This window comes from Mauremys reevesii, linkage group 2, assembly GCF_016161935.1.
Source record: "Mauremys reevesii isolate NIE-2019 linkage group 2, ASM1616193v1, whole genome shotgun sequence".
In the NCBI taxonomy this organism is placed as follows: Eukaryota; Metazoa; Chordata; order Testudines; family Geoemydidae; genus Mauremys; species Mauremys reevesii.
The window spans coordinates 59,187,448-59,259,536 of record NC_052624.1 but is presented as its reverse complement, the minus strand read 5'-3'; the positions used below and the strand labels follow the sequence as shown (position 1 = coordinate 59,259,536).

The window sequence follows — 72,089 nt, the reverse complement described above, 5'->3', positions numbered from 1 at the left end:
CAAGAATACTGTGGGAGACCATATCAAAAGCTTTGCTAAAGTTAAGGAATAAACACATCCACTGCTTTCCCCTCATCCACAGACCCAGTTATCTCCTCATAGAAGGCAATTAGGTTAGTCAGGCATGACTTGCCCTTGGTGAATCCATGCTGACTGTTCCTGATCACTTTCCTCTCCTCCAAGTGCTTCAGAATTGATTCCTTGAGGACCTGCTCCATGATTTTTCCAGGGATTGAAGTGAGGCTGACTGGACTGTAGTTTTCCGGATCCTCCTTCTTCCCTTTTTTAAAGATGGGCACTACATTAGCTTTTTTCCAGTCATCTGGGACCTCCCCCGATCATCATGAGTTTTCAAAGATAATGGCCAATGGCTCTACAATCACATCCGCCAACTCCTTTAGCACCCTCGGATGCAGTGCATCTGGCCCTATGGACTTTTGCTGGTCCAGTCTTTCTAAATAGTCACAAACCACTTCTTTCTCCACAGAGGGCTGGTCACCTCCTCCCCATACTGTGCTGCCCAGTGTAGCAGTTTGGGAACTGACCTTGTTTGTGAAGACAGAGGCAAAAAAAGCATTGAGTGCATTAGCTTTTTCCACATCCTCTGTCACTAGGTTGCCTCCCTCATTCAATAAGGGGCCCACACTTTCCTTGACTTTCTTTTTGTTGCTAACGTACCTGAAGAAACCCTTCTTGTTACTCTTAACATCTCTTGCTAGCTGCAACTCCAAGTGTGATTTGGCCTTCCTGATTTCACTCCTGCATGCCTGAACAATGTTTTTATACTCCTCCTTGGTCATTTGTCCAATCTTCCACTTCTTGTAAGCAGGGGCGGCTCCAGGCCCCAGCACGCCAAGCACATGCTTGGGGTGTCATGCTGCGGTGGGCGCTGTGCTGGCGCTGTAGGAGGGTGCAGGCGGCTCCGGTGGACCTCCCACAGGTGTCCCTGCGGAGGGCCCGCTGGTCCTGCGGCTTCGGTGGAGCATCTGCAGGCACGTCTGTGGGAGGTCCACCGGAGCCGCGGGACTGGCGACTGGCAGAGCGCCCCCCGCAGCGTGCCGCCGTGCTTGGAGCGGCAAAATGGCTAGAGCCGCCCCTGCTTGTAAGTTTCTTTTTTGCATTTAAGTTCAGCAAGGATTTCACTGTGTAACGATGTGGTTCTGGCGGGACCCGACTGAGAGTGCCAATTCAGGACAAATTGCTTAAAACAGGGCACTTACGGCCCAAGGCTGGGGTTTTTCCACGTCTAAGGCAAACCAAACCAGCCAGACAAAGAGGACTTTGGTCTCATCCCACTGGCTAACCACAAGTCACACAAGCAATTCCCTTAGACACTCCAGTTTCCCAGTATCACTACCAGTGCCACTCGTCCTGGGGATGAATGGTTATGAAAACCAACACCCCAAAAAGAAAAAGGTTCTCTTGATCCCAAAGAATCAAGTCCCAGACCCAGGTCAATATACAAATCAGATCTTACCCACAAATCACGCTTTTGCCAATCCTTTAGAATCTAAAATCTAAAGTTTTATTCATAAAAGAAAAAGATAGAGATGAGAGCTAGAATTGGTTAAATGGAATCAATTACATACAGTAATGGCAAAGCTCTTGGTTCAGGCTTGTAGCAGTGATGGAGTAAACTGCAGATTCAAATCAAGTCTCTGGAGTACATCCCCCGCTGGGATGGGTCATTCAGTCCTTTGTTCAGAGCTTCAGTTTGTAGCAAAGTCCATCCAGAGGTAAGAAGCAGGATTGAAGACAAGATGGAGATGAGGCATCAGCCTTTTATAGTCTATTCCAAGTGTAAGAACATCTCTTTGTTCTTACTGTGGAAAATTACAGCAAAATGGAGTTTGGAGTCACATGGGCAAGTTCCTGCATACTTTGCTGAGTTACAAGGCGTATCTGCCTTCTCTTAATAGGTCAACTGTATAGCTGATGGTCCTTAATGGGCCATCAAGCAGGCTAGGCAGGGCTAACACCAACTTGTCTGGGATGTCACCCAGAAGCATAGAATAAGTTTGAAGTACAGACAGTATAGAGCCAATATTCATAACTTCAACTAAAAATGACACATGCATACAGACAGCATAATCATAACCAGCAACCCATAAGCTGGTCTTAGACACCTTATATGACCCCCTTTACATAAAATTTGGTGCCACTACAGGACCTTGGTTGCAACTATGTTCTATATGGTCCCAGATTATATCAATAACGTAACACACTGTTAAGCCAAGCTGGTCACTTGCCATATTTACATTCTTTCTACACATCAGGATGTTTTTTTCCTGCAACCTCAATAAGGCTTCTTTAAAATACAGCCAGCTCTCCTGGACTCCTTTCCCCCTCATGTTATTCTCCCAGCGGATCCTGCCCATCAGTTCCCTGAGGGAGTCAAAGTCTGCTTTTCTGAAGTCCAGGGTCCATATTCTGCTGCTCTCCTTTCTTACTTGTGTCAGGATCCTGAACTATACCATCTCATGGTCACTGCCTCCCAGGTTCCCATCCACTTTTGCTTCCCCTACTAATTCTTCCCTGTTTGTGAGCAGCAGGTCAAGAAGAGCTCTGCCCCTAGTTGGTTCCTCCAGCACTTGGACCAGGAAATTGTCCCCTACACATTCCAAAAACTTCCCAGATTGTCTGTCACCACTGTATTGCTCTCCCAGCAGATATCAGGGTAATTGAAGTCTCCCATGAGAACCAGGGCCTGAGATCTAGTAACTTCTGATAGTTGCTGGAAGAAAGCCTCGTCCACCTCATCCCCCTGGTCTGGTGGTCTATAACAGATTCCCACCATGACATCACCCTTGTTGCTCACACTTCTAAACTTAATCCAGAGAGTCAGGTTTTTCTGCAGTTTCATACTGGAGCTCTGAGCAGCCATACTCCTCTCTTACATTCAATGCAACTCCCCCACCTTTTCTGCCCTGCCTGTCCTTCCTGAACAGTTTATATCCATCCATGACAGTACTCCAGTCATGTGAGTTATCCCACCAAGTCTCTGTTATTCCAATCACATCATAGTTCCTTGACTGTGCCAGGACTTCCTGTTCTCCCAGTTTGTTTCCCAGGCTTCTTGCATTTGTGTATAGGCACTTAAGATAACTCACTGATTGTCCTGCTTTCTCAGTATGAGGCAGGAGTACTCCCCTCTTGTGCTCTCCTGCTCTTGCTTCCTCCCGGTATCCCATTTCCCCACTTACCTCAGGGATTTGGACTCCTTCCCCCAGTGAACTTAGTTTAAAACCCTCCTCAGTAGGTTAGCCAGCCTGCTTGCGAAGATGCTCTTCCCTCTCTTCGTTAGGTGGAGCCTGTCTCTGCCTAGCACTCCTCCTTCTTAGAACACCATCCCATGGTCAAAGAATCCAAAGCCTTCTCTCCAGCACCACCTGTGTAGCCATTTGTTGACTTCCACAATTCAACAGTCTCTACCCAGGCCTTTTCCCTGCACAGGGAGGCTGGACGAGAACACCACTTTTACCTCAAACTCCTTTATCCTTCTTCCCAGAGCCACATAGTCTGCAGTGATCCACTCAAGGTCATTCTTGGCAGTATCATTGATGCCCACGTGGAGAAGCAGGAAGGGGTAGTGATCCGAGGGCTTGATGAGTCTCAGCAGTCTCTTCGTCACATCGTGAATCCTAGCTCCTGGGTTCAACTATACACTGTAATGAAAAACATTAGTGTCTTCCGGTGTGCCCAGTTTCTCATAAATTAAAAGAATTTATATGAACTGAATTTTTCTGTTTTTTTATACTTGCGTAGTCTGTTAATAATTCAGTGAAATCTAAATTTTTTGCAGTGGTACTTTCAATTGAAATTAATGTGAATCCTGACAAACGATTTTGAGACATAGTGGACCTCAAATAATTTTTTAGTAATTTCAGTTTTGAGAAACTGCGTTCACCAGAAGCCACTGATACTGGTAATGTTAAAAGAATGTGTAATGTTATAGCAGTGTTTGGAGTGAAAAAAATCATTTCTTGCTATAAATTGTAATACTTTTAGAGGAGAAGTTTTAGGACTTATTAGCTCAGATAAAGTTATTAATTCATCATACAATTCTACTTCATCAATGTCAGCAGCGTTATCAGTACCGAGCACTAAATGTAGCTCTTGGCAGTGCTTCACGAGGCCTTCTTTGGAAAACTGATTTTTAATATTTCCAATATGGTAAAAAAATTCATAAGTTTCAAAATGACCATGCAACTGATAAAATCTTTCTTCAAGGGAAGTTTATAGCTACATCTAAAATACAAGAGATTATTCATCAACTGATGAAGACCAATCACTTTCAATGCATTGCTTAGAGCTTTCTCCCTGATTGTTGACTTTTTAAAAATACTTATTTGAAGTACGAGATAGTTTTTCTAATTCTTTTTGCTGTTTCTCTCTTTGTTGCTGGTAGGCAACATTTTTGTCCTGGCATTTTAGCCCTATAATCACTGGCACCAACACAACATGGAAATTGGCATGAATGGTGCTGATAGGGCAGCACAGTACATACAAATAATCGTGATTCCTGATTTAATTAATCAATAGCCGTTACACATTTATGCACATTCACCTTATGAGTGACTGTGTCAAGACGTGACATGATATTTTTCATGTTACGCTCCTATCGCACTGCTGGAGATTTTTTTGATCTTCATGTGTTATTTTTTTTTGTACATTGGTGGATTTTTCTGAAAAAAAGGATGGCTGGAATGCTGCCCCTGGAAATACGCCGCCCCAAGCACGTGCTTGCTTTGCTGGTGCCTAGAGCTGGTCCTGGTCACATTTCCATGTCATGAAATTGAATGCATGAATGAAAAACAATTGCAAAAGTTATTTAAAAGGAGCAGGGGGCAGGAATGAAAAACATAACAATGGCAGCCTCCCAAAAGGATTGGCACAAAGGCATGGAAAAAATTGCTTCAAGTCTCAATGTATGTGTGAAATAAGAAAGTGGGGAAAAAAATAGGAATGCGAGTCTTAATAGGGAACCCTGTTTATTTCAACTAAAACTACTTTACCAAGTATTAAAAGTAAATCACTCTTTACCAAGTATTAAAAGTCTCTTCACTCTTGCGTCATAAAAGTGACCCATTACATTTTTGTTTTCATGCTCACTGTTGCCAATGTGATATGCACTTCATTTATAGTAAATAAAACACTAAGCCCATTAATGCTGCATAAAGTGATAGTGGTTTGATCCAGTTTCCTCTGAAGCAACAAAAAAACTAAATTGCCAGGTGTGTTCATATGAATAGCAGATATGAAAATGAGAATTCTACTTATCACCTGAGGGGAAGGTTCATAATAACAGGCAAGGTGTGGGTAAGAACTGTCACAGAAGCTGTTTCTTTTAAACAAAAGTTTTACTTAAAATTGTTCAGAAATCAAAATAACGTCCCACCACCCCATCCCAGAAAAAAAAAACAGGCTCTCTGGTTATTCACTCAGTCATTCTTGTAAAATGTTCTGGGTGCTACTGCTGTTGTAATCTACAAATAACTTTCCCATTTTATATACTCAACAACAATAACCCTGCTTTTCAGAGCTTTACTCCTGCATCTACCCCTCCAAAAACCAGGAAATGGATTTCTCCTCATCCTAGAAATATTCACCAACAACATGTCTGTAAAATGTGTGAAACCATTTATTCCCTATTGCACTTGGGGTCTGTGCCCCATTTTTTTTTGCCAAGGTGGACCCCAAAGACTATTTCTAGGGGCTGGTACTCTGACCCAGCAATCCCTTCCTGGCATACCAGACATTCAACACCTGCTCCCCTTTTAATGTACTGCTTCCTCTCATAATTACAGACAGGTACAAAACTTTGTCACCTGACTATCTACCCTCTTTTCCAGATCATTTATGAATATGTTGAACTGCACTGGTACCAGTATAGATCTTTGAGGAACTCTGCTATTTACCTCTCCATTGTGAAAACTGACCATTTTCCCAAACCTTTTAACTGATCCCTGAGAAGACCTTCTTTCTTATCCCATGACTGCCTATTTTGCTTAAAACCCTTTGCTAAGGGACATCGTCAAAGGCTTTCTGAAAGTCCAGGTACACTATATCCACAGGATCAACCTTATCCCTCAAAGAATTCTAATAGATCGGTGAGACATGATTTCCTTTAAAAATGCTGTTTTGTCTCTTCCCCAACAAATCATGTTCATCTAGGTGTCTGATACTTCTGTTCTTTACTATAATTTCAACTAATTTGCATGGAACTGAAATTAAGCTTACTGGCCTGTAATTGCCAGGATCACCTCTGGAGCCTATTTTAAAAAAAAATCAGCGCTACAGTAGCTGTCTGCCAGTCACCTAGGACAGAGACTGATTTAAATGATAGGTTACATACCACAGTTAGTAGGTCTGCAATATCATATTTGAGTTCCTTCAGGACTTTTAGGTGAATACCATCTGGCCCTGGTGACTTATTAATTTATCAATTTCTTCCAAAACCTCCTCTACTGATACCTCAATGTGGGACAGTTCCTCAGATCTGTCACCTAAAAAGAACGGCTCAAGTGTGGGAATCTCCCGCACAGCTTCTGCACAGAAGATCAATGCAAAGAATTCATTTAGTTTCTTTGCAATGACTTGGTCTTCCATGAGTGCTCCTTTAGCACCTCAATCATCAGTGGCCCCACTGATTGTCTGGCAGGCTTCCTCCTAAAATTGCTGTTAGTTTTTAGGTCTTTTGCTAATTGTGCTTGAAAATCTTTTTTGGAGCAGACTCACCCCTGCAGCACCTCCTGCTGGTTGTCCTCGGGAATTAGCTCTTTGACCCAGGAGCACCATCTGCAGGCTGGTGATCCACTTGCCGTTGGCCCCTGTGTCCTTCCCAGGACCCCGGTGCCCTTATCTCAGGGTTCTGCCTCCCGCAGTACCTCACAGTCTTACTGGGTTTCCCCACCCCCGGGGAACCCCCACCCCCTATCCCCACGTCGCCTCAGTCGTGGCTACTGCCAGTCTCTGTTTAGCCCCCGCGCCCTGGGGCGGACTGCAGTCTATCAGCCGATCATCACAGGCAACAAGGTGTTTGGACTGGCTGCCTTTACCCGCCCTCCGGCTGCCCCTCTGCAAGCCCAATATCTAGGAGGCCTAGAACTAGGCCCTGCAGGCTGCAGAGTTGCTGGCCAGGCTTCCCAGCTTCTAAGGCCTTCCCCAGCCCTGCCTCCTTCTAGGTCCCCTGGGTGAGTTCCACAGCAGCCAGGCCTGTCTCCCTCTCAAGTCAGAGTGAGACTCCTCCCTCTGGCTTCTCTGGCCTTCTTATAAGGCCCAGTTGCTTAGTTTGGGGCATGGCCCAAGCTGCAGCCACTTCCCCCAGTCAGCTGGGGTTTTACTCCCTTGCCCAGCCCCATCCCTCTGCAGGGCTTTTCCAACCCCTTCCGGGTTGGAGCGGGTGTTCACCCCGCTACAGGCCTCCTAGTTACACTTTTATACTTGACTTGCCAGATTTTATGCTCTGTTCTATTTTCCTCAGTAGGAGTTGACTTCCATTTTTTAAAAGATGTCTTTTTTGTCTCAGGTAGCTGCCAGGGACACTCAGAGGGTGGCCTCCATCTTTCTATCCTTGGGATCCTTAGGGTAGAACTCCCTTCTGAGGGAATAACCATATCTCTGGCGAGGGATGCTACAGTGGCACCAACCTTTGGTGTCTCAGCAATAGATGCCCTTTGGTTTCTGAATGTTTAGAGAACCTGAAGTCACTCTTGTTAATGTGTGTGCCCTGATCCAGCTTGTTCCATTCATCCCTAATCACTCTTAAAGGAGGAGTGAAGGGGTCTCGCAGCCTCAGGTTAGGAATTTGAGGGGATGAATTTACTTTGAGGCTTACTCTCAGGAGCCTGGTCAAGCTGGATGTGAATCGTGGCAACAACATTGTTGCACAAAGCTTGAAATTTCAAAGGTGGGGAAAAAATTGCTGCATTCCCACACTTTCTGTTTGGATTCAGAACCAGACAGCTCACCTTCTTCAGTGGAGGAGGAGAGTCAGAGGACTCTGTCTCCTGGATTTTTTGTGTGCTTTTTCTTTCCTTCTTTGGAACCTTTTTAGCGTGCTTTGGGAACATAGATGCTCTGCTGAAGCTTTGGTGAGGCCTTTTGCTGCTTTCCTTTCATAGATTCTTCAGCAGTTTTGAGAGGTCTGTCTCAGAATCCTCTCCCGCTGGGACCCATTCCTACTGGGAGTTGTCCGAGTCCTCCTGGTCAGCTTGGGAGGGAGTGGGAGCTGATTAGAAGCCCTGGTTCTTTCCCCAGGACTCTGAGGACCCATTTTAGACTTGGGGAGGGATTTGTGGCCCTCCATGTTTCCCGTCTTCGTTCTCGTCTTCGTTCTGTTGGGGCCTCTGAGACTTACCCCCTGACAGTCTGTGATCCAACCTGGTTCCCAGGCACCCCTTTCCTATCCTTCCTTCTCTTAAGGGGGCAATGCCTTTTTATTTATATGGCCCCGCTCATGGCACCAAAAGCAAGCTCCTTGTCTCTTTTTGGCCACAGGCATCCCATAGTCATTCCCTTGTTCAGCCCCTTCCCCTGGGCTATCCATGACCCTGCAACTTATGAAAGGGCACTCCCTCTGTAGGTGCCACTGTTGCCCACAGGCCCAACATGCCCATCTCCTCCTTTTTCTCCTTATGGGGGGGGATTCTCTTGGGCTCTTGCTCCTTCCCACTCTCTGGTTGAGGCTTCAGTCCCCCATCCTATTAGGGGCAATCGCTTTTCCAGTGTCCTTGCCACCCACAGGCATATCAATCAGTCAGCCCAGCCACCGGTCTCCTGGTCCTGGTACCTGGCTTCTCCTTAAGGTCTTTGTGGCTTCTATTCAACTCTCTCCACAGGAGATTTACCAGGGCCTGCTGTTGCTTAACCAGCTTTCCCAAATAAGTCTGGAGGTACCACTGTGTCTCCCATTCCTTCTGTTCGTTCTCCAGGATTTCATGCAGCAGAGTCTCGAACCTTCTGTGCTGTCTGTCAGTTCCTTTCTGCCGGAGTACTGACCTCAGAGTCCAGCCTGAGATGGCACAACAACCATCTGCAAAGAAGACCTCTGCATACTCTGGATTCATTGTCCCCACCTTCAATATCTCTCCTTTACTCTCTCAAACACCTGTGTACCTGGGCTATCATCCCCACAGTCCTCTCTCCTCCCCTTATCTCAGGTGTGACCATGTGCCCACATTCTCCACCACATGTAATGGGGTTCACTCACCACTCTGGCACATCCTGCTGGAGGTCTTTTGAATTAGCTCTGCATGGTAGTGTGCCCTCTTTGGGTGGTGCCTCGCTGATGTCACTCCTGCTCTAGGACCCACATCGCTCCAAGGACCGCGGCTTCCTCTTCAGTGGCACAGTCCTCCGGCCTTGCCACACACGGGGTTTCCCCCTTCTGGGGGACCTGCAGTCCTCTGTTCAGTCACTTCCCTTAGTGGCAACTGCAAACTGTCTGGCCACTTACTTGTGGGCCCAGCATCCTCTTTGCCCTTGCCTCAGGACCTCAGCCTGTAAGCCCCAGTAGCCAGCCAGGAGCTGTCTCTTGCTCCCCAGTCCCTGCTTGCAGCACTTCTCTGTCCAGGGTGCTGGCAGTTCTCTCAGCTCTCCAGAGACACAGTCTTCCCCACCTGGGCTCCCAGCAGAGAACTGCCCTCCTCTGCCCTGCAGCTCCCTTTTTATATGGGCCTGCTTGGCCCTGCTTGGCTGCTCCCTTCAGCCCTTCTCTGATTGGTTGCCTTCTGCACAGCCTCTCTTTGGCTCTATTAACCCCTTATAGCCCAGTATGGGGCAGGCACCCCACCACAGTGGGTAAAGGAATGCACCTGCCTGTCTGACTCCTAGCCTCAGGACCTAATAGAGTCAGGGAGGGAAGGAAAGGCTGGAAGCAGGCAGCCTCACCCATAGAGCACTTCTTGGATTAAACCCTGTGCTTTCTTGGCTACTCTGGCATGCCTGCAAAGGGCAGAGGAGCCGGCAGGGAAATAGTGCAGCAGAGCTCAGGGATGGTTAATCCCCCAAGCAGTTAACTGACCCAGGAAGGAGAGGAATCTTGGAGAGGGAGAAGGCTGCTCCCCACTGCCCAAAAGCTGGGCAGAAACAGCTGAAATTGCAAAGTACAGGTAGGAGCAACAGCAACTGCCCCAGTCTGGTGCAGTTGAGGCAGAGAATCTGGCAGCAAGCAGGAGCAGAGGAGGTATGGCCAGAGCATGTGGAGCTGATCTGCCTCCACAAAGCTGCAGAGAGAGGAGAGCAGCCTGGATGCCCAGAATTGTGGGAGACACTGGGCTGCAGAAAGTACTCCATCCAAGCCCCTTAACCACTGACTTGTACAGTGTGTGTGTTAGTAGTGAAAAGACTATTTCTACCATTAGGGTTACTATGGCAATGAGTTCCAAATACGCTGGCATTTAAGTGGCAGGTGCTGGAACAGTGGCAATCATGCAACAGTTAACTCTGCTTGAAATAAGTCTAACTGAAATGGTAGCTGTAGAACCTGTGCCTGGTGGGAGTACTTATATGGGTGGACATGAAGTATGTTACAGTTGTGCGAGGCTACAGGGAGAGCAGCCTAATAAATTTCTCCAGTGTAAGCAAAACCTTTTGAAAAATTTCTGCTCTGTCATTGTGTCCCTTTTTTCTCCAGGTGTAGGAGAATGAAGCAAGACATTGCCAGATCTCTGTATGTGTCATTTGATCCCTTTTCTCTTTTAGGACCAGAAAAATTAGTATCTGTATGATAGCACCTGGCACTAACAATGCAGCGGCATTAGTGGTTGTAACAATGTTGTAAGCGCTAGTGTAGATGAGTTTGGGCATTTTTATCACAATGCCATGAAAACCTTCTCTGAACAGGTGGTAAAAAAGTTCCCAATCCCAGTCTACAGTAGTGGCTTAGCACTGGTGCAGCAGCACTGTTATTGTAACACGTTTACTAAAGTATTGAGTGTAGATGCACTAGGGTATTTTGTAGCTGTTTTTCAGCACCATTGCATCTATTATCAATGGCATAAATTCTAATGTAGATCAAGAACAGATATTTTTGTGTCACAAGGATAGCTATTGTGACAGATTTTCATTACCAATCTGCCTGGGCCACAGTTGATCAGGCTGGGCCACAGGATCTTTTCAGGGAGGAGATGATGAAGCACACCAACGATCTAAGTTTTAAAGTTTTATTAATAAAATAATGAAATACAGCAGAGAGTGCTGGGAACGCTCCCACGTCACTCAGGGGAAGAAAGAAAGCATTAGAGCCCCAAGCCCTAACCCACTTTCATTCTCACACACACACAACCCAAAACTGGCCAGGACTGGGTATAAAGTAAGAAGAAGAGGGGGAAGGGTGGATGGGAGTTCTTGCCCTGGGCCCAGGTCGTCTGGGGAATCCACTGTAATCTCCAAATTGCTCCAGCTCTTGGGAGGGTTTTTAAGTCTTGGGTTCCTTTGGGGGTGTCGTCGTCCAGGGCCCTCTGTGCCTGGTGCTCTTTGTACCAGTCCCAATTGGCTTGCTGTGGCCTTCTCGCCTGCCCAAAACACACGGGCTCTGGAGAATTTGTTTTCCCTTCTGTTGACCTTCACCATCGCTGCCTTATTCGCTCTGATTTTGCTGCTATCTTTGAAGCTTTGCTCCACTTAGTTCTCCTCTTCTCATGACTGGGCAGCTGTAGATTTCTCGTCGAGCCCATGACCTTGGGCTGGGGCCAGCATCTTATCTTCACACGGAGCTAGCTAAAGTGCTGAGTTAACCTGTTCTCTGCTTTTTTCTTTCTCCCCCACCCTCGTCTCTTGGCCTCTCATACTCCTGCAAAGGAATCTTCCATTCCCTACTCACACAAATTTGACCCTCCCCAAAATGCTTTGTGATGCTTGCAACAGCGTTAGCCAAATACAATGATCATCTGCCTTCCCCGGGGACTCCCTGAGGGAGGGGGCTATTGGGGTGTGATACTATTTTCTGAGTGTAGATAAGGTCTTTGAGAGAGACAAGATGAGTGAGACAATCGCTCTTATTGGACCATTTTCTGGTGGTGAAAGGGACAAGCTTTCGAGGTTACACAGTCCTTACACAGAGATCTTCCTCCTCCTGAAGAAGAGCTCTGTCAAAGCTTGAAAGCTTGTCTCTCTCACCAAGAGAAACTGGTCCAATAAGAGAGATTTTTCTCATCCCCCTTGTGTCTCTAATGCTATGTCTACACAGCAACTAGACACCCTTGGCTGGCCCGTGCCAGCCAACTCAGGCTTGCAGGACATGGGCTTCGGGGCTGTTTCATTGCTGTGTGGACTGTGCTGAAGCCTGAGCTCTTGGACCTTCCCATCTCACAGGGTCGTAGAGCCCGAGATCCAGCCCAAGCCCAGAAGCCTACACAGCAATGAAACATCTCCACAGCCTGAGCCCTGCAATCCTGAGTCGACTTACATGGGCCAACTGAGGGTGTGCTGTGTAGACATATCCTAATATCCTGGGACCAACTCGGCTACAACAACATGGCATACAAGGTCTTTGAGAGCACTTTCACTTCAAACCCTCCAGCAACGTCAGGTGAATAGACCTTAACAATTCTGCAGAATATTCTCATGGTTCCCCCTAAGTGGTAAAGTCATATCCCATTAACATTTAAACAGGCCAGCTCTTGAGTGATAGGAATTTTCCTAACTACTGGTATGACATAAGACCGAAAAGCTCTCCATTAGCCAGACAGATTCACAATTATAAACACATAAGCAAAAAAGTCATTGGTACAATATATGTCAATTACAACCAAGACTAGACAGATTATTTATTGCCTGTCATGGATTGTGTCACAGAATTTCATAAACTTGCTCAAAATTTAAATTAGACTCATAAAGCTAATCCCTGGAAAACAAAGACACACTGATTTAGCATTTCAGCTGAATTGATTAAACTCATTATCTTTTCATTTCTCTAAATAATAGCAAATCTGTTTTTAACAGGGAGAAAGTTTCTAAGGATCTGAAGGTTGCAAATAAGGATAAATTCTTCCTTATCCCCGTAAGGCCGTCACAAAGTAGCTTCTTTATGGAGTTATACAATCCTCTGCAGTTTTGAGATTGGTATGAATAGGAGTTTTATAGACTGTAGAGGAGATGAAACATTTGGGAAGGAAACGATGCTAAATGTTAAACTCAGCTACCGCTCTGGAAATTGGTTGGCTGACAACCTGGTGACAGGTAATCCAAAAGTGTGGATATCAGGGGAATGGGGAACTTCAGCACCCATTGGGATTGTCCTACACTCATGCAAATAAGAATACAAGGACATTTAACTCCTTAACACCAGTGGAATTGGCATCTCCTACTGTCAGTTTGTCTAAGTATTTATTCTATGCTCCTCACCATGGCTGCAGTTTGAATTCACATGTATTAGTGTAAATTTGATTCCTGACCCCAAACAGTTAATCAAATTTGACAGCAATTTATGCTGAATTTACAGGTGAGTTGAATGGTTAATTATGTGGTGGCTGCTCTCCAAAATCTTGGCACACGTTTGCTCTCTCAGGACTTCATACATTAGCAATAACCTAGCATGCTTAGATAAGCACTAACTAGGGTGACCAGTTGTCCTGATTTTATAGGGACAGTCCCGATTTTTGGGTCTTTTTCTTATATAGGCTCCTATTACCCCCACCCCATCCCGATTTTTCACATTTGCTGTCTGGTCATCCTAGTACTAACATAACATACGTTGTGACATACATGTTTTATGCCCCCTCCCCTCTCTTCAATGGGTTTGAGACGCCATTAGAGTCAGTGAGTAGATGTGGGCTGGTGTTTTTTTCCAGAATGCTGATGACACCCAGCATTGTGGGCCAGGCTCTTGGCCACATTGGTGCAGGGAAGGAATCTTCTTAAGTAGGGGAACCCTCTGGCTGTGCAGCCCAGACAGCCTGCAAACTGGCCAAGATACTATCTAGTGCTGCAGAGTGGCAAAGATGCTGCCCAGTGTAGCAGCTGTGGCCAGACAGAAGTGAGTGGGGCTAAAATGCCATTTTAGCCTACAGGTCCTCCGGCGTGGCTCCTCTGTCTTGTACCAGTTGTTGCATGTTGGGTCCAGAATTTGGCAGCTGCAAAGGTGGCTTAATACCACATTTGCCTCTTCACTGCTGGCCAGTATCTCAGCTGTCTCTCCAGCTGATCTGGACTGAAAAATGCAGGTGGGTATTTTCAGTGGTGGGGTAAGACTGGGGTAAAAATGAGAGCAGGCTGCTGGGGGGTGATCATGGTGGATTGGGAGAAGCTACCAGAGAATATGGCTGATTATGGGACCCCCAACATGAGTGAGAGTGTTTGGCCATCATTTGTTACCAAAGCTTGCAACACAGAGATCTGGTTAGATTTATGCAGCACAGCCCACATACCTGAAGAGGCATTTGATTGTGTTGGGTTTCTGTTGGAAATCTGAAGAAGTGAAGAGTTTGTTCTGTTTTCTTGGTAACTGGCTGTTTTAGGTTGTCTGGGATTCGCTTTTGTTGTGCTGTGTTTTATTGCTCTGGATTGTAATTATAATGGGAGACTGATATTGGTGTGTTTTATTATGTTTACATTGAAAATAAATAAATATTGCTTCTTTTAAGTAGTGGGGCTGTAGAAGTGTGGAAGATGAAGTGAACCAACCCATGTTACCTTCATCGTATTTGCCATTTTCCTGTTAAATTTCCTCCTTCGAAATACAAGTGAAGAGGCCAGATGTATACAGTGGGAGGTTTTCCAGATTCATTTTTTAGGATGTGAGGTGCAGCCACAGAGCCATGTCCTTTCTCCACACAGAAGATCAGCATCATCATTGAACGCACACTCCCAGCATAGACTAAAATACACTAAATAGCAAGAGCTGGTTGTTTTGGCCCCAGCAACTTCTAATCCCACAATATTTTAAAGAATGATCTGATACTTGACACCTCCAGGCCTTTTATTTCAAAATCATTTTTCCAGCAATACAGACTTGATTGAATTTGGCTGGCTGTTGCCACAGAAGAATGCACTGATGAACAACGTTAAGCAACATGCCAAGAATGACGTACATACAATCATCTTCCTGTATGTTATATGTAATGCTGATACCTTTCTCTAAGATGGGACCACATGTCTAATGGATGTGGCAGCTCATATGTACTGTCGGTGACCGAAGCAAAGCCCTTTTCTAAATCTTTAATGTCCAATTGTGCATGTCTCCTCAAATGTTTTGCCCAGCTCTATTAAAACAAGTTCAAAGTTATCAGACTGGAAGCAGATTGAGCAGTGAAGCATTTTGGCCTCTACTCTACATTATCTGTGTTGATGTGATTATGAGATCCCATTAACTAGCTACAGATGTTCTATACTTCATACATTACGTGGCTTTAAAATAAAGTAAGTTTGGCAATCCTCTCTGTGTCATATTTGAATGATTTTCCACATTCTTTACTATAGGCTTCACCTTTACAGTAAACAGACTTAACAATTGGTTCCAGTGTAAAAACAAAACCCAGCAAAGGGAGACATTTGATTCCAGTTTGGATAATGGGGAAATACTGTGAGAACAGCCATTGATTTCTCTATAACTAGAAGTGAAAAGTCACTTTCCTGCACACGTCATGGTGGTGCCAGCAGAAACTGACCAGCCCTTCCCAATGTGTCTACAGAGGCTCAATGGCCCATAGTGGGAGTAGCCCTTCCTGGTAGCTGCTGAGAAAAGCTGACTGGGGATGAGGATGAATGGGGAAGAGTGACCACATGTATTTTGGCGAGGTTGAGAGCAAAGTTTATATATTTTTTATATTTTGTTTCCCTCATAGACCTAGAAGCTGGGAAACAAAGGGGCAAAAGACATTACAGTTATTTTTAATTTCTGTCTGTTACAAGTAAGCAGAGGCATCTGAAAGTGTGAAATATTCCAAGCTCCTGTAGGGTGTAAATACTAAACAAAAACCAAAAGTGGTTTTGATTTTGTCCTTGGCAAACCAAAAGGTGAGTTTGCCAAAAGCAAACCCAAAACAGGGCTGCCCGAGTCTGTCTCTCTCTCTCTTACTAAGTAGATGAGATATGTTCCTCAACTGTTGTTTAAGGTTGACTATATTAAGGGACAACACTCTAATAATAAAATATTATAACAGAGCTGTGTAAACCGTTATGACTATAGATAGATCGATCGTTTCTAAAACTCCATTAAAAAGGTGAAAAAATGTTTAAATCTAACTTCATATGGTCAAACCCCCACACACAGTTTTTTGTTAAATAGCTATTTACATGGTTGACATTAATCAGCTCCAAAAGGAGCCATCATGGTCATTGGGCCAATGATAATTATTTTTAAGTCTTTTTGAAATAGCCTTAATGGTTTCAAAAGAACCAGAAAGTTCTCTTAGGTCAATAATACAGGTTTTAACAATAATTTATAAACAAACAGTTTGTGATCTATTTTGTCAATATATATTTCCATGAAAGGCTTGTAATCACTAATATAAAAGCAGTTTAAAATTAACCAACACGCCCCAAAGGATTTTACCAATAGGATTAATTAACACTAAAGCTGTGAGACAAGGAAAAAATAAATGTCTCTTCTCTGTTTTTTACTACGTGCCTGTGTTTTGAACCTGGAGACATCTCAGTAATGAGCTGCATCCTTAGTATGATTTAGCTGTGTGTTGTGTGTGTATTTATATAAATATATTAGTTTGTAACATTAATGTTAATGAGAAACTTGTGCATTTACAAGTGCATAGTAATGTCCTTCCTTTGCCAGCAGCTGGCTGTGCGTCCCTTGTTCCACTACTTTTCCATTATGAATCACTGCTATGACATCAGCGTTCTGGACGGTCGTCAAGCGGTGAGCAATAATAATGCAGGTTCGACCCTTCCTGGCATCGTCCAAGGCTTTCTGGACAATCTGTAGACAGATGCAGTGAAAAACTTGTTATTACTTGGAGAATCTTCCCTTTCATAGGTAACACCTTTGCCTTTGGGTGTTCCTCACTGGGGTTTAGGAGTCAGGACTTCCCATGCATGAAGGAGGCCTCAAACAGAGGGGCCTGATATTACAACCTTTATTTGTGTGAGTAATTCCACTGAAGTCATTGAGACTACTCTCATGAACAAAGGCTAACAGAATGAGGTCCATAAGAATCTAGTGTGGACCAACATAAAACTTAGATCAGTTATCTGTGATATTGGCATGACTAATACATAGACATGACTAAAACTTGCATGTTCATTGATAGTACCAGCAATGCCAGACACTTCTTGTTAGCCATAAAAATCCAAAATTCAGGATCCTGACATCTGGCTCACAACTGGATGGTGGTTTCCATGGTGGCATTTTTCACTTCTGCTGCATCCCCATCCAAATGAACAGTTTATTCGTCCCTAATGAGTCTCCCCCCTCTCCTGGAGATGGTGGATGCAGTGAGGAAGCTCAGCCAGCTGAGCAGCAGGGGATAGCTTAATTACTCTCTCTTCACTGCACAACATCTCCTGAGAGGTAGGAGGTGTTGCTGAAGCCTTTTTTCCAAGGCAGCTGCTCCTGTGTGTCACCTCTTACCCTCTGAATGCAGATGGATCAAAGGGCTGGGAAGTGGACAGAGGCTTCTTCATTGTTCCATTCTGTCCTGACAGCCAGCAGTTCTACTGGCAGAGCGGATCCCTCTTGCTCTCTGTAGCAACACCTGTTCACCCAGACAGAGCAGGAAATAGTGCAGAAAGAGACCACTTTGCTGCTAGTGCTGCTGGCAGAAGGGAAGAGGAAGGAGCCTCCTCTAGTAGATCACAGTCAACTGTTTGAAGACACCTGTCTCAAACGCAAAGTTGCTAATTGTGAATGGGATTTTCCAAAGTGCTCAGCATTGGCCTAACTGTGAACCCATTCAAAAAGTGCCATTGACTTCATAACTGACTTTGAAGGAACTGAGGCAGGCCAGAACTGAGGAGTTCTGAAAATCCCATTTCGTCTCAAGCCCCAAGTGTTGCTGGCTACGAACAGCTCCCAATTTAAACAGCAGGAGCTGAAGGCACTCTACACCTTGCAAAAGCAGGCCGTAGACAAAGAGCGAGCTAAGGATTGTTCTGTGGAACTTTCAAAATTGTATTGTAGATGGAGCGCCTGTGTTCTTGCAGTGAAGCGTTCGAACCCTGTAATTTTGTGTGTATTGCAAATGGTAGAATTCATATTACTAACCTTTTCACTTTCTGTGTCAAGAGCAGATGTGGCTTCATCCAGAAGTAGAACTGCTGGCTTACGAACTAGAGCACGAGCAATTGCTATTCTTTGTTTCTGACCTCCAGAAAGTTGTGCTCCTTTGTCACCTACTCGGGTATTATACTTCTGTATAAGTAAATATTCATTGTGAAGGAAAGTTAGTAACAGAAAGTTATATTTTTAATAGTAGATAATGTACTATATTAAGCATTTCCACCGTGAAAGAAAAAAGAATAATGTAATTGTTTTTAATAAAAAATAAAATTTAATAAGATTTTATTAAGTGTTTGAATCAAAATGCATTTCCATAGCTACATGTATTGATAACTGTTCTGTAAAGAAAATTCATTTCAGCATCAGAAAAAGATTAACTCCCAAGTGATGCAACCGCTGATGTGTCTAGTCAAAGACACCTGTACTTAAACATATAGAGACTTTTATAATTTCAAGGCCCTAGAGACGCACACTCAGGAGGTGACCCTTTATTTCTTACACATCCAAAACTTTCTTCTAAGTATATTTTCAAAAACTAGGTGGTAATGAATAAGGAATATTGTTTTTTTTCAATTTTCAATTTCATTTTCAATTCCATGCAACTTTACAGGAAGCCCGATTTCTTTGGGCTTTTCCAAGGTCTTTCTTCACTTTGAGAACTAAGTCCATGGCAAACATGAAGGTTAAAATGTACTTGAAACATTTTACCTTTCAGATAAGACTAAAACTAGAGAAAGTTTCAGCCAAAAAAGGAAAAAGAATTGACAAAGTTTATGAGGAAATGAAAATAAAGGTTTAGAATCAAATGTCTCTTTTATAGTTGTTATATAACATCACTGTGGTAGAGGAAAACAAGAAAACTGGAGCTCAGATTTTGCATTTGAATTAGCTAATTATGAATGCGTCTGTGTTAATACACATTGCAAGTTACATTTTTAAACATCAGCTTCCTATTTTCCTCTTTGAGAACTGTATCCAGAAGAAAATAAGCTTTTCTGAAAAAACCAAAAAGCATATTGTTTTGCATTAATGGGAGTTGCTTAGATAGGTCACAGTCAATATTTACCCCACACTGAGAATGGAAAGACATTTTCATTTACCTCTGGGAGATTTTCTATGAAGGTGTGAATATTTGCTGCTTTAGCTGCCTCTTCAACTTCCTCCTGACTGACAACCCTACTGTTGTCTCCGTACTGGATATTTTCAGCAATGCTGCAGTCAAACAAAATAGGCTCCTGGGACACAATACCCAATTTGGACCTTAACCATTGCAAATGCAAAGTCTTGGTATCGAATCTATCTGCAAACTAGAAACAGAAAAAGGGAAAAATCATTCCCTGCAGAATGCAATACTCCTCCTCAGGCGTACAATGTAAATGTGAAACACGAATCTGTAAAAATTCTCTGACCTGTGTTAGAGTTACAGTAAAAGTAAAGTGAACCACTTCTGATCAAATAATAGTTGACCAGATCTTTCATCCAAAATTGAACTGAACCAAAACTCTTTGAAAATTCAAAAGAAGCTCAGATAACCTTTTCCTCCCAGAAGTATTTTTTTGTGGACATCTGCTCTGCTAGCTTCCGTAATAGATGTGGAATTGCCAATCTATAATGAGATGTGCCCACAGAATTTCCATCTTTACTGATGATGACAGGGACCAGAGATCTCATGAGAAAGTCTGTTCATGAGCTTCTTAGACCGAGACAGTTGAAGAGCTCCAATAAGAATCCACATCTTTGGGCATTTATTCAAACATCCTTTGACTCACCATCTCTAGGCTATTCTTCTTGGAGCTCCCATCATCATTAATAGGACTTGCATCAAAAGTCTCATCAAGTGATGAATTAGACCTTAAGTTGTGTCATGTTAACATGACTACAGGACTAGTGACAAGGGTTACATTATGGGAAGTATATTCTAATGGCCCCTCCAATATATCAAGTCTATCAACAAAGAGATGCAATCTAGTGATCTAAAGCCTGGACGGGGAGTCAGAAGATCCAAAGTTCTACTCCCAGCTCTACCTTAAGCAAGTCCCAAGTCTTCTCTGCAGTTCCCGGACCTGTAACAACACTCATCCACCTCAAAGGAGTGTTGTATGGATGATTAAATGTTTGTAAAATACTTTGAAGAACAGTTCTATAAGCTCTAAGCGTTAACAGCTTCACAAATCTCTTCTTACCACTTGTCCTGCCATAGGGTCATAAAATCTCTCCAGCAGCTGAATGGATGTGCTTTTGCCACAACCACTGCTCCCCACCAAGGCTAGCGTCTGTCCTTTATTAACCTTCACGCTGAGTCCTTGCAAAACATGAGCTTCCGGTCTTGTAGGGTATACAAAATGGATGTCCCTGAATTCAATGTTGCCATCAAACTGACTCTGGAAATGGTAGAAAATACAAATGTATGACAGAAGACCTGTCTATCTTGTACAGAAGCATCAAACACAACTCAGTATGGTCATTTAAACAAAGGTGTTGACAAGTCAGTTGGAAATGGTATAGTATTATCAAACCCAGAGCATTTTTGTCAGTTTATTATTGCTTAAATATGCAGTGACATGGATTGGTATCTTCTGTGTACAGGACCTCTTTGTTGAGTAGTTCTTTTCTGCATCTCTCTCTCATTTATATCATCCCTTTTCAGCCTGGTTCACAAGGACTAGCATTACTTTAGGTAAGTAAACAACCCTAATACCTCTCTTTTATGTCATCCTTGCATATAATCCAGACACTATCACTGTGTGTGGAAAACATAGTTCCTGTCCCTGGGAGTTCACTCTCTAAATAGTGTAATTTCAACACACAGTACACAGGATGAACATAGTACAAGGTGAACATCAGATCTCAGATTGGGTTAAACATTTTTACTTTGGTGGATTATTCATAGTTTTCAAGGACAACCATGTTTTCAGTGTAGGTTTGAATAGGGAAAGGGTAGCTGATTGGCTCTTTTATGTAGGAAGGGAGCTCTGAGTATGAGGTAGCAAGGAGTAAGACTTGAAGACACGAGTGACTGAAGGAGATGTTAAGAGAGACTATGGGAACCTTCTCTGATGGCTGGGGGATCAGACAGCTCCAGGACCACAATACCAGCACTGTCAGTACAATGGGCTCTTACAGCACCTAGAGAACTGGACTTCCAAGGTTTAAACTCTTTGGGCCAAATCTTAGCTTAATTGCAGTCAAAGGCAGCTGCTTCACTGGCATCAGGATTTTGCCCAGAGTGGTTTCACTTTCAATTAACGTCTTTATCCGCAAGAAGATATTTCCCCTGAAGCATTAGCAGTCTGGGCATGTGGAGCTGATTCAGGAAAGTAGTCAAGCACATGTGTGACTTAAAGTTGTGCACATGAGTTACTGGCATACTTACAGTATGTGCATGAGTCCTTTTCTGAACCGAGGACACTATCCAAAAGCTAGAATTCTAAAGCAATTTCAAGTTTCTGAAAGGCTGGTTCTGCTTGTAAAAGCCTTTACTGAAAGCACTGAGAGACAATATGAAATGTGTTCAGTTTACAAATACAAAGATGAGTTTCTAACTGTCAACACTGGACTTTGAGAGACAAGCTGGGTTCTTTCCATCTCACATATAATCACCAGGAACAAAAGGTTCTGCAGGCCAAGTTACGTCCTCATTAATACTTGTGCAACCTCTTTGACTTGAATGAGGTTACACAAATGTTGTATGCAGTGTGGTTGTAGCCGTGTCGGTCTCAGGATATTAGAGAGTCAAGGTGGGTGAAGTAATATCTTTTATTAGACCAACTTCTGTTGGTGAGAGAGACAAGCTTTTGAACTTATACAGAACTGAAGAAGAGCGCTGTGTAAGCTCAACAGCTTGTCTCTCTCACCAACAGAAGTTGGTCCAAAGAAAGATATTAACTCATCCACCTTGACTCTCTGTTACACAGATGTAACTGACTGGAACTTAGCAAACACATCTGCTGATGATGCACAAGAAGGGACAGAATCTAACTCACACTCCCCCAGATGTATAGTTTACAGGACCAAAAAGCAGTGAAAACACACTTGTATTGCTAAAGAAAGCAGTTATAACTCTGGGCTTGTCTTCACTACCAGGGAGATCGACACTGTTGCAATTGGTTCAACGGGTGTCGATAGCAGAGTGCTCTCTGATCGACTCTGGTACTCCACCGGAACGAGAAGAGTAAGGTAAGTCGATGGGAGAGCATCTCCCATCAACGCAGCACAATGAAGACACTGCGGTAAGTTGACCTAAGCTACATCGAACCCAGTAACATTATTCACATAGCTGGAGTAGCATAACTTAGGTCGACTTACCCCAGTAGTGTAGACAAGGCCTCAGAATACACCCAACGGATAGAACCAGTGAATGAAATGTCATTCTTCCACTCATTTTTTCAGAACAGAACTGTACTTAAAAGTATTCTGTTAATTTCTCAAGCAAAAAGAGAATATAAAATATTAAGTTATTGCTGTTAAATTTTACCCTACCTGTCTGGTCCTGTCTTCTGTGACATTGCAAAAGGCAATTTAACAAGATTAATACAATTAAGGACAATACAGTACCACCAGGTTTGTTCGTTTTAAGGACTTTCTGAATTGCCTTACCAGTTTTGTACCCTCTTCACTATAGCTGTCAATTAAGGGTTTCCGATCCAAAAGCTGAAAGATTCGTTGGGCAGAAACTTTAGCTTTGCCAAAATCTGGTGCCAAAGAAGTGGACTGCCCAACATTCATAGCACTAAATAGAATTGAAAGAAAGGCTCTGAAAACCAAACACAAAATATCTTTCAGTTCATTTAAAGAGAGACTTTATTATTGTTCATAAATTATAAATATTATTTTCCTTATTTAAAACAAACAGACTTAACACTATCTATAAATCTGAGAATTGTGACTTTTTAGAACTTTATGGCTTAGAAAAATTACACACAAAGGATTAGAAATGGAGGTTTACAGCTACAAATATTTTTATGGGTGACTAATGGTATGTAATTTCTCCACGCAGAAGCATTTCACAAAGACCATTTGAAGTGTCAGCAGCAAAAGTTTCTCCATAGTAAATAAACTGAGCCAGGCTCTGTACATGCCAACACACCTCTTGCGCTATTGCCTCAGTAACTAGACTATACAAAATAACCATGTGTTGAAATCACTGCCTTTGGACCGATGTGTACTCACATAAATACATTTTCAAAGTTTGTATAACAATTAGCAATGAGCCATGCCCCGAATCTGAAGATTGCTGCATCAAGATAGTAGTTTGCACATTGGGCTATTCCATAGGTAAGTCCATATAGGGGGGCTTTTGTTAGAGAGTCCCTGATAAAAGAAAAGATTTATGTTAAAGGAAAAAATAATCATGAAATGCCAAGAGCAGAGACTGGCTGGGAGAAGGTCAGACCTTTGGATTGGGGGTGGCAAACCCTATACCTCACTCACTCAAATAATAAATAATAATAATTAATAAAGCTGCATGCTCGGGAGTCCATAAAGGTGCCTCTGGAGAGAACTTATGGCAAATGAGATCCCTTCATCCCAACTAGCTGTTTGTTGGATAGGATCTTATGATAAAATTATCTTTAATACTCAAAACATTTTAACACTTGAATGCTGGTTTCCAGAATAAATATTTATGGATGGCCAAAGCAATCTGACACAAAGCAAACTGATAATTTCGATAAGTCTCTTAAGATCTTTGAATGCTTGAATTTTTGGACACTTTGGATAAATATAGTGGTCACGATGGAAAAGTCAATGTCTACAACACAGCATAACTGAAGCATTGCAGATATTGCAAGCTCTGAGTACAGGAGGGGAAAAAGTAGCAACTCAGACCCCACTGTACAGTGGTGACTTTTAAATGCTGACTAATGTTATTGTGTGGGATGGTAAAATTGGATCACCTAAATTATGTGCAGACCTTGCTGTGACAAAGAATCTGGTCCTATTTCTGATAAAATGATTTTTCAACAGAAAATGCAATGTCTGCACATTTGAAATTTTCCATTGGGAAAAAAGTAACAAAATATTTTATTCTGGGTTGGTTTGACCTGAATTGAAATATTTCTGCTTTGCACCCACAGCCATGTGACTCCGATAATGCATTATGCCACTCAGTCAGAGGGGAGATCACACTGCATCATGGGAGATGTAGTCCAACCAGGGAGCCTGGCCCATAAGAGAGGCAATGTTCCAAAACAGGGAAATGCAGCTTAATGTTGAACTAGATAGAAACAAAATGTTTCAGATCAGTTAAACAAAAGAAAAATTAAATATTTCAATTATTTGGGAATATAAAAATATTTTGTTTGGAGAAAAAATGCAAAAATTGAATGATTTGCCATTTCTAAATTGAATTTTTTCTAAAAAAACTTTTCTTTCTGTGAAAAAATTTGATATATTTTCACATTTTATCCCACTTCAGAGCAAACAAAGGTTGAAATATTAGAATTTCCCACAGGATAGAAATTCAGATTTTCACTCATCTCTAGTGCTCATATATTTTTAAAATGTTTTCCAAAATAGTTTCTCTATAAATCATACTATTGTGATACAATGACCTGCCAGGACTACAGACAAGTGCTAAAGCTGAAAACCCCATTTCTCCAATGAAATATAGATGATGGTTTATAGGATATTGAATCATAAAACTGTCATTGGCAGAGGACAATCATTTTCAATCCCTGCTTTTACTTAAAACTTACTTAAGGGGAAAGAAACAAAATAGATGGTAGATCATTTCATTTAAATAAAATGGAGACTAGGAAACTGTCGGACATATTTGGATATTAGAAATTAGCCCCTGCAGTTGTTAGCTTGCAGAGTGTGACTGAAAAGGCCAAAGGGGGAAAAGAAATGCACCTTATTTCAAGACCGGCAAGTTCTTACTTGTAGTACAAATCATAATACACGGTGACGTTATGTAGTATAAAGTCTTTGCCACTTGACTTATGAAGCTCATTTTGCTGCAGTACTTGTGAAGAAGTAAACATCCCATATTCATGTTAATAAAAACTTTATACCAGGTCATTAAATTCTCTCTCACTCACAAATATTACATCACACACAATAGCATCTAAGAATGTATTTTAAAGAAACTGAGTAAATACTTTTTACCCTGCCAAAATCTTTTCAAATCATTCATGTGTTTAATATTTTCATTCTGCAAATGAATGTAATATGAATAAATCTTGAGTTGCTTTAAATTAAGAAAATATGTATTCATTGCTTTTAAAAAACAGAATTGTTTGAGAGCAAATCCTACCTGTATGGACCATTCAAATTAGCATTATATCTCTCATAGAATGCATCTTCACTAGTTAATGAAGCCACAGTTCTTATATTTTCAACCACTTCCGTTGAAATCTAAATCGGGAGACAAGACAGATATGAAGTATTCTCTTCCGTTTGAGTCTACTCCCACCACTACGTATTTAGCACATCTGTAGCACTTTTCATCTTTTGCTCTCCAAGTGTTTTTCTTTTAATAAAAGGAGATTAAGTATCATTCTCAGGGAAACTGAGGCACAACCATTAAATTATTTGCCTATGGTCACACAGTGATCTTTCTACTAAGCCAGCATGGCTGCTATATGATTCCTAAGTACTCCTTCCTCACTTGTACATTTTGTTGTACAGCAGCATTAGCTGGCACTATAGAAGCCATTAAAAGGTAAGAAGTTGCTCCTTGCTCTGAGTACCCATATCCCAGGCAGCAGCTCACTGGAGGGCTGCATGCTACCTTGGTTATGTAGCCTGAGCAGCACATTGAGCTGGGTGAGCCTCACACTCCTACTACCCACCCCCAGTGGGGACTCCTGCTCCTGCTTCTGCCAGGCTTCCCCAGCCATGTGCCAGGCCCACCCAGTCCACCCTCCTCCAAACCAGGCCCTTCCCCCACACGCTTTGACCAGCACTGCCACAGGGGTGACGTGTATCTTAACTTCTCATTTTCTGGATTTCAGATGTTTAAATGTGCATGATCTTTAGCCTCCCACCCCCACCTCCCCGATCCTGGCTTCACTGGGGGGCAAGGTGAGAGGCTCAGACACTCCAAGAAGAGCAGGGTCCCTATATCCCAGCTCACATGGAGGAGCAGGGCTCCCCCAGATCTAAGCACACACAGAAGGGGAGAATTCAGGGCTGACAGCCCACCCCCAAATCCTCAGCTTCCTCTGTCACCCCTCACATTCCCCATCCTCTCCCCTCACACTCCCCCAATCCCCACCATCCCCCTTATTTGAGCCCCCAACCCTTCTTCCCACCCTACCACTCATCCTCATTTATCCCCCTCCTCATGTACCAGCTTCCTCTTTTCCCCAGCTCCAGGCCCCACCCCCACTCCACCCCTTCCCCCAAAGCCCCACCCCCAACCCCAGTCTTCCCACCCTGCTTTTTCACACCCAGTTCCTCCCCCTCCCGTGAGTGCACCTCATCCCCCTGCTTCCCCTTTCCCCCCAGCACCTCCTGCACACCGCGGAACAGCAGATTGTGGTGGGCAGGAAGCACTGGGAGGGAGGGGGAAGGAGTTGATCTGTGGGGCCACCAGTGGGTGGGAGGCGCTGTGGGGGAAGGGAGGGAGCTGGCTGCCAGTGGGTGCTAAGCATCCATCAATTTTTTTCTACTCGCAGAGTCAGCACCTATGCCCCCATCCCTTGCTCTAGACCCAAAACAGCCCCTTCTTCCCATTTACTCTTACACTGCAATCACCCCTTGTAATTAATTTTCTTTTCAAACACAGTTTGAGAGCCTGTGCTCAGAGTCCATTTCTCCAAATTAAAACAAAACAAAAGTTTACATTTCATTTTCAGATTTCTGCTCAGGGTGGGCGTAGAACTTCAAAGCTGCTAGAATCTGCGAACTTAATTTTTTTCCCCTGGAGGCTCTGGGGAACCCCATACTCAAATGACCCCATCTTTGGATCACTCACCCTACCCTACCCTTTCATGACACATAGCAAATTTCAAGACAATCTGTGTAAACACACAGATTTTAGCATGCTTAGTAGTCATCCTTTAAACAGGAAGGGCTTCCCCACCTTAGCCAGAGCAGAGCTGGTGCTCAGTTATAATGCTGTATACAATTAGAAGGCCAATGGAGCAGAGGAGCTCCACACATCCATCAGCATCATAATAGTCTCAGAGAGCTGTGAAGTGGCCCATTCATCTCAATGGGATGTTCTCAGCTGAAAGTGAACACCCAGCCTGAATTCAGACAGAATCTAGCTCTGAGGAGGGTGACCAGACAGTGTGAAAAATCAGGACGGGGGGGGGGGGGAAGTAATAGGCACCTATATAAGACAAAGCCCGGAATATCGGGACAGTCCCTATAAAATTGAGACACCTGGTCACCTAGCTCTGAGACATATGAACTGCTCCATTCATGCCAGTGGGTTTTCCCATTCCCCCTCCCCAGGACTGTAGAGTTTCTGACATGCCCATTCTCAGCTCCTCACCCCTCTCTCAGCAGTGTGTTCTTGGGCCATGCTCTGAGCATGCCTGTTCTAAGCTTCCCACTCAGAGGACCCGCACTTCCCTGATCCAAGCTCACATGGGGAGATGCGGAGAGAGGGGGCCAGACTCCCTTAGAGGGACAAAGCATCCCAGATTCCAGTTCATGTGAGGAGGTAGGGAGAGGGGCTTAGATGTCCCCAGAAAGCAATGCCTACTGCAGACCCTGGCTCACAGGAGAGGGGACATGGAAGGCAGATAGATCCCCACGGCTGGGGAAGGCAGCTTCAGAGCCTGGCAAACAGAGGGGGGTCAGGTGCAGGGCTCAGACACCCCCAGAGAGGCAAGCGCCCCCCCCAAAATTCCACCTCACATACAGGGGGTGGGGAGAGGGGCTAAGACTCCCCTAGAGAGCTAGGGGGTCCCCCAGATTCAAGCACACACACAAGAGGAACAGAAGGGGAGAATGTGGAGCTGCCCCTATTCCCCCAGACCCCATGCAACAAACCCCCATGTCTGCTTCCCAGAATCCATTCCCCAAACCCAACCTCCTCTACCACCCGTCCCCATTTATCTCCCTCCCCATAATCCCCCCTCTTCTCCGTGCAGCCCCCAAACCCCTCTCACCCTATTCCCCTAACTCCTCCATCCCATAAAATGCTCCTCTCTTGCCAGCAAGCATTTGCACGCCTATTTATTTTAAACAAAAATACTTTGATGACATTACACCCCCCTCCAAAATAGAAGCCTGATAGTAACAGATTTTAGCAACATGCCAGCCAAGCTTTCCCAGGTTTTCAGCAAAGGGGACCGTGAACTGCCACTAGCTGGGGGAGTTCAGAAACAAACACTGTGCATCTCTTCAGTCTATCTAGCCGCTTTGACCATATTCTATCTGCAAATCCTTTGGGGTTCGCTTTACATACATGCTCAATGTAACTTGTGGAGTGTTTGACCTTTACTCAAGAGCCTAAGTGGATGGCCAAACTCTCTTGATAATAATGCTCTGAATCTTGCTTCCCCCAAGTGGCTAGTGGATGCCATGTATTCTCTGGGGATAACCCTCAAGTGAGTGAGACCCTTGTGCCAGGATCAGACCCATGGTCTGATCTCTAGATGTGGGCAAAAAAACATTACTAGAACGAACCTTTAGAAAAGCTGATTATTGGGTAGGAAATGGCATCTCGTGAACCTCTTGGTCAAATGACCCCAAATTTGGATCACTACACGTATCTTGCACCCACATAAGCTTCACCAATTTATAGTGGTGCACCTCAGGAGATGGCAGGGCAGGGTTAGTGACCCAAACTTGTCATCTGTTGCACCAGACGTTCTGGAGATATAAGACCTAAAACCAGCCATTTTAAAAAAAGGTTTCTAGGTGGTGGGTGCATGCTCCAATATGTCGGTTGGTTTATAAGGTGCCACAGGACTCTTTGCTGCTTTAACAGATCCAGACTAACACGGCGACCCCTCTGATACTAAAGATAAGTTAATTACACCCCCCCACACACACACACCTAAGATGAAAGGAATTTTGAACTGAATGGCTGGAGATTGCTACAATGTGAGAGTCATAGGAGGTAATTTCATTTTGGGAGAAATGCAATCAAAGCGTTTGGGTGGAAAACTGGATGCGTAAACTTTCTTGGAATGAAGGTTGCCAAACCTCCAGGATTGTCCTGGAGTTTCCGGGAAGTAAAGTGTGTTGGTGATGTGAGGACATGTGGATCACTCTGAGTCATGGGAGAGAGCAGAGCTTAGGATAGGAGGAACTCTGTGTCTGCCACCCTCCGATGTCTGAACAAAGGGAGGAGCTAGGTATGTACCTTCAGGATCCTGTGTTCATCAGTACAGTGCAGAATTGTGTCCCTTCTATCATTAGCAGGGCATGGGGGCTGCATTAGAAAGGGAATTTTCAGTAGCGAGCTGCCATATGAGCAATCTAAGCATTTATTATCTATGCACACTCCAGGCAAAGTGAGTGTGCTCAGTGGCAGATGGAGTTGTACTGAAGAGTGGAGGAAGTAGTTAGCTCTGCTTGGTAGGTGTGTTAGGGAGATCTGTGGATGACTTGGAGATGTGTGACAGAGCTGTGGCTGGGATATGAAGAGATCTATGTGTGTGTGTGTGTGGAAAGGCAGGAGGTGCATGTGTACCTTCAGGATGAAGCATGTCTCAGTTCTATGTGGAATTGTGTAGGTTATGTCAGTAACAGGGCACGGGGCTTTAATTACAAAGGATATTGCCAGCTGTGAGGTGCGAGCCCTATACTTAAACTGGGAGGTGCGAGTCCCAGCTCGCATAGATGTACCCACTGTGCATAGCTAGGGTGGCATGAGCAGTGGCTTGAGCTAGCTGCATGAGTACAAACCCACCCAGACCCCCTGGGCACATACCTTGTGTTAACAGGGAGCATTGCGGAATTACTGAAAGAGGGCAGAGTTAAGGTTGCATGGGCAACCTTAACTCTGCAATTCCTGATGTTCAGAAGTTTGAGTTTTGCTCAAATCAAGGTTCTCCAAGGGGACCACATGCCACCAAACAACCTTAACTTTGTGTTAACATAATTTTTTTGCCATTGAATTTCAAGGCAATATGAGTAACTATGTGGATTTTAAAGCAATAAGAAAAGTCATCCTCAACCTTAACTAGAGTGGAGCTAGCATCCCACTATAATAGAATGTCTCTCTTTATCACTGTTTTATTTAATATATTTTCAGAGTAATTTCTGTAGAAAATAATCACTGACAACGTTGTCCTTAAAACGATATAACATTATACCCATTTAGTTTATATTGGAGATCTTACTCGTCCAGCCTCTTCCAAAGCTTTTTGATCTTTTGACGCATGACCAGCCACAGAGCTCAATCTAATAGCATTTGCAGCAATAATGAAAGGAATGCAGGCCAGGATAAGCAAAGTTAATCGCCAGTCATATACAAAGGCAATAATGATGGCAGTCAGAAGGGTACAGGCAGTCTTAGTCAACAAGCCAAGTCGGCTTCCAGTAGCCTATTAAAAGCAAAAGAGTCCAAAGTTAGAGTTAATTCCTGACACACTAAATAGAGATCAAATGTATGAAATCATTGTTCATTTAGGATTAAATATTCAGAGGGAGAACAATCATAAATGTTGTGCATTTAAAATGGACAATTATATATGCAAAAACCCATATGGACAATTAAATATGCAAATACCTCTAGCTGTGGGTGAGGTTCAGGAAGCCTGATGAAAATGTGGCCACATGGGCTCAATTCAACAAAAAATATCAGGGTCCTCCTGTGCCACAACAAGGCACAGAAATCATGAAGAGCCAACAGCCTCTAATTTGGGGCATTTCAGTTATTGGGTGCCCAGCTTAAGGCACCTAGGGCCTGATTTTCATAGGTGCTGTACATCAGCTGAAGATAATGGAAGCTGCAGGTTCCTTTAATTAGGCACTTTGTTTTCAGCAGTATTAGCAGTAGGAAATGAGCGTTCACACCAAAGAGCTCTTCTCTCCCTAAGGATCTGCACATCCATGTCATCAAGAAATTAAAAGTGATGATTGGCACAGCCATCTATGTAAACTGTGACAATACTCATGGCTCAGCTGAGCAAATAGTGGATTTTCCAGCTGGGGGCCAAACTGGAAAACCAGGGGGATGGGGGCAATTGATTCGATTAGATCTGAAACAATTAATTTTTTTTTTTGTCGAATAAAAAATAATAATTTCAAACTGACTAAAACATTTTGGTTGACTAAACACCCCCCCCCCCCACACACAGACAATTTTTTGTATTGATTTGGCCATTTTGCAGTATTTTTCTCCTCTTTTTTTATTTGGCCAAATTTGAAAATGAAATGCCATTTCAAAACAAAAGTAGAAATGGCTTATTTTTCAATGGTCAAAATGAAACATTTAGACTTAAAATAAATCTCCCTCCCTATTTCTTTTGACTATTAGTCAAATTTAACCAGATTTAGGGTCCCTAAAAATACATATTTCAGCAAAAATACCATTCACTGAAAACATGTTTGCCAGCTCTACTCATGCTTGCAGATGAAATGGAAAGTTTTGTGGAAACAATCCATCTTTCAAATATCGCACTGTGGACAAACCAAGAAAACCTTGGATGGGAAGTATGATACTTTCTTTGGTAGCCAGAGGCTTTCCTGCCCTCAAGAGACTTTTGTGTTCAATAAAGTTATACAACCAAACCAATGCCAAGATGAATTATTGCCATATACTCTGGGGCTTATACATAAAGATCACTTTGAGGCATAGGCACCAACTACGTGGCACCCACTGGTGCCCAAGAATGTTGGCGCCTATGCTTTGAGACTTCAGCTAGCACAACATATGGCTGCCCATTTACTTAGCAGTAGCCATGTTGGTTCCAGGCTATAGGAGAGAGAAGGTAGGTGAGGTAATATCTTGTATTGGACCAACTTCTCCCGGTGAAGAAGACCTAAAGAAGAGCTCTGTGTAAGCTTGAAAGTTTCTCTCTCTCACCAATAGAAGTTTGTCCAATACAAGATATTACCTCACTCACCTTGTCTCTCACTCCTTGATTTTCCTTGGTTCTCCAGAGCAGAGGTTCTCGCCCTTTTTCTTTCTGAGCCTCTCCCCCCCACCCCAACATGCTATAAAAACTTCATGGCCCATCTGTGCCACAATAACTGGTTTTCTGCATATAAAAGCCAGGGCCAGCATTACGGGGTAGCAAGCAGGGCAATTGCCTGGGGCCCCATGTCACAGGGCTCCCCACGAAGTTACATTGTTCAGGTTTTGGCTTCATCCCCATGTGGTGGGGCTCAGGGCCCTGGGCTTCAGCCCCATGAGGTGGGGCTTTGGCTTTCTGCCCTTGGCCCCAGTGAGTCTAATGCTGGCCCTGCTTGGCGGACCACCTGAAACCTGCTCGCAGCCGGTTGAGAACCACTGCTCCGGGGATCTATTAAGCTTTTTCATAGTTTGGATCCCATGCACCTGTTTTACCTTGACAGCTGGGATGATGGACCTTATCCTCAAGTATTAAGTTGCAGTTTTTAAAGATTCAAGTAATTGTACGTTCAGTCAAATCTTTGATTGATTCCCATTCTGTGCTGGCCAGTAAAGAGGAGATGGGAGAGAGTATGAAATCTACTGAGTCTGAGGATCTAGTGAGTCTAGTGAATCTGGGAGTTGAGGAAGGATTTGTTTTTTTAAGACAAGTGAAGTAGAAATTTAATGTTATTTTAAACTATTGAATAAATCAGGAAACTTATTACTCTTTGCTCATGAGTGAATTTATTTTAAAAAGTATGGCTGATTTTTTTCTTCAGAATTTTTTTGATGGGGTTGTGTGGTGGGGAGGAAAGGAGAGATGGGCAAATTCTGCAGAATTTGCCCCTTATCTGCAGGATTTGCGGTGGCTCCTATCCTACCCCACTCCCCAAAGTCACACAGTCCCTTGTGCTTCTGCCATCACTGATACTCTGTATTAATGACAACTCACTTCACCCCATAAAGCCCACATAAACAGGCTTCCTGTGTATGAAATGCAGTGGACAGAGCTGGGAAGAAGAAATCTACCCATGTTAACATGAGGTCAGGGTATTGACTGCAATTCTCCCACACTACAGCCCCTCCAAGCAACCGAAGTGGGGCTTTAGGGCCGCTTGGTACACTGAAGACTTTCCTCCATCATGTGGTTTAAGTGGTGCAGAAGTGCTTACACTGGCTCTTGGACTTTTAAAGTTAGTAAGGTGTTTACTTAGCCCTTACAGTAAGGAAATGGAAGGTGTAAGAACATCTGCTGAAGCTTTGGTAATCGTCATAAATTGGGACCAGTGAAACTGTTTCCAAGACGTTGACAGTGTGCTATTTAAATGTGTCAGCCAGTCTCTAGAGTAGATTTACCAACTCATTTTCCAAAATAACTTCATCGCCCCTTGCCAACACTGCAATTCATAGTTGTAAGCAAAACATAAAAACAAAAACAAACATACCCCTTTGATCTGTGAAGCGTCTGTAGCTAGTCTGGTTAACAAAACCCCTATGGCATTTTTAGGATCGTCGTACCAGCCAATCTCCTGCAAGGGAATAGACGGTTCCATTATTTTTGCTTTTGCAAATGAAATGTTCTTACCGTAACTCAGACTGGTCAGGGTCATTAGTACAATGTGTGGACATTTAAAGCTTGACTAGCACGTGTGTGGGGGGAAGAGAGAGAGCCAACATAAGCACTAAGATACTCACTCTTCTTCTGTGATGAGCAACATTTGTCAGATAAACTGAAAATGATCTTAAAATAAACTTTTCTTACCCTCAGAAGATTAAACTGTTAACAATCCAGGTGCTAACAACTGCAAAGATTTTAGAATTTAGAGTCAAGTATGTGTCATGCACCATAATGACAGTTTCAGAGTGGTAGCTGTGTCAATGTGTATCAGCAAAAAGAACGAGGAGTACTTGTGGCACACGTACTCCTCGTTCCTTTGGCACCATAATGAGAGTGCCTTCCACGCCCATACCAACATCGGATAGTCACAGTGCTCCTCTCCTACACGTTTTATATTACACTGACTTCTGTAGAGCTATTCCTGATCGATATGAGTGCATGTGGGAGGAGAATCAGCTTTATTATCCTTAAAGGTAGTGGAAAAGAAGGAGAGGTTTGGGGTTTTTGTAATTTTCCCTCTCTTCCCCATCCCCTTAGAATGTCCCTATGCATATGCAGAACCCTGTGATACCAAGCGCTACCAATGGATATGCAGGGTGCTTAATCGTTCACCCACAGAGAATCCTCTGCAAGGAACAAATAGAGCTGTGTCCTTTCCCAGGGATCCATCAGGAGGGAATATCCAAGGACAGTCATGTTGCAATAGTATTATTGTAAATCAGTCCTGATCCAGATAGTCATCTTGACTAGAGAAACCACTCTAGTGAGCAAAGATAATGCTTTGAGAACCTTTACCTGTTATGATATGGTCCGTTTGCTATGTAGTTGGATGCAAACAGACCTAAACTTATTTATCTAAACATTTATATCATGACCATCAGGGTAAGATAGAGATTTAACTTCTGTTTTGTTAATCTTTGCAAATATACCAATGCACTCAGATACATGCATGCTTTATACACTCTTCAGTATGGTCGACATTGAAAGAGATGGCATCAAAATTAGACTGCTCTCCTAGCAGAACTGAGTTAATTTGTACATGCTTTTGCTTTATTTTGTTTCGCACGTGTGCTCAGAGACTTGCCGCTTGTGCAGTGTTGAAGTGGCACTAAAAGGATGGGTTCTCTTGAAGCCGTGTTGGAGGGAGGCTCTACACAGGCTGTATGGAACCAGGAATTTTCATGGTGTTATATAAACATCAGCCCACAAAAGCCACCTGGCTAACGTGGCAGGAGTGCTGAATATTTGCTGTCTATCGCTCTTACCCAGAAACGAGGCCCGTACCTGCTGAAGCAATGCTTTGAATGACAAAGATCGCAATCTCTTGGTCAGAACTTCCCCAGACTTTCCAAACATGAATCCCTGAAAAGGGAGAATGGGAAATACAACAGTTGAATTGTATGTGCTGGGCTGTACAGTCATATTTAGAACAACCTGCTGTAAATGTGATGATATTTCAACTGTTCAGCCACACAGTTCACAGAACCTACACACAGTGTTTTGGGAGATGGTTTCAGACGTTAGTTTAAAGCTGGTGAAAGGTACCACACACATTCCTGGAAACTGAAGTTTCATCGTACTGCCCCACCCACATGCTTCCGCAGCCAGCTGCAGAAGTCAGCAGTGGAGTCACCTTCCCTGCTTACTCATTCCTTAGCCTCACTACTCACACTGCTATCTAACAGTGCCGACTGGTAACGTACACACCAATGTAGCGGAACTGGGCTGTGCCCAAACGCATTCTCCCTAGGACACACAATGGTCAACAGCATCTTTCAGGCATTGCTGCCCTGGGCTGCTTTGTAACTGGCATTCGGGAATGGTAAGGCTCTGAATTCCATACCAGCCATTTGAGTCATTCAGTGGCTTGGCTCTGGAACAGTTTCTAAGAAATATAGTGAATACAAAGTTGCATTATGTCCAGAGGTGAAAGTAACTTACAGGACTTACCGGTACTGCCAGAGTCCGGAGGGGAGCGTGGCCTCAACCAGAAGAGGCGTGGCCTCTCAAGATTTAAAGGCCCTGGGGCACCAGCTGTGGCTGGTAGCCCCAAGGCCTTTAAATCAACCCGGGGCTCCCAGCTGCAGAGGTGGCTGGAAGCCCCCAGGGCTCACGGGCAAATTAAAGGGCCCAGGGCTCCGGCTGCCACAGAGCTCCGGGCCCTTTAAATTCCCACCGGAGCTCCAGCTGGAATTAAAAGGGCTCGGAGCTCCCACGGCTGTGGGGAGCCCAGAGCCCTTTAAATCCCGGCCCCAGCCCAGCCGCCGAGGCTGTGCATGGGATTTAAAGAGCTCTGGGGTCTCTGCAGCGGCGGGGAGCCCAGAGCCCTTTTAATCCCAGTTGTGGAAGCCGGTGCGGTCCAACATGGCATATTGGCTCTTGCCAGTATGCCGTACCAGACCATACCAGCTTACTTTCACCTCTGATTATGTCCCCAATATACCTCTCAACGAGATCTGAAAATCTTGACCATAATGCATGTGACCAGATACTCAGCTTTCACTTTTCAATGTAGTGAAGTTTACCTGGATGATGTGTGTTACTAAGCTGATCACTGCCAGGACAAGAAACATTAGAGAAAGCAACGTGGTGTTTTTGCTCCTTTTTTCAGGATCTGTTTCTTGAAAAGCCTGTGTAAAAAAAGCACAAAGTGACCACCAGTTACAATAGCTCAGGAAACACTGTAGAAACGATTGAACTTCACCTTCTCTCAGCTCTTCCCCGGCACCTGAACTCTGCCACCTCTCAGCTTTCTGCTGCTGGCCAGGAGGTCACTCCACCTCTCCCAGCTGACCTGCCTCTCATCAGCTGCTCCTTCTCCAACCCTCCACCAGACCCTCCCCTCATTTGCCTGTGAGCTGCAGTTCCACTAAAGTGCCTCCAGGCCAGTACTGGGTTTACGATGGCACCTGTGGTGCCATGGAGCCAGGCCCATGCTCAGAAAGGGTCCCGGACTGCTCTGCTTGCACTGTACCCTGAGACCCCCCAGCCCGCAGGCTCCTGCCCCGACCCTACCCGCCACTTGCTCCTCTCGGTCTGCCCGCCAGCTGCCAAGAGCTCCTCTCCACTCCCTGGCCTCACCCGCTGGCTTCTCTCTGCTTCCTGGTCGGACCTCAGTGCACCTCCGGCTCTGGGCAATCTCTGCTTCCCACTGTCTCCCTGAGCTGCCTGGGACTGATGCAGAAGCCTGGCCCATCTTGTCCAGTTGAGGGGGGAAGGGGAAATGGTGTTGGGGGCTTGGCTGGGCCCTTCCAGGCACGTGGGTCCTGAGGGAGCCCAGGTGTGGCAGGCCCTGGCCTGGCTGATTGTGTCACTCCCGAGGGGCCAGAGTGATTCCCTGCCCCAGGACGATGGTGTCTCAACCTGGCAGACACAGTTGTCTCCCAGCAGGGCCAGTGAGGGGGGCCAGGAGGCAGGGCATGTGGGAGTGGGTCTCTGGAAGGCCTGGGGGGGTGCTGGGCTGTGAGGGGGCGGGGAAGATCTCTGTGTGTTGGGGCAGTAGGGAGTAGGGGTTCTGTGTGGAGTGCTGGGCAGTTGTGGTGTTGTGCAGGGTGTTATGCATTTGTGACAGGGTCTGGGGGAGGCGCTGGTCATAGCGGGTCCAGGGGGGCTTTGGCCATAAGGAATCAGTGTGTGTTCCGGGGTTGGGCAGGGAGGGCTGTGTGATGTGGCAAGGGCCCACCCCCGAGGGGAAGAGGCATGGTGGCAGCACAGGGGCGGGCAGACCATTGTGCGTCCGGCAACTGCTGGTTTGTAAGTAGTGCCCTCACACTGGGCTGGGCCTTGCGGGGCCACCCCTGCCATGCCAAACCCCATTGCCCCTCGCTGGCTCCTCGCTCAGGGACTGTGTGACAGATTTCTTTCCCCCCTCCACACCCCACTTGGCCTCTCGTACTCCTGCAAAGGAATCTTCCATTCCCCACTCACACACCTTTGACTCTCACCAAAGTGCTTTGCGATGCTTGCAACAGCGTTAGCCAGATACAATGCTGATCTGCCTTCCCCGGGGACTCCCTGAGGGAGGAGGCCATTGGGATGTGACAACTGAATCCCCTGCGCCATGCTCCATTGCCCCATATGTGTGGCGCTGGGCCCACAAAAAGTTAATCCAGCCCTGCTCCAGACTGCCACTTCACCAGTGCCTATCTGCCTTTCACTGAATGCTGTCACTCCGTCAGACCATCCACCGCCCCTCCAGCTGACTACAACACCCCTCTTCTCTTGTCTGAAGATAAAAGATTCCCTCAACATCTTGCTCCAACCATTCTCCCTGGCTGCTGCTCCAACTCCCAGCAGCTTCCAACAATCATATACTGGAATCCAAAGGAAGACTCCATTTCTTTCCTGCAATGATTCAGGAATCAAGGGGTTAATTATTCAGACAGTCCCATGGATGTCCCTGGTACTTACAAACACGTTGGAATGCAAGGTACCTTGAAAGAGCTTACTGTCCGAAGAGAACGGGTACAATGCAAAGAGCAGGGTCAGGTACAAGGCAGGGAGCCTGCACAACAGTGGAGCAGGGTAAATGAAAACTGAGTTTGATAAGGGAAGGTGATTTGCTTCTCTGGAAAGGTGAAGTCATTCCAAATATGGGGCTGGAAAATAGGCAAGAAGTCCCAAGTGGGGAGAGGAGATCAAAGGCTTGATCAAGTTCCTGCTAAAGTCATTAGAAAGACTTGTAGAGTTCAGTGACAGTGGGAGTAGAAGGAGGCTCTAAGGCATCACTAGAGAGGACTAGTTGGAGGGTCGGGTAGGATTTAAAGTTCTGCATTTGTGCCTGGTTCAAGTTAGTTTACCATACAGTTCTGAACTTACCCCAATGATTTTTCCAAATATAACTGCAAATGCAGGGTGGACGCCACCAGAGAAGGCAGCAGCAATCACGCCAAAGAATATATGCAGCCACTCAGGTTTGTTCAGAGCCAGAATTCTGGAATAAGGCACAGCAGGGAGATTTTCCTCCTACATAAGAGATAAAATTCAACTGTTCATTGAAAGTTGTGGAACATGACAATTTCCTCAGCTAGGGGGTAAATCAGTAAACTGTCCTAGCAACTGTTCATAGATAACTCGCCCCAGCCTCCAATGTACACACTGAATGAGCAAATGTATTGAAGATTTGCCGCTCTGTAATTTAAGGTCTTAAAACTGCTATTGCAAAGAAGAAAATCTGCAGGTATAAATTTAACAAAAGGCTAACGGGGCGGTGTGGGGAGAGGGGTGGGTGGGATGGGGTCTACATAGTTCAGTGAAATGTCAAATAGGGTCAGTGACCATGGTTTGCAACTTTAACACATGAATCATTATAACAACCTAAAAGTCTCACTGTTCTTTTTATGCTCAGATCAGTCTAGTTCAGCCTCTGCTAAATGCTAGTGGGTTGGCAGTAATACAATTGTGTCGACTTATGTCAGTTAGTCTGTTTTGTCTTTTACAAAATACAGACTATGACTCATTATCAGATGCATGGAAAAGGCATATGAAACAGTGATTTAGGCTTCATCTCCCTTGAAAAATACTTGGCAGCTCAATTCAACTTCACTGAGCTATTCAAAATGTCCATACATTTGTTGAGGAAGTTGTGGAAGATGAAATGAAAACATAGGAACTGGTACAAATTATTAGATGAGGTTCTGAGCCAGTTGTGATGGCCTCGCCTGGTTATCTTTGCCTGTGTTTCAGATACTGGAAAAGCCTGCCCACGCTTCAACCATACAAGCCTGCTGAACTTTGTGACATCAATAATTTCATGTCTTCCCATCTGATTTCTTCACTTTACTGAATGTGTTTAAGGATCACAAGGCTGGCTGGGCTCAGCTCCGCCCTCCAGGCTTTGTGACGTGGTGCACATGATTGCAATGCCACTCTCATAAATTTGGCCCGGTTGGCCCCCTCATCAGGCCAAACCTGAGCAATGCTGCAACCTCTGAGGTTGCAACACCTGGAGTAAGGAGCCAAGCCCAGCTAGCCCTGCGGGACAGGAGCTGCAAAAGAGCAGCTGGTGTCAAAATCTGTGGTAAACACTGCCCCCCCGAATGTAACCCCCACCTCACAGCTGGGCAACACTCCCTCTTCCATAATCCTTGTCCTGCACCCCATTTTGGACCCTCTGATGTAGCCTTCCCCTACAGCCAAGCGATTCTCCCTCTGTCATACCACCTATCCTGGCCCCTACCCACCTCAACTCCTTCCCACAACCCCTCACTGTAACCCTTGGACCCCAAATCCCCCCACTCTTTTACCCTCTTCTCTCCAGGGGCTGCATGACGTGGCTGTGGTTTTTGGGGAGCTATCAGTTTGCCACCCCTCCCCTGGATCTGTCTGCCCCCATATCCTTCCCTCAGCCCCAAACTGCACCTCTACACCCCTCTGCCCCCATTTCCTTTCCCAGACCCTCCAACTCCTTCTCATTACATCCCCAGACTCCTAATCTCTCCATTTTACCTCCAGCCCCCCAAACCTCTTCACCCCATGGGTTGTATGTGGGAGGGTTGTGTGTTTTTGGAGAGGGTGTCTTGGTTTACCACCCCTCCCCCCAGTTGCTGTTTACATCTGGCTAGAACATATGGAATCTTAGCTCTGAGCTCCACCAAACTCCTGATGGAGCCCTGCGGCGGGGGAGAGCATTGGGTCTAGGAGTGTCTTACGAAGTCTCTGGGTCATAACAGACCATTACAAATAGGGTCTGAGCTGAGAAAGGTTGAGAAACAAACACAAACATCTAGCAAGGTTAGGTATGTTATGGATTCTGATACTGTATTCAATAAATCAAACATTTTATTATTATTATTTGAACATCTTAATAAAAAGATAACTAACAAGCATAAAGCTCCTTAACACAATATTGTGTAGCAGGTTAATTCTGTCTCAAGAGATCAGACTGATTTGTTTACACCTGTGTTTTCCCTGAAGATTCCCAATTCAAGTATTCACCCAGGTCAACGCTGCATATCACAGGATCATAGCAAATGTGGCATGGCTTAAAGCCTTTTTTAAAAAGAAAATAGAATGACCTTTGTTCCTATTCTCACAAGCCATCACTAAACTTTAGGATTAAACTGAATTTTAACACTAACCTCTTTCTCCTTCGTTTTCTTCTTCTTTTCAGACGACTTTTTCTTAGAAGAGATCTTTCTGCTTTTACACCTTCTGGATCTCTTAGGAATGCTTCCCATCTCAATGATTCCTGGTTCTTCAAAACCACCAAGATCAGTCAGGTTCTCCATCTTGAGATCTTCGAGATCCTCTTCCTCATAGTCTTCATCTTCTGTCTCTTCATTGCTTTCTGACATCTCATTTTGAGTGTTTCCACCATGACCCTAGTGACAAGCAAGGAATAGTGATACACAGTCACAAGACAGTTTGCAGCAAGGGGAAGGAACAGTATACTTGGTATGGAAACAAACAAAATAACAACACTTTGGTTACATGGTCACTTTCACATCGTAATTTGTATAGGCCAAGTTCTCTGCCAGTATAAGTTGGTGCAGTTGCAACTTACCCCAGCAGAGAATTTGGTTCTGTATGTTTTTCCCGCCCCACTAGCTATATAGCTCAGTCAAATCCGGGATCTAACAGTTCTGTGATGATGTCATCCACCTCTTTTGCTCAGTTATGTTTTTGACTCATTACATTGGGTAAATGTGAAGCTACCGGTGAAAAACAACCACTTCCAACTCAGAAACAAGATTGACTGATCAACTTTCACTCAACTAGAAAACATACAGAAACTGCAAAGTGAAAATGGCCCAGCTGTTTCAGTGCAGAACCTGCATGTGTCAGCAATAGTATCAGTGAGATCATAGGCGCCGACACTGTGGGGGCTCAGTGGCTCAAGCAGCCACCAAAAAAAAAAATTAAAAAAAATTAGGGGGTGTTCAGCACTTGCAGGGCTGGATAATCTTTTGTGGGCCCCAGCGCCTGGACTGTGCCCCCACCCCAATACCCCGCCAACCACTCCGCCCCAAGGCCCCTACCCCAATTGGCCTCTTCCTCCCCAAGGCCTCATCGCACTCGAACCAGAGGCCCCGCTCTTGCTCAGCCTCAGCCTCTTCTCCCTGAGGCCCGCCTGTGCTCTGCCCCTGCTCAGCCTCCCTGCCACCCCCCCAAGGCCCTGCCCACAGGTCACAAGGGAGGGGGAGGAGGAGGGGGACGGAGAGGAGCACCCTCCAGCAAATACAAAAATCAGCACCTGTGAGTGAGATATGCAGATAATGTTCTGGAGTAGAGAAATGGCCAGTAAATCCGAAGCATTTAGTCAGGAGTGCTCTATCACATCTCATTACCTGCTGCATCACAAGAGAATAGTAGACACCCTTCTGTGTCATGAGTTCACTGTGTGTTCCCTGTTCAACAACAACACCATTGTGAAATCCAGCAATAATGTCAGCTGTTCGGATTGTGGAGAGCCGGTGAGCTATCACAATGGTGGTACGTCCAGCCCTAGCCTTAACAGGGGAAAAAAAACCCGAGAGAGTGGTGAAAAAAACCCAGAAACTCCCTACCTAACAGTACAGTGATAGTGTGGAAAATACAAGCGTAAAAGCCCTGCTGACCCTTTATAGCTGATCATTATCTCCACGCCTGCTGTCTGATTTAACAATCAAAGGACACTTCTGATTACAAAATCCACATTTATAATAATGACAGGGGAAAGTGGATTAATTTTATAGGCCGTGCAGGTACCCACTGCCTATAGCTAAGGTTGCCTGACACTTCCAATTGTAAGACCTGTTGTCAGATGTTTATAACTTTGCCAAGATTTAATTATTTGGGCTGAAACTTTCCATGCTGGTATCTGCCTCAGGTTGGTTTTTTTTGTTTTTTTTTTCTAATTTCAGCAAAAATGGTTCAATGATTTCTCAGAATGAGGTTTGAGCAAAATATTGTTGTTTTGCCCATATTAAAAAATTCTTAAACTGTTTAATTGAGAAGTTTTATCACCTAAATGCTTGAGAGCAGGGATTTGAAATTTGGAGGAGATGGGCATGTCTCACTGGTATCAGGGATGTGCCTTTTACCATTCCCATGAAAATCTACCCAAATTTGGCCCAGTTATGAGGCTCTGAAAAATCTCAATTTGTATGTGCTCAGTAGAGACTTATTAGCGTTCAGCAGCTAAATTCCCCAAAGAAACAGTCTGCTTTGAGCACGCTGCATTGTATGACAGAAGTGGTGACCAGATCACAACACTAAAATATCAGGACACATTGGGGTGCCGTCAGCCTCACCCACAGTCCACCCCAGCTCCTCCCAGGCTCTGCTCCCACTCTGCACCAGGTCTGCCCCCACCCCACTCTGCCCCCCTTTCTCATTCACCCTAATGACAGGAGTGCACATGCACCATCCCCACAGAGTGACTAAGCAGGTTCCAGTCCAGGATTGTGGGGGCTGAGCAGGACTTTGCCTACAATTTCTCCTCCCTATAGTCAGCGGGAGTTGTGGCCCTTGGCACAGGAAACAAGAGTAGGGAGAGCAGAATGAACAGTGATTATGGAAGGAATCAAAGTTATGCAGTAAAGGATGCTCTTGTCTGCAGGAAACCCGCCTTATTTGTTGCAGAAGTTGTAAGGTGTGTAGTGAATGAGGCAGGGGATTGCAGGAAAAGAAAGGATGGTCTCATTGTTATAGCAGCTGAATATTGCCCTAGAAAATTGGATTCTAGCCCTGTCTCTGTGCTGAGAATTCACGGCTGCAACTGAAGTCAATGGGAGATGTGCTTTTAACATATCTAGTGCTGTATAATGAAATATTGAGTCCTGGGCATCGCAGATCATGCACCCAAAAGTAGTATGCACTTTCAACATTAACATCTCCGTGCCTCAGTTTCCCTTCTGTAATATGGGAGTAATACTACCACCTTACCTGTCAGGGATGTTGTGAAGATAAATTCATTAGTGTTTATGAAGCACTCAGATACTAGAGTGATGAGAGGTATAGAAAAGCCCATGAGGAAGTTAATAATTTTGTTTTCATAGGGTTTGAATGGCATGCTGACGATAAAAAGAAATATTGACTAGCACTGAATTGTGATGTGCGGCAGGATGTGGTGGAGGCCAGCATTAAAGAAGACAACTTCTGTCTACACACAAATTTCTTGGCAATCAGGAATGATGCTAACAGAAATAGAGCCTGTGATTGCTTTAGGGTTGCCACCTGTCTGGGTTTTATCCAGACAGTCTGTTTTTTGGCTTCTGTGTCTAGGTGCCATTTAGGGTTTCCAGGTGCCCAGTTTTTGGTGACCTGGCAACCCTATGGCACCTGAACCAAAAGCTTAGTTACTGCAGGGTGGGGAGAAGTGCCAGGTCATTAACGCGCACCAGCCTCTGCTCAGCCGAGCTGCCTCCTACATACAAGCAAGCTCCTAGACACAGTCCAGCAAGCAATGGGGTGTGTGTGGGGGAGAGAAGCAAATGATGGAGGCAGGGCCTCAGGGGAAGAGGTGGAAGAGGGGGTGGGGCCTCAGGGGTTTTGGAGTTTTGATTAATATCATGACACCAAAATTTTGACAATGCATCCCTACTGATATCAATGCCCTCCTTGAAATCAGTGGAGAGCTGTGCTTAAAAACGGATGGCATGCTATAGCCTTTAATGTCAAGTTTAGCATATGGTTGTTGTGCTTCTTAATACTGATTGATAACTCTAGCAATAGGATTCCTACCTTATCAAGAGCTGCTTGCACAATAGATTCACTCTGAGTGTCCAGAGCAGAAGTGGCTTCATCCAGCAGCAGAATCCTGGGATTCCTTGCCAGGGCACGGGCAATAGCAATTCGCTGTTTCTGCCCTCCGCTCAGCTGAGCTCCCCTTTCCCCCACCATGGTGTTAAATTTCTGAGAAAACCAGAGGAGCATTGAGATTGCAGAAGGGGTCAGTTGAAATCCTTTTACACATCCACCCCCATCTTCTTGTTACTATCACAAACAGAAATTCCCTCTTTTAAAAGTTTTATGATGGATGCTCCAATAAACACTTTAAGAATAATTACTTCTAAAAGAAGTGTCTTGGCCAATTACATTCAGTATTTTTTTCCCTTTGAGGCAGAGGACAGTTTAAAATTTCTAATGATCGATTTACATTTTTTTTCTGTCTCACCTTCTAGTTGGCCAGGAATTAGTATGTGGCGTGATGGTTTTCTTTTAGCTTAAAGAATGTACTCTAAAATTAGATTTTTCAATTATTATAAAATAGAAGCAACTGAAGTGAAGAAGCAGACAAACTAGACCTGGCTGAAGGAATCCAGCCATTTGATTGGCTAACAATAATAACCAGTGACTACTCAGGACCACATCAAAGCAATTTTGTTTGCCAATGTCAACCCAGTTTAAAAAACAAATAAGGACAGGAATATTGAAAGTGGGAAAAGATAGATAATACCTAGCAGAAGAAAACAGAATAAAAACAATCTGGTAAATTGAAAAATCTCTCATTGTCCATAGAAATTCCTTATCCACCCTATTAAAAAATGTTACCACATGACATACAGTTAGTATTGTAAATTAAGAACATTGTGGCCCAAATTGTCAATTGGAATAAATGACAAAAGAGCAGTGAAAAGCTAGTGAAGCACCATCTATTTGCACCAGCAGAGAATTTGGGCCACAAAAATTCAGAAGAACCGAGAGAGAAACCAAAGAATTCGTCATAGTTATAATGTGCTCAAAAGTACATCAACTCACATCAGGCAGTCTGGATATAAAATCAAAAGCATTGGCTTCTTTAGCTGCTTTCTCAATTTCAGAATCAGTAATACCCTCTCTGCCACAGCGAATGTTCTCAGCTATTGTTGTAGCAAACAAAATAGGCTCCTGGCTTACAAGGCCAATACGTTCTCTTAGCCACTTTATATTAAGTGTCCGAATATCTCGTCCATCTAAGGTAATCTGAGTGGAAAGGCATAAATGAAGAGTTTAAGGAAATGTATTATGTTTAAAATAATTAGTTGTTATAATGGTATAATAATAATAATTGACTTAAGTATTTGTTTAGCAGCTTCTCACATGAACAAAGCAATAACATTGAAACAAAATGACTAGGAAAAATTAAAAATATATCTTCACAATCACCTCAAACTAGAGGAATGGAAGGAGCAGGATAAACAAAAAGGATATCCCTAAATATTTAAATCCAAATTTTGACTTCCCTTAATATCAGTAAAGTCATATCTAGGTTTTTACAATATTCTCATCATTATGGCATACAAGTAATGAAAAATCAGATTCAGAATTTCTTTGGATGCTACATATCTTTTGCTCTTTTAAGAATCCAATTTTTTGTAATGTCCTTTTAAAGTATAGGTGTAATCTAGTCAGGAAATTAATCTTCATCCTAGTAGCCAGGAATATCGACAGTTCATCCAAACTAACCTCTCCTTGGACTGGATCATAGAATCTCTGTAGCAGCTGAATAGCAGTACTTTTGCCACAGCCACTGGAGCCAACCAGAGCGATTGTCTTCCCCGATTGAACTTTCAGGTTCAGGCCCTTGAGAATCTGGAAATATAATCTTTATATGTTAGTCCAATAAATACAGAGCTGCTTAAATAAATGGTTTGTTTAGAAAAACATCATGATCAAGCCAATAATGAGAGGTCTGGTCTAACAGTGAACTGAACTCCCAGAACTGCTTTTAGTCCTTTGTTTCAATCCTGGTTGTAAAGCACTTTGAAGATGACAAGAAAAAGTTTTTATTACTAATAACAGTCTTGCTTTGTTCTATTCTTATTCTATAAAGACTGCCCTAAGAAAAACTCTTTGGCTCTGAAAACAAAGTGGGTGTTTTAATATCCCCAATGGAATGAAGAGTCAGGGTATGACAATCTCTACAATTTACTAGGGAGGGATTAGTTATGGACTAATGACACTTTTGTTGCAATGTTCACATTTAGGAACATTTTACCTCAGTCCATTTATCCCATCTTATAAATGTCTAATATTACTAGAGGCCAAAATATTTGTCTCCTGTGGGAACTCTTATGTATATTGATATTTAGGCTGATTTATGACTACACATTTTTTTTCAATAGAAGATCAAACCAATAGTAATATTGTTCTTGTCTCCTTATACTATACCAGAAGAGCTCCAGTTTTCCAGTAAGCTAATAGCAGATAAGCTTTGGTGTTTGCTTGACCAAGCAAGAGCATCATTCTCCACCCCTTTAACATCATTTCTCATCACGACCATCCCAGCTCTAACCTCCCTTTTTAGGTAAGGCAGAAAAGGGCATGTCAAGGTAACGCTGACAATAACTAGAGTCTTCAGCTCTCTGTGACCCGGTTCATTCCAAATTTAGGTACTAAATGGACATTGCCTTGATCTGGTCTGTTGATCATCTCTGGCTGGTGATTGATGAGAACCAGGTATCCAGGATGATTCTTTTAGCTTTGCCAGCTACCTCTGATACCATTGATAATGAGCCACTGCTGAAACAGGGTGGAGTCTGGAAGGGATGGATGGAATCATTCTTGAATGGCTCCATCCCATTCCAACCACAGGCCCAAAGTGTGGCTCATCCGGCCCAGGGTTTCTCTTGTGTAGAGTGATGTGGGATTCTGTCTTGTAACCTTTCTGCTCAGTTTGCATGCAAGACCATTAGGGGAAGACAGTGAGACACTACAGACTACACTGACTTCAGTATTCAGTTAACATAGCTCTAGGTCTCTGTTTCATCAGACCCAGCTTGGAGAAGTTGACTGGCTTAGCCAGCAAGTTACAGGGTGGGTTTGATGCAGGCAAGTCAGCTGTGACTCACCTCAGAGATGATTGAGTTTATGCTTGTAGGTTGGAGGAACCCATCAGAAGAAATGGCAGAGCTAACAGCAGCACACTCAGGTGAGTTTGTAACCTGTTGGATCCACAGCTGCTTTTGCACGCAGGAAGCAGTAGCGGCTAATAGCATTTTGTTTCTCTTTTGCACTTGGCCAGAAGGTTCTGAACTTTCAATTCTGGTACAGATGTCAATCCAGAGAGAAATAGTGGATTACTGCAAAGTACCATACATGGGACTGTACAACAAGATGACTCCCCTCACAAAGTTCAGCGGGTGGAGAGCATGGAGGTCTGTTTCTTAGAGGGCATTTTCTGTAGGGAGAATCTTGCCTCCATGCTCTGTGATCTGCACTGGCTTCCATTTCATTGTCAGGAGTGATTTAGAATAATGGCTTTAACCAATAGGTCTTAAAATAGGTTGAGTCCTGGCTATCTCCAAGATCACCTCTCCCCACATGGGATATCACAGCAGCTGAGATCTTCTGAAGCACGGACACAAACAGCTTTCTGGGTTTAACCACATGAGGGCTGGAGGTGAGGCATTCTTGGTGAGAGAGCTTGAACGAAGAATTTGCTTCTGATTCAATTCACCAGAGGCCAAATTTACTCGCCTTCACATTATGCTGTAAGCCCCATTTGTTCTCCCTTGCTTTTTCCAGCAGGTGAAAATGAAGAAAAGGTGGTTGATGGTGATGAAGACAAAGCTTTAGTTTTGGAAGGACATTCATCCTGCATTGTTGTGTATTTTTGTAACTAATATAATAACATTTAGCTCTTACATAGTACATTTCATCCATATATCTCAAACACTTTAAAGAGGAGGTCAGTATTACTATCCCCATTTTACAGATGGGGAAACTGAGGAAGAGAGGTGAAGTGACTTGCCAAATGTTCCTTTGCAGGTCAGTGGCAGAGCTGGGAATAGAATCCTGGTTTCTTGAGTCCTCACCCAATGTTCTTTCAACAAGACCACACTGTGGTGTATAAATACCCAGAGTACAGGATGGGCACTTTAAAAAAAACTGAATTAAAATAAACACATTAAATTGATAAAATATCAGTTTTCTTTTTGGTCACACAGATAATGGCAGCAGCTTTTCACTGCAAAGATGAATTTAAAAAGATCACTTACTTTAACATCAGGTCTAGATGGGTAACTGAAATGGATGTTTTTGAATTCAATCTCTCCTTTGAGCTTATCTGGTCTGTATCCTTCCTTGGCACTGCTATCTATAAGACGGTGCTGGAGAGAGATTTTGAAAAGGTATTACACATTTGTATGATTTTACAATTGTGGCTTTAGATGGATAAGTTGTTTAGGACAGTAAAAGAAACATTGCAACACTACATAGCAGTTTAACTGATCACTGATTGCTGTATTTCAGCTCAGATGATTCTGCATATCAGTGAAATGCAATCCTTGTGTATACCCTGCACAGCATTTTGGGATAGGGGACAAGGAAAGAATAGGAGTAACTAGAATAATAAAACATCAACTATACCTTAAATCATCCATCTCCCAACATTTACAATGGGCCCAAATCCCTTAGCTCCCTCCCAGCATCTGCCTAGGCAGAATGTGGGTTGAGAATCAGTTCTTGGAGGAGTGATGCTACCTGTAATTGTTGGTTGGCTTAAAATGCACAAGCAAAATAAACAAACTGGGGATTTATTACAAAGTCTTCACCCCTAAAAAGATACCATCATCCTGAGGCTCCCTGGTCTGAAGTCCAATGGAAAATTAGCCTGGCGCTAAATAGCCTGACCTGGAATTGCTCCTCCACTTCCCACGTTGCTGATCTCTGTTGGACTGACACTTTTCAATGACCCAGTAACCACCAGCAGAGTTCAAATCTTCTCTTTGAGTAGGAATGGGAAGTTTAAAGGGGACCTCCTAGGATCTCTCTGCTCCCAGCAAAATCAAAAATAAAACCAAACCCTTTTCTCTGAGTTCTGGTTTCTAATTGGTTCTGGTAGTAGCTTCCAGCTTGTTCTATCTCCATCCAAGACTCTAGGCAATCTGGGAAGCAGAGTTCTGAGCCTCTGTAGCCATCATTGCTGTAGTTCGGAGCGAGTCCCCTAAAGACTTGCTTAGTGTAATAGGTCAGGAACAACTAACTCCAGAGGTGGTTACACAGAGTTTGATCACCCTTAATTTAGTTTCTCTGGGCAAAATTCCGCCCTTTGTTATATCCACACAACCTCACTGAAACCGATCGGCATTTATGGCCATAACAGAGGACAAAACTCAGTCCTTTGTTCTAATCTAATATGAACCTGGGACTGCAGATATATAACAAACTGCTGTACAAAATTCTAAGAGTTAGTTACTGAAAGTGTGGCATCCCTCTTCCCCAGCAACAGTATTACCAGAGCTTTCAACAGCACTGTTAATCTCCAAATCAAAAGCAGTTGAACTGAAATCATGTCCACTCCATATACTTGTGTTTTAAAGAGCAATGTCATTTCACTTAGCTCTTCACCACTTACTCTAAAAAATAAATGAATGAGGGAGTGACAAACCTAACAGGAACGAGGGCGCCAATCTGTAAAGTTGAGCTATAGATCTCAATTTCCCCCAAGTTTGCAATAAGCTCATTTAGGGCTTTGGTTAAGGCTCGTGTCTCCTTAATATGAAGAGAAATGTCGTCTTACTTTTGTTTTCAGTGGTCTGAGTCTATGGAGTTCATCCACTTTTTGAATTTTTTGAGAAATAAATCAGAAATTTCAGACTGCTAGAAAAGTGACATTAAGTACCTTACTGATAACCTTGTACACTTCATAGGCAGCACCTCGAGCATTGGCAACACTCTCCAAGTGTGGGGAGCCCTGTCCGAGAGAGAATGCGCCAAGGAGCACAGAGAAGAATACCTACAGGGAACAAAAACAGGAGCTAGCGTATAGTGGTTCCAGACCTGCAGTTTCTTTAGTGTCATGATAATCCTGGTGGTTCTGTAAGAGCTTTTCTAAAAAAAAAAAATATATTAAAAAAGAAAATCAAAACAAAAATTTCAGGCTGCATTTTTCCAGCTCACCCAGTTTTTATACAGTCCCTGGATTTGACACAGGAAGTCGTGAATGTAGCTATTGTGTGCAGCCACATGCCCTTTAACAGTTGGATTAGCTTTTTTTTGTTGCTGCTGCGTTCATTAACTCCCATTAAGAGAATAAATAGTGAAATTAGACATCTCTCCATCTCTTTGCAATATTAAAAACCGCAGCGTCCTCAAAGAGAGTTAATCCACAGTTTCCTGAGGCCCCAATCCTTCAAAGTGCACACTTAACATTATGCCTTGTGACTAGTTCCACTGACGTCAAGTTCTCATCAGAAGTCAAATGGGGCTACTCACAGTGTATAAAATGAAACATGTACCTAAGTCTTTGCAGGATCAGGGCCTTATTCCTTTCCAAAGGAAAAATAATCTAAAAGTTTTGGTAAAGTACAATAATCCCTTGCAGGGATTAAAAAAAAAAAAGAAAGATGGTCACATGGCTGTGACACTGGCAGACCAGGTGCCAGCTCATGCCAAAACTCCAGACCTCCCTGAATGCTTACAGATGCATAGCTGGAAGCCAGGCCAATTCATTTATGTATTATTATAGAGCAAAGTGATTGTTGAATGTATAAGAATGTATTTGGTGTTTAAACTTCATGAAAACTAATGGGACGTTAATGCATTGTTTTAACTAATGCATTGTTTTCACTTATCTGGATCCTGTTATAATGCTGTAGCAAACATTCACATAGTGTTTGCCTCTGTCAGTAAATAACCCATCAAATGAGAAAGAAGCCCTGTGGAATGCAAATGAAGAACTTAACAGAAAAGTGTTAATTTCAAAGCAAGTGGTCATTGTGTGTGATGATCGAAGGTCAAAGACTCCAAATGTATTCCTCACTCTCTGCCATCAAAGGAAAAGCCCACATGGGTATTGACCCTGTCAGCTTGTTTTCTGTGGGAAGAAAACTATGAGTATGGATTCAGGGAAAAATCCTTCATCTCTTCACTGTTTGGATTCTTACAGGGCAGAATAAATGAACATGGAGATGCAGATTCCCTGAGTTATTCTGGGTAGCCCTGAGAAACTTTTGGGAAACTGGCACATCACTACATCTCTGCTACCATTTGGAATTATAGACTTACTCATCTGTACATATATTTTATCTACTTTAATCTCTCAATAACTCTTATTACCTTTTCTTAGCTAATAAACCTTTAGTTAATTTACTATAGAATTGTCTACCAGCGTTGTCTTTGGTATAAAATCTAGGATACCAATTGATCTGGCATAAGTGATTAGTCTCTGGAACTGGAAACAACCTGAATGTGGTGTGATTTTTGGTGTAAATGACCTTTTATCATGAAGTCAAGTTTGTCTGGGTGGCAAGATAGATTTGAGAGTCTGTCTGTGACACCATGGTAAGACTGGTATAGTGATCCAGGAATTCATATTTGTTACTGGCTTGGTGAAATCTAATTATAGAACACACCACCAGTTTAGGGTGTCTGCCCTGTTTTCTGACAGCCTGCCCTGAGGTAGGCACTCATGGTCGTGAACGACTCCAGACAGCATGACAGTGACCAAATGAGATATTTGTTTAGGAACTTTGAGGTCTTAAATATGTAGATTCAACATCTCTGTTGATTTATATTAAACATATTTTAACATTTAGTCTGATGGGTACTTTGTGCCTGAGTAGAAATTATGGATCCTTTGATGCAGTACTTAAACAACAAAGCATTTTCTCTAATTTATAGACCATTTAAAAAAAGTTTGCCTCAGCTAATCGACTATACTGTGCTGTACTTACAATTAGCACACGTCCGATGTCATAATTCTCTTTCTCCTCCACTGTGAGTTTGGTTCCATACCAAAATGCAAGAGCATAGGCTCCAAATAAAATAAACTCTGTGAAACCCAAAGATGTGTAGGTGGTAATGGATTTTTTTACTCCAACTTTCCTAGCATTCTCTAGGTTAACATCATATCTGAAAACAGATGATAAATGTTAAATTTGGTATGTACCCAGATGACATTCGGTTCCTAGCTTCCTCTCATGCTTCCAGGGTTTTCTGCCATAAAAATCAATTATCTAGATTCTTAGATGGTGTGAATCAACACAGCTTCATTGATTTTACATCAACAGAGGATCTGGCTCAATAATTGTCAACGGTAGGTCTCCCTTCTGGTGTTACTTCACTGAATGTGGCTGCTCTGAGTGAATTATCAGGCACACAGATAAACATGATATGTTGGGGAACAGTCAACACAGCTTTTGTAAATGGAAATTGTGCCTCACCAATCTATTAAAATTCTTTGAGAGTTTCAGCAAGCGTGTGGACAAGGGTGATCCAGTTGCTATAGCGTACTTGGACTTTCAGAAAGCCTTTGACAAGGTCCCACACCAAAGGCTCTTAAGCAAAGACATGGGCTAAGAGTGATAGAAAACAAAGGGTAGGAAGAAATGGTCAGTTTTCACAGCAGGGAGAGATACATAGCAGGGTCCCTCTGTGTACAGAGACCTGTGCTGTTCACATATTCATAAATTATATGAAAAAGAGGGTGAACAATGAGGTGGCAAAAATTGCAGATGATACAAAATTATTCAACATAGTTAAGTCCAGAGCTGACTGCAAAGAGCTACAAAGGCATCTCACAAAACTGGGTGACTGGGCAACAAAATGGCAGATGAAATTCAATGTTGATAAATGCAAAGTAATGCACATTGGAAAACAATCCCAACTATAAATGAAAAATGACAGGGTCTAATTTAACTGCTACCACTTAAGAAAGAGATCTTATAGACATCATGGACATTTCTCCAAAAACATTTGCTCAATGTGCAGCAGCTGTCAAAAAAGCTAACAGAATGTTAGGAACCATTAGGAAAGGGATAGCTAATAAGACAGAAAATATCATAATGCCACTGTGTAAATCCATGGTAGGCCCACACCTCAGATAATGTGTGCAGTTCTGGTTGCCCCATCTCAAATAAGATATATTAGAATTAGAAAAGGTACAGAGAAGGGCAACAAAAATTATTAGTGGTTTGGAACAACTTCTATCTGAGGAGAGATTAAAAAGACTGGACTGTTCATCTTAGAAAAGAGATGACTAAGAGAGGATATGTTAGAGGTCTAGAAAATGAATGAAAAGAAAGTTAACAGGAAACTGTTATTTACCCCTTCATGTAACATAAGAACTAGGGGTCACCCAATGAAATTAATAGGTAGTAGGTTTAAAACTTACAAAATGAAGTACTTCTTCACATAATGCAGTCAACAACTCATTGCCAGGCCAAAAGTATAACTGAGTTAAAAAAAGAATAAGATGAGCTCATGGAGGCTAGGTCCATCAATGGCTATTAGCCAAGATGGTCAGGGGTGGAACCCTATGCTGTGGATGTCCCTAAACATCTGAGTGCCAGAATCTGGGACTGGATGACGGGTTCGATCACTCAAAAATTGCCCTGTTCTGTTCATTTACTCTGAAGTATCTGGCACTGTTACCTGGGGTTCTTTCAACCCAAAGCTCTTGGTAACTTTACTCTGTGCGAGAAGGTGTCAGGAAATAAATCAGGGGAGACACGGCCGTCTGACCAATAGATGGCTGGCACAAACAGGACAACACAAGAGTGCTTTCACTTAAAGCTAAACTTTACTAGTCTCAAGCACTTACACATGTCCGCAACAAGTTAGTAAAACACCCCCAACCCTTGATAATTACCAAAGCTGAGTGTGGCTTTCGAGTGATACAGTGGCAGCCCGTCTGCTGCTGGGGAACAGAAGATGCATCCAGAGGGAGAGACCAGTCCCGAAGAGTCCCCAAACGAGTCCCCTTATTTATACATTAGTAATAGAATGACATGTCCCTTAAAGAAACCTTGTTAAGTAAGCAGTTTCCAGCAAGAGGTTCCTTCTGATTATTGATTAAACAGGTGTGGGTCTTTCCAGAGCCTGCAGCCTTGAGACCCCAATAGACATTCCTGAGGGTACATCCTGCTCTTCTAACATGTACCAGCAACTTCAATACAATTCTCATCAGGAAGTACGTGGGGTCAAGCTGCCCCTTCCATGGCACCCCAAAACCCTCTCCCCTCCTGCCTTGGTCAAGCTGAGTTTGCTGAATGGCCAATTTACAGCTTGCTGACTAGGTTGCTTTTTAACAATAAGCCATAGTGGTTTTAGGCACTTTACTGGTTTGCCAAAGTCTCCCCGTACAGTTCTGGACACTGCCAGAAGACAGGATTCTGGACTAGATAGACCATTAGTCTGACCCAATATGGGCATTCTTATGTAATATTGGAAAAATTGGCCTGAAATCAACAACATGAAATTCAATAAAGACAAGTGCAAAGTACTACACTTAGGAAGGAAAAATCAAATGCACAAATACAAAATGGGGAATAACTGGCTAGGCAGCAATACTGCTGAAAAGGATCTGGGAATTCAAGTATATCACAAATTGAATATGAACTAACAAGGGGATGTAGTTTTGAAAAAAAGATAATATTCTGGAGTGCACTCAGGAGTATCATATTTAAGACATGGGAGGCAATTGTTCCACTCTACTTGTCTCTGGTGAGGCCTCTGCCGGAGTAGTGTATCGGTTTAGGAAAGGTGTGGACAAACTAGAGAAAGTCTAGAAGAGAGTAACAAAAATGATCAAAAGTTTAGAAAACCTGAGGAAAGGTTAAAAGAACTGGGCATGTTGGTCTTGAAAATTGAAGACTAAGCAGGACCTGGCTAACAGTCTTCAAATATGCTAAGGAGTGTTACAAAGAGGATGGTGATCAGTTGTTCTCCATATTCACAGAAGACAGGGCAAGAAATAATCAGGGTAATCTGCAGGAAGGGAGATTTAGGTTAGATATTAGGAAAATCTGTCTAACTATTAGGATAGTTAAGTACTGGAATGTATTACTGAGGAAGGTTGTGGAATCCCCATTATTGGAGGTTTTTCAGAACTGGTTAGACAAACTCCTATCAGAGATGGCCTAGCTATACTTGACCCTGCCTCAGTGCAGGGGGCTTGAATTGATGATCTCTCAAGGTCTCTTCCAGCCCTACATTTCTAGGATTCTATGAGTATCAGCTCGCAAAGGGAAGAGTTAGTGCTCACTCAATTTTTGAAGAAAAAGTACTTTAGATAAAACCAAACAAGTAAACAGAAGCCAGAATCCCCTTTGACTCCACAACCTGACAGTAGTTGTCTCCTGCTGAATGCTGTTGGAAGCCAGGAACTATTCTCATAAGCTAAATTACCAAGACATATGCCCATAGCAAGCAATCAAATACAAATTAAGCACCATATTATGCTAGTTAACCCCTGTGAGACAAGGACAAAGATTAACAGTTAGTTAATGAAAAAAAATTTCTTTTTGCTTGTGATTCCTTTACAAATTTATGGTTTTCCATCAATCAATAACAGCTTCTGTTCACTCATTAGCTATCTAATCCCCTTTAGCGTCTCAAGGGCATTGCAGAAAGCACCGCTCAGCCCAGCAATGTTCTCATAACATTTCAGGAGGACATGCATATCATTTTATTGTTCAATGACATGCTCAGAAGCTTTGTAGGAACCTCTCAACACATACATTATGCACAAAAATGCCCTGACCAAAAGTGGGAAGGCCCAAAATGAATGGCAGTGTTTACGCAGTAGTGAAGGGATCCTAAAATGATGTGCAATTAATTTCTTCCACATAAACTGTTCAGATATCATTGGTGCTGTTCAGATTAGAGCAGGGGTCGGCAACCTTTCAGAAGTGGTGTGCCGAGTCTTCATTTATTCACTCTAATTTAAAGTTTTGCGTGCCGGTAATATATTTTAATATTTTTAGAAGGTCTCTTTCTATAAGTCTATAATATATAACTAAACTATTGTTGTATGTAAAGTAAATAAGGTTTTTAAAATGTTTAAGAAGCTTCATTTAAAATTAAATTAAAATGAAGGGCCCCCCAGACCGGTGGCCAGGACCCAGGCAGTGTGAGTACCACTGAAAATCAGCTTGTGTGCCGCCTTTGGCACGCGTGCCATAGGTTGCCTACCCCTGGATTAGAGCAAGAAGAGGATTATTTGCAAAGCAGTAAGCACGCATTTAACTTTAAGCATGTGGGTAGCCCCCTTCAAATTGATGACATAGGAAAGTGATAGGCAATCTTACCTGATGTCATGATCCAGTAAAACATGAGCTTAACTGTAAACACTTCAATCAATTATTTCAGTGGGAGTGCGCATGTGCTTAAAGTATTTGCAGAAATGCTTTGTTGGACTGGAGCCTTAAAGAAGATTGCATTTTCTATAGCTTCAGCTTCCAAATTCAACTTCAGGTTAGCGTCAGAAGGAAATTGGGCCTTACAATGCCCCTCCATAATGTAGGTTAACTGAGTGATTGCAAATGTTCATGAGTGACAGAAAACATCTCCTTCCATATGATTATATTTATCTTCATCTGAACTTCTCAGCTGTCTGGGGGATAAACTGACAGATCATCTTGGATTTTTTTTAAATAACCACATCACTTTCCCAAATATTATGTACAATCAATAATTAGTTAAAAAAACTCACTTTGCTAATGCCTTCGTCTGTCCATTGAAAGCAACAACTGTTCTGATAGAAGTCAAAATTTCTTCTGCCACAGCTCCTGCTCTAGCATAAGCAGTCAGCTCTTTTGTAGTGAATAATGCCAGGAACTGGAAAATTGGGAGGGTGGGGGGGAAGGGGAAAGTATTTTATGGAAATTTATTTAAGTGGTGTAAATTATGTACTGATACAAACGGTGATCAAGCACTTAGCGAAAGAGCCTAGAATTTAGGAGACCTGGGTTCAAGTCCCCACTCCAACACAGTTTTCCTGGGCAACTTCAGGTAAGTAACTTCTCTCCGTGTTTTACTTCTCCTTGTATAAAATGGGAATCCCCTATCTTGCATGGTGTTGTGAGGCTAAACACAATGAAGCTTGCGAGGCACTCAGAAACTATAGCAATGGAGGCGATGTAAATAACTTAGCTAACTTAAATTATAGGTCACATGATTTGAGGACTTCAATGGCTCAGACATAGGTTTGATACAGGAGTGGGTGGGTGAGATTCTATAGCCTGCATTGTGCAGGAGGTCAGACTAGATGATCATATTGGTTCCTTCTGACCTTAAAGTCTATGATTCTCCTCCACCAGTGGTTGGGTGGGGGAAAAGAGGAGAGAAAACAAAATACAACCCATAAATGGAAACACTTTGTAAATTTTTCTGTGCATTACAAGCAATATCTACTAATGTGGCCACAGTTGATGAATGCTGATCATCCTCTTCCCATGTGGTGAATGGTGGTGACTGGAAGCAGTCCAGTCCTCCATGGCATGCCAATGGCTGCCTGCCGATGATCAGTGTAGACAGAGCCTTGCAAATTTTGGGGCAGGAGCCAGTGGAGTAGGAGAAGGGCTGCTCTCCATGCTCTCCAAACTTTAGGGTCATGTTGCTTTGGGGTTCACTCCCTCTCAATCTGTTTTTAGAGGTAGAATTCTTATTTGTTTTCCCCCAGCACTTACGATTGATCCAACTGCTGCTGCTGCAGCAAGGAGAGGGCTAACTGACAAAATCACTAAGGTCAGTTTCCACCCGTAGACGAATCCTATAACAATCCCTGTCAGAAACGTGGTAAAGAATTGTACAAATATACAGATCTTGTCTCCGATGCCTTCGTGGATGGTGTTAATGTCACTGTTAATTAAAAAGAGATTTGTTAACTTTGATGAATGCCTCCTCCTCACACATTTTTCTCTTTTGCTGGAGAGAAGCTTGTCAGAAGTTTAACTGTTCAAATCATTGGGTAGTAGGAATTTTGGACATGGATACTGAACAGCAGCAATGGCTCTTTGTGGGGCTAGGAACTAGCAGATCACAACTCATTGTCTGTGATGTAACCTCTAGATAGACTTCTGCCATTGCTACCCCTGCTCATTCACACGTGACCCAATTCATTCATGCAATAGCCAAAAGGAATAATCCATACAAAAACAGAAATTCGCCCCCAAAACCTTTCATTACTTTTTCCTCCAAGTTCCCCTATGTATCCGATCTTCTTCAATTTTGTTATTAGATTTTAACATCTTTGAGACAAGGAATATCTCCATTTTGCATTATATAGAGTGACAAGCACAGTGTTAGTAAATTATTATTTGGAAAATCATTGTGTGTCACACTAATTTTTTCTTGCTATTTACATATGTGGGAGCTAGGATTGGTGAAATTCAAGCCTCTCCCATTCCCTCCAGGATTCACATCTTCCAAAAACTGGGCATATCCCTCCCTGCAAAAACTAAATCTGGAGAAACTCTGCATACCCTGATCATACCTTCCTCTGAATCCCTGCACAAGGGACCTGATCCAAAGATTCCTAATGATTTTTATTAGTTTTGGATCAAGTTCAAAATAACAACATAGTGCCCATAACTATGAGTGCAGTTTCATTTCATACAATGTCAGGGTTTTCAGTGTTTGTAAACTAGCTGGAGCTGTTTATCTACAGTAGTTTGCAAAATAGCTCATAGACACTACAAAGCCAATCTCAGAGGAGTAAGATATTGCATTTCAAAGGATAAGCCCTCGCAGTGGAAATGTTACTGAAACTCCGAAAATGAAGTGAAAAATTATAACAAATTCCTCCCTCAGATAGCAGAAATACTTTGGGTCTTAGTTAAAAAGGTTTCCTGGAAATTCCAGGAAATTCCCTGTAGCTATTTCTATAAAGGTAAACATCAGACTTCTTTTTGGCTCATGTTTCTGGTGCATAGATAAATAGAGCTGTCTCACTCCGTCAGTCGGGTGTTCAACATTCCAATCTGGCTGGTATCAAACCAAGCCATCTCCTGGTGAAGTATGGCGAAAAAAAACTTTTGTCGGATTCTTGCTGTCTGTCTTGCAGCTGAGGTCAGAAATGTCCAGACTTGGATGGTGCTCAGTATCACTACAGCAAAGCCAATACCCGCATAGTAGTAGGCAAACCTGTGGTAAAATAGTAAAAGTCCATAAGGTCAATTGCATCTTGCAAGATAAGTTAGACACATCAGGTCACGTTCAACCCTGCTGAAGCCAATGGGATGTAATTGAGGGCCAAATTTGGCTTACAGTCTAATGGACAAAAAAATATACAAACTACACTGTGCTATTCTTATGAAAATAATTGCAGAGGTTCTTACCTGGTCATTTCAGCTTCTATATCCAAACCTGGCATTGCTGGACAAGTAGAGCTACTATTCATCACAGCTGAAAGATTAACTGTAACAAAGAAAAATATTCAGTTTTATTAGAACAGGCATAAAACAAATCATGGAGGTTTTAGGCCATAATCTTATGGGTGTTTTGCATGACACTACACTCCCTGCAACAGGGCTGTAGATTTATAACTTTCATGGTGTCCATCATCCTTCCAGGGGAGGATCAAGCAGGGCAAACTTCTGAGTCAGCTCAGAGGGTTACTGTAGAGTGATGGATTTAGCTCACTACGTCAAAGGGCACCGGCCAGATCATAGCTTCATCTCATCTGACCTTCTGATTCCAACAGTGGCCAATATCTGATGTTTCAGAAGTTGATAACTCCCCCTTCTACCTCACACAAGGCAAAATTCATCCACACAGACACCATAAGTCCGACTTTTATGCACCACTTAGGTTCCACCCAAGCCTCAAAACTGGGCCCAAGTGGGTCCAAGTGGTAGCTCAGCCTTTGCTGGCTATCTGCAAAAAGGGTAAATTTCACTAATAATGCACCTAACCAAATGTGCAAAACCGTTCAGCCCTGGGAGAAATAGCAGACCCCTTCCAGGTGTCAGCACATATATTTTAGGGTAAGTTATGATTGCCCTTCTCATAAGCTTAGCTCATATAGAGGAAAAATAGAATTAATGGTCCTATTTTGTTGTTTTAAAAATCCAATCACAGAACTTGATTTGGTGACCTCGTCAGGCAGTGAATTTCATGGATTAACTACAAGATATAGAAAGTAGTAAATCATTTTACAGTTACCAAATGTACTGCTCTGTAATTTATCAAGTGTCTAGTTTGCTACTGTACTATACAGCAGGGTAAAAAGGAAGGACTCCTCAGAATTCACTATGCTCTTCATGGCTTTTAACACCACACCCGCACTCCATCCTGAACCTCTGACAATCCAGTAAATAAGAGACCCTAACAAATATTTTCAGAAGTTGAACAAATTTTATTTACCTGAAGACATATTTACTGCTTGGCCAATCGTCACAAAGCTGTTTGTCATCTCTCCAAAGACAACGATAATAAGTGGCAGCCCTGTTCCATTTGCAACAGCTGCAATCAAACCTATTATCATCAAAATGATATCCAGCCAATCGGCATACGCAAACTACATGAATATAAAGAAAAAGGAATTATTTGAAGGTTGACAAATTCACATAATTGTGACAATATCTTACTAAGACACATAGAATAGGATTTGTTTGTACATAGCACCATTAGCAATTTGGGTATCCCAAAACACTTTGTGAAGCAATGAATTATATACTGTGAAGGGAAACAGAACACTTGGGATACACTTTGAAAAAGCTTACACACAGTTTTAGGCTAGTTTTTATTGAGGGACTTAGGACATGTTGGCAGGATGAATCCCCTAATCCGCAGAAAAAAGAATGTATCTAACATTTTTCACAAAGTGATGATATCACCTGTGCAACTCACTGCCTCCCTGGGTGCATTCTACTACATCCCATATTTACTCAGTGCATTTAAAATGTAAACAAGCACAGGTAAGTAACAAACATTTGGCTGCTGCCTACCAGCAGAAACGGGTATGTAGCAGTTATCACATTTAAGAAAAACAGGGCACTTGTTTCTCTGGATAATTCATGAGACATTATGCACTAATGGTAAAATTATCTCCAGTTGAGAGAGCCAGGGCAAGGCCCTACTTACCGCACATGCTTCACTTCAGTCCTTAACATGGGTGGATTTCACTCCGTCATGGTGCTAAGTGCTGAAACATCGTCAAGCACTGGCATTTAGCTGTGGGGGGAACTTTGCACAGCAGCCCATATTTTTAAAGAGGGAAGCCTGAGATCAATGCACAAAAATGGCTGTGCGGCAATACTAAGTTTTGCACAGACCTTTTTCTTCTCTTTTGAAATGCAGTATTGTGGTTGCACATTAGTCTGTCACCATAACGTACAACAGGCAAAGAAAAGGAACAATGAGAAATATAAATCAAACCAATAAACTATGCACTAACCAATTTCAAAATGCCAACCATCTTTTCCTTTGACTCCTCATTTTTCTTTCTAAAGAGATTAATGCAAAATTAATCCACACCCTTTCTTGAAAGTCAGGGCAAGAAATTTAACAGCGTATTAAGATCAAGGAACCCCTACTTTTTCTTGTTCTTCTGTAACTGGTTATTTTGCTCAGGTTTTTCATCATGTTGGAAAGCAGGATTGTCATAGCCATTACTTGCAGATTCTGTGGAGGGGAAAGTAGGTTTTGCTTTCACAAATAGTAAGGTCTTTTAAGTCAGCTTCCTATGAAGCACAGTAAATCCCTTTCTGAATTATCGGCGCACCAAAACCGTTGATTTTTTTAAAGCAGGAAAACCATATTTTTCTCATGCTCTTGAAACAGGTCAGTAACTTTCAATATTTTCCTCCCCAAAGATCACATCCAAGCTGAGAACAAACATCATTTTCAGCCCAAAAAATTAATTTTAAGGGAAGTCATTAAAGACTAACTTGGACCTCAGTCTTGCAAAAACTGAGGGAATGCCTAAGTGTGTGTCTACACTAGAAGCGCTGCAGTGGCATAGCTGCAGCTATGCTCTCTGTAGCATATACACTTACTACAATGGTGGAAGGGATTAGTGAATCCACCTGCTAGGTTGATGGAAGATTTCTTCTGTCAAATTAATGGTGCCTATATTGGGGCTTAGGCCTGCTTACCTATGTCTCTCAAGGGCATGAATTTTTCACACCTCTGAGAAATGTAGCTAGGTGGACCTAACTTTTAGGTGTAGACCAGGCCTTTGTCTTTGCAGGATTGGGGTCTTAGAGTGGAACAGGCATCTTATTATTTGTTGGTATTTCAGTAGTACCTACAGGCCTCAACCCTACTGTGCTATGGCTGTAGAAACACAAGCAAAAAGATCTCCACCCAAAAGCGTTTATAATCAAGGAATAAGATGAGAAGTAACAAGTGGATGAAAGAAACAGGCAGAGGAATCACAACAGAATAGTGAGGTGACTGTGAACTACAGGATAAAAGATGGTCACAACACACCAGCTGTCTATCCTATCTCAACCTGAACTATAACTACTGTGTTTTCCATCACTAGTTTTTAGAACATGTTTGTAGATACTTACAGGACATTATTATGTTTGTTTTGATTATAGAACAATTCAAATGCAGTTAACTGGCTCTTGGCTCATATAGTGGAGCATTTGCACGCTTAGGCCCCATTGCCGATGCATGTAAATAACTTTAGGCATGTGAGCAGCCACATTGTAACTCAGTGGGACTACTCATGTGTATAAATGCTCGCAGGATGGGAGCCGTAGTTATTTTCAAACTAGAGTGACTCACTAGGCACACCAGGGTCACTTAAGTTGGTAGAAAGGCCACACAGAGCTATGCCTAGCCAGTGCTGTGATTAAGTTAAAAGAGAATATGTGTATTCAGTGCTAGCTACGAATATTTTCTGAATGCTGTTTCCTCCACATAGATCCTCAAGAAGAGTCCATACTCGCTGGGTAAAGACACCACAGAAGAAAGCTTAATAGCCAAAGTGGCATGATTTGTGGAGGAGGATGGGAGAGCTGATCTGTTTTTCCATAGAAATCCCTCATGGCTCCCAGACAAGATTCAAAATGTGGATTAGTTTAATGGCAATGGAGTACATCCTTCCAACAACTAGCCTAACATTCAAAAGAAGAAACAACTAACTGAAAAACTTACTAGGATTAGGTGGTTTCTTTTCTATGTAATTTATGAAATCATCCTTCATTGTGTTATTCTGTTGTATGGTTCTTAGACTTGCAGAAGTAAATCACTTTGGGTAAAATCTGCATACACAAGAAAACAGCACAACCTTTCACAGACAATAGCCATTCAAAGAGTTCACATTAAGATATGTTTATGTTTCTTTATTAATTGTTTCGTTTTGACAACTTTTCCTAGGGAAGAAAAAATATTTATCATTACATACTACTTTTACATCAGGGTAAATTACTTTTCTAAAGAACTATGTTCATTTTTAAAAATGAGGACATCAGTGTGGCCTGCTTCCTGGGGATACCCAGGGCTGTGGCCACCTGCCCTTAGCACAAGAAAGCCTTGTCTGTGCCTGATGGGGGTCAGCTCCCCAACTCCAGTGGACACAGGCAACACAAGCACTCCCCTCTAGGCCTACACAGGCCCTGCTGTCTCTTTACAGGTTAGCGATAGGCACATTCCAACCCCTGAGCTCTCCGAGCATCTCCCTGGAGTGTGACGCCCCTGCTCCACTGCAAACTCACAGCATTTACAGATTTGCTGTTTGGAAAGGAACAGTACACCCCAGCTTACCAGTTCCAGCTCAGATCACCTCTTTGCTGAACACAACACTTAGATATGTTTTACAGCGAAAATGAGCAAAAGTTTATTTAACAAAGTATAGATGTAACTCTCCCTTTCAGTGCTGGCTTAGTACAAGAATGCAGTGCAAACAGGAGAGGGGTACCTCACAGTTTTTAGACAGTTCCAAAGTTTCGGTCACCCTGGGCTCATTTCGTGGTGCTGCTGGTAGGTGCCTGCCTCCCCCTCCTGGTATGCTAAAGGATCAAGCTACTTGGTGGTGCTTCCAATGAGACAAGGGATAACCACACTAAGGTTGTGGCTACAGCACTTGAACTCACAAATAATTCAAACTCACACAAGCAAACACATTAAAAACAGTAACTATAAACTTTATGTAAGGACTTGACCAAAGAGAAATAGACAATCAGTGAAAACATTAAATGATTTAAATAATTAGAGATCAATAATGCTTTGTAATTACTAAAGGCTCTGCCAAGAGGCACACCAGATCACATGACCACACACTCTCTGAATGTTCCTAAACAAAAGTCTCTCTTCCCACACCCACCCCAGTTCAGTCTGTCCCCCATGTCTCAGGTGGTGCATGTGGAGACATTGCAGGCCTGTAAGGAGATGCTGTTAGAAACACACTTTATTATACTGGGAATTGGCAGTGCAGGTCTTGATGATCCAGGTAGATGAAAATCCTTGCACAGATGCAATGTGCCTTCATGGTGCAAAATTAGGGCCTTAAGATGCTGATATCTTCCCTCACTCAGGCCCTGCTACTAGCCTGATTATTTGCCCCCTTCAATTGAGTGTTGAGAGCCACTATAGCTGGCACAGAACAGCAGTCATGAGTGAAAGAAGAAAACACCTCTCTGGGGCAGCATTCAGAAAAAGAAAGAAAGCAAAGGAAGCTTTTCTATCTAAGCAGGAAGGAGCTCTCCTGAGATACACAGACACAAATGTTCACGGTGAGCCTTCTGGCCCAAGTGAGGATGTGAGTGGTGAGGAGATGCCTGATCTTCCAGTTAGTCAGAGTGCAGGTGACCTGGCAGTTACTGCAGCATCCATATCTCCATCTTAAATGGATGTAACCATGCACATTCCTGAAGAAAAGTGTAGATCGGAGAAGAGTGTGGTGAAGGTGCAAGAAACAGCTGCTGCTGAGTTTAGTTCCTTAAGTCTAGATGATCCAGGACTGTGGACCCACTTGAGCAGTAGCCTAAGGGACTTCCTTGTACTGCATGGGCCACAACAAGTGAAAAACTTCATGTTCCCCGAAGACAATGAAAAGAGAAGCTTCCATTCAATACATTACTGGCGTGAAATCCCCAATGGTGACAAAGTGGAGAGGCCATGGCTTATGTACTCAAAAACCCAGAATGCTCCATACTGTTTCTGTTGCAAACTCTTTCAGTCTAATGTTCCAGCCACATTTGGTTGTACAGGAACAAAGGACTGGAAAAATATGGCTAGAAATCTGGCATGCCATGAGACGGGAAAGGCAGCAAATCACCAGAGAGCATTCCATAGCTGGAAAGAGTTTGAGATGAGACTAAAGTTAAAGGTCTTCATAGATGATCAGCATCAAGAGAAGATTGCATCAGAGTCTCTTTACAGGCAAAATGTTCTGAAAAGGCTCATTGCCATTGTGAGGATGCTTGCTACCCAAAACCTAGCACTGCGTGGCACTTCAGATCACCTGTATGTGCCAAACAATGGAAACTTCCTTAAAATTGTGGAGCTGAGAGCTGAGTTTGATGCTGTACTCGAGTGGAGGTGATAAGGCCTATCAAACACCAAATTGGGAAGACAGATGATGCCATTGTTGCCATTATGAAGGATAATGCTATGACAGGAACTGTTCGTGGGAGAACAGTGGCAGAGGGAAATGGAATCACCAGAAACATACATAACTTCAAATTTCTGTGTGGCTTAGTGTTGTGGCATGACATACTGTTTGAAATAAATGTTGTAAGCAAGAGACTTCAAGGTGTTGACCTTGATACATCTGGAGCAATGGAACAACTGGACAAAACAAAGTCAAACCTACAGCCTTACCAGTCAGATGAGGGATTTCAAAACATTCTGAAGAGTGCACAGAAGTTGGCAGTGGAACTTCACACTGAAGCTATTTTCCCATCCATTCAAGAATACAAGAGTCACTGTAGAAGAATACATTTTGATTACAAGGCATGGGATAATCCCATAAGAGACCCCAAACAACAATTCAAAGTTGAATTATTTAACCAGGTGCTAGATTGCTCAATATAGTCAGTCGAAGAACGTTTCATGCAGCTCAAGGAACACAGCAGTATATTTGGGATGTTGTATGATATTCCAAAACTCCTCACTATACCTGAAGAAGACCTACACCAGCAATGCAGGGCACTAGAGACAGTGTTGACACATGATGACATGCGTGATATTGATGTGAGTGATTTAGGTGATGAACTGAAAGCCCTTTCAAGATACATTTCAGCGAGATCAACTCCAAAGGCTGTTCTGGAATATATGTGCACAAATAAGATGACCACCGTCTTTCCAAATGCTTTTGTTGCTCTGCGCATCCTTCCAACACTTCCTGTAACAGCTGCCAGTGGAGAACGTAGCTTCTCCAAGCTGAAGTTAATAAAAACACATCTGTGCTCCACAACGACACAGAAGAGGCTGGGCGACCTTGCAACCATCTCAACAGAGCATGAGCTGGCCCAGACTGTGGACCTTTAGGAAGCAGTTCAAATCTTTGCAACCAAGATGGCATGGAAAGCACCACTTTGATTATTCAAACAGATAAAAATGCCAGTGTTTACTAGGAAGAAGGCAGAACGTAGACCTTTCAAAGTTTTGGTTCAAGCGAGGGGGCATGGGGATGTCATTTGAGGTCCCCGCCTCAGGTGCCAAAATGTTGTGGGCCGGCCCTGGAGAGAACCCCCTTGCTAAGGGGTGGGAGTGGCACTACATAGTCAAGTGGTAGCCAGCAGAACTATTGGAAACAAATACTTACATATAAAATAAAATCCTAACACACATTCTAGAAACTAGACTTAATTAACTAAATACTCTCATGTCCAATAAAGTATTGCTCCCCAGTGCTTTCCTGCCAGACTGTGAACCCTTTTCCATGAGAGAAGACATGCTGTCAGCTTGTCTCCTAGATGAAGGATGCAGTGTGTCCATCTGCATTCCCAGATATTCCCCACAATCCATTGTCTTTACTCATAAACAGGACCCCTTGCTGCTGTTTATGTCTTCCTGTAAATCTGGTAGATTTTTCAATCTTTCAACTGGTGTCAGGCTCAGTGTGCAAACAAGCATCCATGTGAGACATAAAAATGGCCAATACACACATGACCAGACAGAGAGATAAATGTCTTCAACCTCCTGCTTAAAAGGAACCTATGTAAGACATGACCTCTTGGCTACCTGCCTTAACTCCAAGGCTTTGAGATCTTAATTTCCAATATAGACACATAACTCCTTAAACATTATCCACCCATAAACTGCAAAATGATTAGCCAGTAGGCTACTGGCTCTTGATAGAAATCTTACAGGCAACCATTTAGTAACTTAATATGCATATATCTGACCACTGTAAAACCCTGTGCATCCCCTGTGCTCTATGTCAGTTGGCACCAAGGGATTCTTTGGTCACACTCAGCTAACCACTTTCATGGATTTTAATGCCAAAAGAGACCATTAGATCATCTAGTCTGACCTCCTGTATAACACAAGCCATAGAATTTCACCCTGTTACCTTTGTATTGAGCCCAATAACTTATGTTTGACTAAAGTATTTCTTCCATTTATATCATGATCACGGTAATTGTGCAAAGATTCACAATGCTTTATCCTTTCCAAGTATTATTGGATTAATTAAATAATGGTGGAATTCTTTGGAAACAGATGACCAACATTCTATCACCAGGGTTTTGTTCCTTTATATGGCATGTATGTATGTTTACAAAACAGTACATTTGAATCTCGGTCCAACAGCTCTCGAGGCATATTAAAAAATTAAACAAAACTAAAGCTGACATATACATCTAAACAAGAACATTGTGTGCAAAATCCTTATTCTACCCTTCAGCTTCCTTTTAGATCAATTTCTAGTGTATGCTGTTGTCTGGATTTTATAATTAATTTATTTCAGTTTATCTTTTAACTTTCTGTTACGGCCATTAGTCTCACTTTTAGTTTGGACATGCATACAAACTCCTGGGGATATAGGTTACTATCAGGACGACCATACAGATGCAAATGACCATTGTAAAAAGGATTACACTTATTTATGTGCTCATTTATCACAGCCACTTTCAAAGGTTGTGTTTTATCACAACCTACTTCTTGCCACAGAGAGATGAAAGGCGGGATGGGGAGTGCAAGAGACAAAGACCCCTGTAGGGTTTCTTCAGCTTCAATATAGCCATAAATAGAACCATAATGACAGTTTTCTACAACTGCAAGGTCCCTTCACCTCTAAAGTAAGCACAGAAAGAGGCACAGAGACAAAGAACTTTATAGGATCTCCTCAACTGCAATGCACCTACAGACTTTCTATAGGCAGCCTGGTCCCTAATGGACCACTTGACATTTACATGGAGCCACTAACAGACAGACAAACAAAAAACCAGAAGGATCCTCCAGGGCAGTTGCATACAGAAGTAATATCTTGCTTTTTAAGGGGATCTATAGAAGATCCCTCAGCTTCAGTGCAACAAAAGGTAGAACTAGTGACCCTATAGTTCAGGATCTCTCAGCTTCAGTGCCTCCAGGAGAGAGGTATGACCCCCTGGGAGATACCGCAGCATCAGAGCAGCAACACTATCACCCGTAGCATCCCCCCACGTCAGGGCAGCAACACTGTCACCTCTAGCACCCCCCGCTTCAGAGGGACAAAAGCACCAGTAGCCCCCCTCCCCCCGCAGTGCCCGCGAGCCCTTTGCTGTCAGTCCCGGCGGCAGGCAGGGCTCCCTCGGCGCGGGTCGCTCCGAGCTGCCACTGGCCACGGAGCGAGCAGCCCCCAGAGACGCGGCCCCGCTGCTGCCGGGGAAGGGGCCCCGCTGCCCGCGTGCGCCGCTGAGCCCCCGCGGGAGGGGAGCGGGGAGGGGCTGGTCGAGGGGGTCGCTCGGACACGCCGCTGGCGCCAGGGGGGCTGGAGCGTCCCCATCGCTCAGCCCTGGGCCGAGCCCCGGCGGCCTCCTGCCCGGGGCGGGGGGTGGCTGTGGGGGCAGGTGGGGGGAGCCGGGCTCGGGGCTGGGAGAGATTCCTCAGCAGGAGACTGGCCCCGTCCCAGCGGTTCTGAGCCTCACCTGCCCGCTGCTCCCTGCGCTGCTCCCAGCCCGGCTGTGACTGCGGAGCGCCCGCACCTGCCTCCGCTCCCTGCCCCAGGCAGACTCCCCGCTGTGGTGTGTCCCAGACGCTGCTCTGCCTAAACCTCCGTGCCCGCTTCCCCCTGCCCCTTATAAACAGCAGGCTGCTGCCTGCCGCCCACTTTTCAGCTACCTTGTTTCCCTTCCGCCACATCCCGGGGGATCAGGTTTCAAGGTAACGCTCTGGGGCCCCCTTTCCACATCTCCTGGCAGTGACTCCTTCCCCACAGTTCCCCCCGCCCAAAGCAAGAAAACCATTTCTGGTGAAGACGTGCTGCAGTGGGGACCAGAAATGGGTAAAGGGACTAAAGCCTCCCATTGTGGTTCTTTCCTGCTTAAATGAGTTTAAATGTCTCCTAAGAAGTTCAGAGGGTTGATTCAGAAAAACACCCCGAAGCTCAGATTGTCTCAGTTACTCTGGGAAAACTTATGCGGACTTTACAGGACCCTGTGGCTCCCCACCCCTTTCCACTGTGCAAAAACAAAATCCCATAATTATTTTCCCATCCATCTGGGTGCTGATATCATCCTCATCATGCTGGAATCTGAGTGCCCAAGGGTTTTGGAAAGTCAGGGAAACCAGTGGTAGTTTTGCCTGATTAGGTCGTTCAGGCCTGGGCCCTGTGTGATGACTCCCTTTCTCATCCCACCCCGCCAAGGTTCAGGGTAAAATGATATAATTCCCTTTGAAAGAAAAGGCAACGTTTCCCATTGCTTTCTTCACTCACCCATCCCACCCCACTACCTTTTACTTTACAGATGGACTTCAATATTGCTCAAAACCCTACACCACAAGTCTGTTTATTTCTAGGGCCCCACACTCTCATTATCATTATATTACTTTTTGTTGTCAAGCTTATTACAGGACTCAACTTCAGTCCCCATTATGCTAGGCATTGTACAGAACACATTGGGACAGGGACTGACTCTTCCTAAGAGTTTAAAAACTCCTTGGCGTCCATAGCTCAGAAGTCTGTGTCTGTAGATTAGCAGGGGGGAAAAGTGAGAAGCACAAATACATGATTGTCCCAAGATGTGTTAATCCCAATGGAGTCAATAGGATTTTTGCCATTTCAGTGGGAACAGGAACAACTCCTGCATCCACACTAGGAGCGTTTTGCTGCTGTAGTATACTGGTACAGCTTTACTGGCAAAGACTTTTCAAGAGTAGACCTGGCTATAGGTTTAGTTGTGGTCATGGTTGAACTCAGATACCATAGCAATGAATGCCATATAACAGTGTTTCCCAAACTTGGTATGCCGCTTGTGTAGGGAAAGCCCCTGGCAGGCTGAGCCGGTTTACCTGCCCCGTCCACAGGTTCGGCCGATCATGGCTCCCACTGGCCATGATTTGCTGCTCCAGGCCAATGGGAGCTGCTGGAAGCGGCGGCCAGTACGTCCCTCAGCCTGCGCTGCTTTCAGCAGCTCCCATTGGCCTGGAGCAGCGAACCGTGATCAGTGGGAGCTGCGATTGGCCAGACCTGCGGATGGAGCAGGTAAATAAATGGGCCAGGCTAGCCAGGGGCTTTCCCTACACAAGCGGCGTCTCAAGTTTGGGAAACACTGCCATATAAGAATATAAGCAGAATTAAACAGGAAAATCTTGACCAGAAGTTTGAAGATGCTAAGCACCCACTACTCTTATTTGAAATCTTGAGGAGTTGCTGGGTGCTTGGCACATCAGAAAATCAGGCCATTTTACTATTATAGTAGAACCTTGATTTTATGACCACCAGTCTGATGAACAACCAGTTATAGGAATAATTTTCCCTCCCCGCTCCCCAAAATCACAGCATGAATGTGATCTCATGAAGAACAAGTTGACATCCCTTCACATTTTGAGGCCTTCAGTGTGTTGGAAAATGTGTTGCTGTGGTTTATCAAAATGCTTTTCCCCCAAAAATAAAATTTTGTCAAGGTTGACACAGTCCCACAGAAAGTTTAGATTTTGATGAAATGGCATTTTATGATGGTAAACTGTTCTATCTGAAAAAAATTGACCAGCTGTAATGTTAATAAGCAACTTTAAAAAGTAAAAACCAGGGAAGCAAAGGGAAAGTGAGAGGAGGAGAAAGAGAAGAGTTGGCAAATAATTCCTGCTGTAACCTGGTGAGATATAAGGGCCCCACTTATCACTTGGTAGAAGACCAGGGAAAGTCAAAGCAAATTGCATTATTGTTTTAAACTTCTTTAATAAGTAAAAGATGACCACAATTATTTAAAAGTTGAACAGAACTGATAGTGGTGGACTGAAATAAATGTGATGCTAACTAGAACGGACATATGCTTATAAAATAAAGCTTCAGTATTTAACTGTCATGATCCACAACACTATAGTTTACAATAGTGTCTTTGCAGTATTTTGGGCCATTACTTTAGAATACTATAAACTGTTTTGTTTATGATTTAAGGAAAGTGTGCGCTTTGGAAGGAAGAATGCCATTTCCCTTTTTAGGTGTTCTATTTTATGAAACCACTCAATTAATTTTAAAAATCATCTTTGGTTAGAAAGAGACAATCCTCAGGTCCAAATGTCAGACTTTGAGGCCAAAAGCAACAACTGGATCATCTAGTCTGACACGTATATCACAGGCCACCAACACCCAGGCA

At 43.4% G+C, this 72,089-nt stretch overlaps 1 protein-coding gene and 1 long non-coding RNA gene across 2 annotated transcripts; both read right to left on the bottom strand.

Annotated features, from left to right (window-relative positions):
- Positions 1-14,916: 14,916 nt before the first annotated feature.
- LOC120396980 (ATP-dependent translocase ABCB1-like) lies at positions 14,917-60,861 on the bottom strand. Its single transcript, XM_039522289.1, has 25 exons — positions 60,757-60,861; positions 59,730-59,808; positions 59,344-59,535; positions 58,080-58,251; positions 57,104-57,228; positions 52,344-52,521; positions 50,291-50,404; positions 48,666-48,776; positions 46,132-46,257; positions 45,445-45,648; positions 44,428-44,598; positions 42,051-42,212; positions 40,842-41,084; positions 38,581-38,727; positions 36,288-36,392; positions 35,047-35,124; positions 33,590-33,673; positions 30,427-30,630; positions 25,431-25,531; positions 23,345-23,485; positions 22,772-22,928; positions 20,359-20,556; positions 19,276-19,482; positions 18,161-18,307; positions 14,917-16,876 (listed from the first exon to the last, which is right to left on the bottom strand). Exons 1-25 carry the CDS (start codon positions 60,803-60,805, stop codon positions 16,679-16,681), a joined length of 3,693 nt encoding a protein of 1,230 aa, XP_039378223.1. The 5' UTR covers positions 60,806-60,861; the 3' UTR covers positions 14,917-16,678.
- A 1,075-nt stretch (positions 60,862-61,936) lies between these two features.
- Positions 61,937-69,529, bottom strand: LOC120396982. Its single transcript, XR_005593597.1, has 3 exons — positions 69,420-69,529; positions 63,502-63,608; positions 61,937-62,016 (listed from the first exon to the last, which is right to left on the bottom strand). It is a non-coding gene; the product is annotated as an uncharacterized LOC120396982 (long non-coding RNA).
- Between the last annotated feature and the right edge of the window lie 2,560 nt (positions 69,530-72,089).

Coding starts and splice junctions, on each gene's coding strand:
- LOC120396980 (XM_039522289.1), bottom strand. CDS start 60,805: ATGACAAACAGCTTTGTGACGATTGGCCAAGCAGTAAATATGTCTTCA. Junction 57,229..58,079: donor CAGCAGCAGTTGGATCAATC/GTAAGTGCTGGG, acceptor CCAATTTTCCAG/TTCCTGGCATTATTCACTAC. Junction 18,308..19,275: donor TCATAGAAAATCTCCCAGAG/GTAAATGAAAAT, acceptor TTACTTATACAG/AAGTATAATACCCGAGTAGG.